The following is a 59,631-nucleotide window of genomic DNA, read 5'->3' on the forward strand; positions in this document are numbered from 1 at the left end:
CCCCAAATGTTTAGATAACAAGAATTAGGAGGGCAAAAGCGACATTTTATTTATTGGTAATTTCTGCCAGGGACAGCAAATGGGAATTTGAGATGGGGCTTATGGCAACATACTAGTAACTGCCTGTGAGATTTGTTGCTAGATAATGGCTTTTTATCAGGTATTCTTAAATGAGAGGGTTTTTTAGTAGAGGAAAAAGTTTTCATGAGGGGGCTTTAATCTTGAAATGCTAATACCTTCTCTTATTCTTCTTGCAGCAAAGAAATTTACTCCTTCCAGGTAAGTTGTGTCTCAAAAAGCAGCATGAGCAGCACTGCGATCATTTTGCTAACATCCATTTGATATAAACCAGTTGTCATTAAAATACTTTTCACTTCTGTTTTTTATAGTAGCTGTCAAAGCCTAACCATTGAAGGTAGTTTCCAAAGTGCTGGCCAGACTGTCTAACTCCAGGTGTTTCAGGTAAGCACATGAGAGCACTGCACTCACAAATTCTTTTCCTTTTAATCACACAAGCCATCAGAGCTGTTAATTGCTGAAGTAGCAGTATGTGCTTTGGGGTACCCAATAATGTGTCTTGGCATTGCATGAAAGTTCCTAACAAGACTGATGGATTTATTGCTTTAGAAATGGTTATTCAGCTCCTTAAGGATCTTTGTGGTTCTGTCCAGCTGCATATAGTATTAGTAACGCTTTTGTGTGGTTTTGCTACCTGCTGCATGTAAAAGTCCTCTGAAATGAGAGCAAATACGGATCTATGCCAATTTTCCAATTTATAGAAGAATTTGTTCTCTCTGCAGGAATTGAAGCCATCTTTTGTCTCAGATTTCCAGAGAGTGAAACTGCATGCAAATCAGCAGCTGTCCAGATGTTTTTACCTCTTGCTGACAAGATGATTGACCTTGTGTATTGTTCAGAAATGCTAAACTCAAGCTGTCTGGTATTTCCATTGAAGACAAGCAGAGTAAAAACCTCTGGCCTTCTGGCAAAATACTGTCTACATTAAGTCATGTAGTTGTCATAACTGGGAGCTTGCCATCTCTTGTCCAGATGGTGAGCAAATAGTAAGCTGCTGCCTAAAGAGGAGGCTGGTTTCTCCTCTGAGCTACTCAAAGGTACCTAGGTGAGGTGAAGACATGCATTATTTCACATCACTTACTACACTGCTGGAGATGTCTCCTCTGGAGACATATGGGTTACACTTGCAGAAACAGAGTAATCAGGATGAAAAAATATTCATTGAATAGTTTTGAAACCATTGATCTGGTTTGTTGTTGAAGTCAATTTCGGAGGATGTCCCAGTCAAGAAATACACCTGTAGTGATATGGACAATTATTTGGGTTTCTGTTGCATGTCCCAGAAAGCTTGGAGACTTTAAACTTCCTTTTTTTTTTTTTTTTTTTTTTTTTTTCTTCTGTAATAGCACTTAAGAATTGTAGTGCTTATATTAGGTACTCTGGTTTCTGAATGCAGCAAGTAGATCTGAAATGGTCTTATCCCTGTGGGATTATGCGCTGTAATACAGGTGTATACACAAATCTAATTGCATTTTTTTTTACTATGGATACTTCTGTGCTGTTAACTAAATGGATTATAAAATACTTGTTCTTGAGTAGGTCTGTGGCCACTGATCTGGCCCCAGGTAATTTTAAAATAATTCAGAGGTGTTTGTAAGGCTTTCATGCCTGCATATTATTTACAAGTACAGTGGAAGCCTGAGATGTGTGTGTATATATACTGCAAGTATGATTTATGAAACTGTTAAAGGACTTCAAATGAGAAAGTCTTAAGTTATTTTTAAATTATAATTATAAATTAAAAATCTTTGTCTTAGAATCTGATCTGTATTGTCCTGTTTGTAAAATTATTTAATAAAATGTTTTAAATGTAATGTTCCCTTTTTGGACATGTGCATCTTTTAAATGATTTAGGTCAGCCCTGTGGATATGGCTTGAACAGCAGAGTTTGAGGGGTTGGGGGTAGACTGGCTAAATAGCAAGACTGTCCGTTATTTAGATTTTCATGTTTTCATAGCAGTCAAGGAAAGAGTAGCCAGCAGATGGCACTGACAGCCAGAGCTGGACTCCAAACCAGCATCCCCAGTCCTGAAAAGGAGGGCTCAGCGATGTGTCCTGTAAAGCAGGTGCCTGGAGCAGCAGTGAACTTCGTGAGAGACATGCTCAGGAGGGACAGGAAAGCAGAAAGAGAAGCAAGTAGGTGATTTTTGTGCGTGGTTAACCGTACAAACTCCTCAGTCCACACAGGTCTTTTTCAGACCTTACTGCTGTGAAGTTAGCTGAATGTGGGAGACGTGGGCTAATAGGTGAAAGCACGGCTCTGGGGATTACCGGTGACTGTAGGGACCTCTGCTCCACTGTTGTCAAAGGCTCAGGTACTGATGGTAGCCAGCCACTCCTGTGGTCACCTTTTCCCTGCCCCTGACATAGTCAAGGAAGCTGCTCTGTGACTCTCTGTAGCTGGTGCCAGGAGCCAGCCCTTGATAAACAATGAAGCACATTCCTGCCCTAGACAGGACTTCAGAGAACGCATCAGGCCTGTAAGCAGGGGACTCAGTTAAGAGATGCTGTGCCACAGTGGACAGGGCCCATTGCTGTTTATCCCAAACTGATTAAAGAACTGAGAGTGGCTGTCAGTGCTTCCCCTCGCCTCGACAAGGTAGGGCCCAACCATGTGAGCAGATGTAGAGCAGTAATCCTTCAGGTTCCCTGAGGGGATGTAGAGATTAGCCCGAAACGCCCTGCTCTGAATCCTGCAGGAGCTATTTGAGAGATAAACTATCACATGGGTCCCCCAGCCAGTTCTTCTTGTCCTTGTCCTATCCTCTGTGTGCATGGCCCTGTAGCATCCTCTGGAGAGAGCTGCTCAGGCCAGTGTGGCTCCCATTCTGCTGCAGTCAGGGCAGCCCAGCTTCTCCTTTCCTGACCAGAGATGGTGCTTCTAGAAGTTTTTCCTGGGATCTTACAGGGGCTTTATTGTGAGAAAAGAGGCTATAAAATTATCCTCTCTCTTTCTCCAAACACTCAGCCTGTGACTTCTAGAGGCAGCATGAGTGAGATATTTGGGTGGAATTAGTCTCTCATATATCCCCTAGGCCAGACAAAGATTCCTCAGAGTGGATCTCCTTCCTTACAGTGACTTTTAGGTTACACCTATCCTCATAATTAATGGTAGTCCAGAGCACAGGCAAAACTCTAGCCTGTGCTTGTCCAGGTTGCTTGATTCTTAGTCTTCTTCTGGTATTGTTTTGTTCCTGCTTCAGGATATGAATTACCAGTTATGACAGTTATGGTGTGTCCAGGCCTTAAGGATCTTCAGGAAGTAATTTTATTTGCAGTGGATGTCTCTGTTGCAGTGCCTGGGAACACAGCTCTTCTGTTTGCTATCTGTATAGTTCCTGTGTTGGCAAGAATGACCATGGGAATGTTTGCTGCCAGGCAGTCATTTAGAAACTCCATCGAATCACTCCTCTATATAGTGCTGTGTGACCACCAAAGGGCCACAAGGGGACTTTTCTTATTTCCTGTTGTTCCATTTCCTTTAAATTCCTCAGCTATCCCTGGGCCTGTGGCATTATTCAGAATGGGATCAACGTTTTGCCCGGCATCTTATTTTGGAGTGGATGTCTTCTTGTGCCATGACCTATGGAAGCTGTGAAGGTGACATTAACTGGGAGGCACACATGTCCTTTCACATCTCTGCGTGTTTGCTGCTTGGCAAGGGGATGCATTTTGTGGCACAACTTATCACATTCCTGATGAACCAAGCTACCTGGGTGGCTTTAGCTTTTTAAATCTACAGCTCAACAGAAGGAGACTTAGAAACAAAATTTAACTGAAAGTCTCAAACAGACAGGTAGTGTTTGATTTGAGGTGGATGTTTCTGTGGCCCTTGGTGATATGGACAGTATGAGACCTACCCAAGTTGGGTTTCTGTCTTCTGTTTTCATAAGCAATTAGTCATCAAACAATCAGTCATTTACCAGGGCCTGGCTGAAGCTGCCTTCCAGAACTCCAGTTTTCAAAGGTTGGACTGGACCCAACATTTGGCCAGCAGTTTTTCACTCATGAAGCAAAGTCACTGCTACAGACTAGAGACTGAACATCTTGCGTGCTTTGCCGAGTACTGGCAGCAGGGGCTTTGAAGCAGCAGCTCCCATAGGAGTTGGTGTCATGATCAAATCACTAACCTGCTCAGCTCCTGCTCTGGGAGCTGTCAGAGGATATTAGGGCCAGGAGGCTGCCACACTGCAACATGCAGTGTCTGTGCAATGTAACACACTCAAGCCTCTGTGAGTCTGGTTTCCATCCTGAGTCTTGCTCCTGTTTGGATTCCTCTGGTCCTTGCAGGGGGCTGGCTCCATCCTCTTGGCTTGAGAATGCTGCTAATGTGTGTCTGGTGATGGGTATTTGGTTGAGGGGTCTTCAGCCTATAGACGCAGGGGAGCAAGTTGCTGTGGTGAGCTCTTAAGGACAGAAAGATCCACAAGATTGCTGCTTCCTGGGATCTATAACTTACATCAAATGAGAAATACAGTGTGTGTTTGCCCATGGACAGGCATCCTCCTGTTTGCAGTGGGCAACAGAGCTTGGTAGAGGGCAGAAAAGCAGGCGGCAGCAGAGCCCAGCCTGTCATAGCATTTGCACAGTTGTACAATGGACCTCCCTAGCCTGGTTTACAGCCTCTCTCATGCACACCTGTAGGGAGAAACAAACAAAATTGCAGGTTAGATTTGACCAGTGGAGTCAAAACTTTCTAGTTATTGTTCCTCACCTGGCACTATTAAATCTCACTGAGAAGGGAGGCAGACGTGGCCAACATAATTCAGCTGTGGCTCTGGTGGTGAGAAAGAAATACACAGCCCAGAAACCATTTCCACAGCTGATGATGGCCAATGCTTTCTGGTGCTCAGGAAAGCTGCTGCCAAGAACAGGACAGCATGCAAAAAGCACGAATGCCTCCTCAGCAAGGCAGCAGATGCCCCCGGACAGCTGCCAGCAAGTTTTCTACCTGCCTTCCTACTCCAGGAAAGGACGTTCCCTGAAAAGACCAACATTTGCTTTGACTTTCAGCCTGGGACAAGTGGGACCTTCATCAACTTCTCACCTCACCAGCTGCCATGAAAGCAGCAATGGCAGGTGTGAAATTGCAGGTGACTTGCTTGCTTCTGGCACTCCAGTGCTGTCATTTTGGGCTTTTGACAGCCTCCAAGTGGGCATGAAGAGGGAATCACATTGAATCCATGCTTTCTGGAGCAGTCCTTTGGTCATAGAGCACTTGGGTAGAAGGAAAAGGGTTAAAGAGGAGACAGGAAACACTTTGTTCAGGGCTTATTCTACAGAATTATTTCTGGGAAAGGAGGGGCTGCAATCAGGCAGGATATATTCACTTTGGGATCTCGGGAAATCAAGCCAGCCTGGCCTAAACCAAGAGGAAAATACAGCTCTGAATGAAACAACAGCTTCCCCCTTCACCTTATCTTGTGCCAGTGCAAACAGTTCAGGTAACATACAAATCAGACATCATGAAATGGTGGCGTCATATGAACAAGCAAGATATCCCATGAGGAAATGGCATGGTTTGAGCAGAAAGACAGTGGGGATAGTCCTAGAATGCCCTAAGCTAGAAAGGGCATTCTCTAGTCCTCACTGTAGTTGCTTCTCCTCCCTTGCCTCAGTTGGTACCAGGGACCCCAGTTTGATCCCTGGCTGGGGAGCAAGGTATGCTGTCTGTGTCACAAGGCTGTTCCCAGACTAGAGTCTGGTCTGGATGGCCCTCAAAGGCAGCAGAGAAAGTCTCTATAGATGAGTTAGAAACTGCTGAGCTATTTAATGGGGAAGATCGTTGCTACTTCACAGCTAATCACTTTTGACCAACAAACCTCTGCAGACAACCAGATGTAGCAGAGGTTATTCTACTCTTTCAAAGGCACTTGCAGAGAAAAACTGACCTGTGTCAGTAACCTCTTCCAACTAAAGGCAGAGAATTTGGCTGAGCTCTTGACGGTGATGAAGTAGTTATCATGGAGTCATGCAGGAGGGAGAAAGGAGACAGAAGGAAGAACAGCTCCATCTCTGTTTTGCAAGACAGTTCTTGTTTATCACTTGTGCTCTTCTCCCTGGATTTTTTGGTGTGTACAGGGCTTGGGGTAGAGGTGAGGCCCCTTGGAGGAAAGAGTGGCCGTTTGCATTGTGTGGGCAATTGGTAAAGCCACAGTGAATTTTGGATGCACTGCTCGGGCATGCAGAGTTTGCTTAGGCTGGTGGTTTATTTGCACTAATGGCAGGCCAGCCATTCACCTGAATGCATTTGTCACTCTGCTCTTTTGAACTGGGGCAGCTGGATATTACTGTTGAGGTCAGTACAGATTGATCTGATTCATTTTCTTTTCTCTCTATTACCTCATTCTTCGGGAATATTCAGCACCCTCTTTAATTTGCCCTGCCTGAGTAGAGGGTTTCCGTTCTGGTATAAAATCCCAGCTGATGTGCCATGAGGAGACCACTCAGAACATTAAAAACTCCATGCCTTCCCTAAAATTGAGTATAAACCCCAAACTTTAAAAACAGACTGGACATAAAAAGTTTCTTGTAAAGTGACTGTAATTACTTACAAACAAGCATCTGGTTCACTGAATTCATCTAAGTGCTGAAAAGAAGTCATAGATCACCCTTTTCTGCCGACTGCAATTCATTCAGTTTGCCTGAATTAAATTCAGAAGCAGTTCCTTTAGGTGCTGACAAAAGCGTTTCAGATGCTGCCAGACGAAGTTAATAACACGCACACACACGCGCCCATGCACTCACACACAAAGGGTCAGTCAGTGCTTTTGTCACTTTTGCTTCCTGTTTCCTTGCACACGCAGAGGGCAGATTTTGGTTCTCAGCCCATTAAGTGGTGAATGACGCTATGCAACATCCTCCCCTGTCTGCTAAGTAGGAGCGAGTCTTGCAGGTCAGCCTTTTGGTGACAGAAATTGGTGACAGACTCTGTGGACTTCTAAAAAACTTTATTCATGTTCCTGCATGAGCAGGGGAAATGTAGATGGTTGCAAACAGCAGACGGATACTCTGCTCTCTTGTTGGAACTGAAGCGTAGCTCCAGAAAGTGATTCTGTCTCTGAGAAATGCACTGTGCAAGGGTGAACCATCTGTATTGGAGGATTTTAGGGAACATGGACTCCCCTGGACTTTGCAATGAGCAAAGCTAAGTCTGAAGAGCAGGTTTCTCCCTGAGCTTGCACCTGAAGAAAGAACTTGTCAGAGGATCCCAAGAAATAGGATTTAAGGAGCCATGAAAAGTCACCTACCTCAAACCTCTGTCTCAGTGTGAATAATACCACAGCTGGACATTGATGCTGTGGGCCTATGGAAAAAACAGGGGCTCTGTGAAAGGAACCTGAGTGGTTCCCGGTGCAGTGGCACCCCATACCAGACCAGTGTGCGGGAGTCCCAGACAGTGGAATTGATTTTGTGGCTGAATTCCTTTGGCTATTTCAGAAATCGCAAGCTGGGGCTATAGCTCTTCTAACATCATGGTTGTAGCCTGGAAAAATCAGCACTTAGTTTAATTTCCCAGCACTGCTGACAGCTAAGTCTGCCTTGTATCTAAAACAGAATCATAGGATCAGAGAATCATTTAGGTTGGGGAAAAAAATCTTCAAGTCCAACTGTAACCTAACAGTGCCGAGTTCCATTAAACCAAGTCCTGAAATGCTACATCTACTCATCTTTTAAATACCTTCAGGGATGGCGATAGAATGATACTGAACTTTGGGACCTTCTCAGGAAGAGCAGAGGACCTGTACCAGGTGAAAAGCTACGTCTTGTTTTTACCCTCCTGCTCTCTCTATCTGCTGCTGGATATGAGGTGAAACAGGCCTTTGCTCTGAGCTGGGATAGCCATCCTTCTGTTCCCATGTCTGGAGTGGGAAAATCTAAGCCTTCAGGATGTTTGGATGCTGTGGGAAGAGGTGCTATAGGGGACCTAAAAACCAACTGATCAGAAAACATATGGGACCGCCCTATCTCTTAATTAACCTAATTGCTGTAGCTTCCATGAAGGTCTGCATGTTTGCCTAGCATGTTTTTTCCAGTGCAGGCAATCACCCGTCCCTGTGATAAGAACATAGGCACATTAATACCATCAGCAGCCCCTTCCTTCCCAGAAGGGGCTCAGTAGGCCAGACCACCTCCATAAAATCCAGCTGGTGGGCTTAGGTCCTCAAGCCTATATGTACAGCCCACCCCTCCAAAGAGGTTGTGGCTTTCTCTGGGAAGAGAATGGGGGTGAGGAATCAGTTTTGAATGCTAGCAAGGGTTATTACAGCCCAGCGATCTGACTTGTCTGCCTGTCCTCCATCAGAGAATGTTACTTGGTGATTGCTGCTGCAGGAGCAATGAGTCATTCAGGCTGCACGTGGTCAGCTGATAAATGTATTGAGCCAGCTCACCTGCACATTCGATGGCACAGTAAACCCACTAGATATTTATAGAAATAAATTGTATCCTGACTAGTAAAAAGAGAACACTCTATGCAATCTTTGGTTAAAGAGCACAACTGGGCTTTAGTTAGAATCATAGAATAGTTAGGGTTGGAAATGATCTTAAGATCATCTAGTTCCAACCCCCCTGCCATGGGCAGGGACAACCCACACTAAACCATGTCACCCAAGGCCTCATCCAACCTGGCCTTGAACACCGCCAAGGATGGAGCCCTCACAACCTCCCTGGGCATTCCAGTGCCTCACCACCCTCACAGCAAAGAATTTCTTCCTTATATCCAATCTAAACTTCCCCTGTTTAAGTTTGAACCCATTACCCCTTGTCCTGTCACTACAGTCCCTGATGAATAGTCCATCCCCAGCATCCTTGTAGGCCCCCTTCAGATACTGGTAGGCTGCTATGAGGTCTCCACGCAGCCTTCTCTTCTCCAGGCTGAACAGCCCCAACTTTCTCAGCCTGTCTTCATACGGGAGGTGCTCCAGTCCCCTGATCATCCTCGTGGCCCTCCTCTGGATTTGTTCCAACAGTTCCATGTCCTTTTTATGTTGAGAACACCACAACTGCACACAATACTCCAAGTGAGGTCTCACGAGAGCAGAGTAGAGGTGCAGGATCACCTCCTTCGACCTGCTGGTCACACTGCTTTTGATGCAGCCCAGGATACGGTTGGCTTTCTGGGCTGCGAGCACAAACTGCAGCCGGCTCATGTTCATTTTCTCATCGACCAACACCTCCAAGTCCTTCTCTGCAGGGCTGCTCTGAATCTCTTCTCTGCCCAACCTGTAGCTGTGCCTAGGATTGCTTCGACCCAGGTGTAGGACCTTGCACTTGGCATGGTTAAACTTCATAAGGTTGGCATCAGCACACCTCACAAGCATGTCGAGGGCCCTCTGGATGGCATCCCTTCCCTCCAGCCTGTCAACTGAACCACACAGCTTGGTGTCATCGGCAAACTTGCTGAGGGCGCACTCAATCCCACTGTCCATGTCACCGACAAAGATGTTGAACAAGACCGGTCCCAACACTGATCCCTGAGGGACACCACTCGTTACCGATCTCCAGCTGGACATCGAGCCATTGACCACAACTCTTTGCGTGCAGCCGTCCAGCCAGTTCTTTATCCACTGAGTGGTCCACCCATCAAGTTGATGTCTCTCCAATTTAGAGACAAGGATGTCGTGTGGGACAGTGTAGAACGCTTTGCACAAGTCCCGGTAGATGACATCAACTGCTCTGCCCCTGCCCATCAGTTTCGTAGCCCCATCACAGAAGGCCATCAAATTGGTCAGGCAGGATTTCCCCTTAGTGAAGCCATGCTGGCTGTCACCAAGCACTTTGTTGTTTTTCATGTGCCTTAGCATGCTTTCCAGGAGAATCTGCTCCAAGATTTTGCCAGGCACAGGGGTGAGACTGACTGGTCTGTAATTCCCCAGGTCATCCATTTTTCCCTTCTTAAAAATGGGGGTTATATTTCCCTTTTTCCAGTCATTGGGAACTTCACCTGACTGCCATGATTTTTCAAATATGATGGACAGTGGCTTAGCAACTTCATTCGCCAGCTCCTTCAGGACCCATGGATGGATTTCGTCAGGACCCATGGATGGATTTCGTCAGGTCCCATGGACTTGTGCACATATAGGTTTTTAAGTTCTTTTTAAGTTCTTTTTTAAGTTTGTTTTGTTTTTTTTTTGTTTTTTTTTTTTTAGTTCTTTTTCCAGGACTTCACAGCAAGAGAAAAGGTAGTAAAGAATCTTTACTAACCTCTTTTGATAGTCAGACAACAAGTTTTTTTCACTTCAGAGTCACTCTTCCTCACTGACAGTATTTGGAAAATAAAGTCGCTCCCAGTTTAGTTAAACATTGTCTTTTCATGGCACTGAATTGTAAATAAAGCTGTTGTCCTAAAAATATTACAGATACCTCAAAGGTTCCTAAGGTTCAGAAATGATATCCTCTAACAACGATCCTTGTGTTGTGCTGCAAACTAAAATTTGAAATTGGTTTGCCAGATACCTGGTATAGAGCAGTGCAGCTGACCAGCCTGCTCTTTGTAAGGAAGCAGCTACTCCTACGTACGTGTTTCACTCCAGCAGAGCATGGATACTCTCTGAAGCTCAGGGGCTGGAGACTTGAAGCACAGCAGAAGGAGCTGACTTGAGAGATGCAGAGATGCTACTGAGTGAGGAGGGAGAGGGCAGTATCCGATGTGGGCACATCTTCTCCGGCCAGCCAAGCTGAAGTTTATCACCTTTGGATTCACCATGCTGCCCAAGAAGCAAAACAGACGTGTAGTAGTGTTGGCAATCTCAGTGGGAACCTCCTGTTTGCCAGATTCTCTCTCCCTGCCCTCCCAGCATGTGCCAGCTGGGTTTTTGCTTTCTTTCGTCTCATGATCATGTTTCATCAAAGCAAGCACAGTCAGGGGATGCAGAGCCCAAAGGCTTACGAAAATTAGGCCTGATCTTTGGTCCTGTTTGTAAGTCATTCTAGGCATGGTGACATCTGACATACAGACTGGCTAAAATCAGGGTTTGCAAGTCCTAAGTGCAACTATTGTTTGTATTATTGTTTGCAAAGTCCTTTGAAGCAGCTCTGTGCCTGTTAGAACAAAACAGCAGCACACAGTGAAACCGGTTTCAACATAGACCAAGCAACCTATGCTATCAAACTAGCTGACAAAGGAGGATCATGGGGGAAGCACTGTGGCTGTGATTTTGACACAATCATACCATGTTCACGCAGTCCTCATGACTCAATACTGCAGTCATGTAGGTTCACTGCGGAGACCTCTGGGCCTTGTGCAAAAGCAACAAATGAAAAAGATGCTAAGTTCAAATTAAGTTAATGGAGCTTGAACAAGTACTTCAGGTTAAATGTAGTGGTTTGTGTTTTAGTGAGTCTGGATCTTGATAAATCTTCTCTTTCCCCTTCTTTCCATCAGAGCTACTTGAATAGCAGTGGTTAATAGGGAGAAATTAGGAACAGCAGTTCAAACCCCAAAGTGTGACTAGGATAGGTGTTTGGAATGCCTGTATGAAATACCTTCAAAGAGGTGACGAATATACAGCAGAAGCAAGGAGAGAGTGAAAAGCATATTTTGTGCCTGTTTTTACACTTAGCTTATGTGTGGTTTTGAATGAAGAGGAACTGCTGTTGTCGTGTGTCTGGTTTGGCAGATTGCCTAACATGCTGTGGAAATCAGTGCCTATTGGTAGTGCCATTACCATATCTGGGCTAGAAGAGCATTAGTTTAGTGCTGCATCTGAAGTAAAAAATTATCCCAACTCTGGTCTGCTCCTTGGACAAAAAATTTGATCTGGTTCAGGTCTTTATGAAGACCTGGATGGCCAGCAGTGCTCTGCTGGGCCTGTGCTCAGCCTGCCTCCTGCAAAATGGGCTCTTAATGGCATGAGCCAAGGTGAAGCCAACCTCATTTTGCAGCAGTCTGGGTACACCCAAGATATTCCTCTGGTGCAAAGTGCTCTGTTTTCCTTTTCCCTGCTACATGGTGTCCCCAGTATGCTGCAGCTTTATGAGGAAGAAGGGGGTGTAAGGGATGTCCCAGGATGGGGATGGAACTCTGGCCTGAGATATTCTTGTGGGAGCTGAAGGGATGCAAGTTCAAAATAAGTAAAAGAAGGTGATTCTCTACTCTTCATTCACCTGTCCTCAAGAATGCTCTTCCCAGCAGCTCTCTCTCCCCCTCCCAGGGAGACAAAGGGGAAATCATAGTGGCAGCTCTGGCTTGGAGTAAGGGCCAGCTTCTGGAATGGACTTCTCCTAGACTGTTTGAAGCTTTATAGGCCAAATTAAAATTCTTAAACTTCACCAGAAAACAAATTGTCAGTCAGGCTTAATGAAGGAAGCTTTGACTATGGAAGTCTACAGCCTCTCATTTGATGAACAGACAACAGCATTTTTTTTTCCTCCTAACAAGGTTTCCTTAGAAATGGATCCACTGCTGAATCCCGAGTCTGCCTGCCATATTCAGGGGGACATCTGGTGTAAATTCTTCATTATTAGATTACATTAGTTGCAGCAATAATCATTCACATGGGATTATTACATCCAAGCTTGTCTCATTGCCTTTATCCTTTCACACATTGTCTTCCCTGGTTCCCCTTCAAAGGGCTGTTGTTGAGTCTGTGTCGAAGCAAGAAATTAACTTGTTAGTAATTTATGCATCATTTCCTCCAGCCACATGTATTTAGGGCAAGATCAATACGAAATAATAAGGAAGTGGGTGGGTATTGTCACCGTGGGGCTGAAATAATTCCTTTGGTATTACTGTAAATCCTTCCCTCACATATGAAAACCTGCAGTCCTGTCCATCATGAGCTTATTTTGCTAGACTCTATCAACAGAACACTGATTTGGCTCCTTTGTGTGCTTGCACAGTTCATGTCCTGCTACTTCTGCTCGCAGCCACACAAAGTGCTTTGAGTGGAGGTTTAAGGTTTTGAAATAGCAGTGTTCCATAGCCCTTCTTCTGGTTCCTGTCTTGTAATTAAAGTCATGACACCTAACACTGGAGATTTGTTTCTGAAGCAGTTCCGTGCTCTGGCAGCTGCTGCGATATGTTAGGTCTGAGAAAGGGAAAGAGATAGCAAGCAGGATTCAAGCACCACAGTTCATGGCACAGAAATCTTGCTGCCTGTGGGAACTGAGAAGGCAAACCTGAGTGAATCAGAAAGGTCAATGGCAGGCTTGAGAGGATCTGGAGTCCCTGACTACTGATCTGACTGGTGGACAGCCCTTCCTGGGTGGACAGCCCTTCCTGGGTAAAAACATAAAAAAAGGAAGAGTTTGGATCCATCTTGCCCATGGCAGTGTAAGGATGTAAGAGGAGCAATACTCGTGGGGAGAAGAGATAGCAGACAGAGCATGCTGTAGTTCTATGGCTCCTAAAGAGGCCCGGAGTTGATGCCACAGGGTATCTTTCCATGTCTCTTTTCTCACCTTCTGGTTCCAATTCAGACTACCCTGCAGGTTTCAGCTCCATGAGAACTTGAATTTGAGGTATTTGTTGCAATTGCTGGTTAAGAATTTCCTGAAAGTGCAAGAAAAATCAAACTGGCAGTTCCTCACCATTGCTAGCCCTGCCATGGCTGTTTCTCTGGTGGTAGATGTCCTGGCAGTTGGCACTGACGTGGAAGAGGCTGTTTGGCTCACTTTGGCTTTAGCAATGCTCTGTCTTCTGATCTGAGGGGATTACAGCAATGCAAAGGCTCCAATTTCTGGAAGTCTCTGGAAGAAGTCTTGCAATCACTCCACTCTGGGACCTGCATGTTTTGTTGCTGTAAATGTAGAGAAATCTGGGATAGGGAGGTGGTTAAAAACCCCTAGCAGGTCTGACTTGCATCCCAGAGCAATATTCTTTGTGCAGTTGTGCTGGGCTGGGCAGCACACAATGTTCCGGATGGGACAGAGAAGTCAGAGCAATCCTGCCCTCCGCAACCCGAAGGATGTTGACACAGCCTGAAGGGGAACACAGAGGAGACAAGATCCTGAGATTATCAGTGCAGACTGGGGGGAGGAATGTCATTTGCTTGTTGCTCTTCTCCACCAGGACTGGCAGAATTCAGACATGGAGAGAAGGTACAAGCAGACACCCATGCATGGTTTGAGAGTATAACAGGGATAAAGCAGCTCAGGAACAAAGTCAGAGGCTCTAATTTCAGCACAAGAAAAACTGGTCACAGCACTAGCTGTGTGTCTTCTGAAAGCCTTCTAGAGACATGGGTCCATCCAGGTCATCTGCAAGCACTAGTGACACTGCTCAGGAATGCATACAGGACATTGCTCCGTTGTCACCTGCCCCACAGTCCTCGCTCAGCTTCAGTGAGGCAAAATCCAGCCATGCGTGATCTCCGCTGGAGTCCAGTGGTGATGTGCCTAACACTACCACCTTCTTGATAGCAAAGTTTGTTATCAAATAGCGTGGGTAGGCTTGCAGATGAGAGAAGAAAGACCAACTGTCACAGAGAAGGAGGAAAGCAGATCTAAAATTGATGTTTAGACAAGAGAGCAGTTGTTTGCTGGAATTAGAAAAGAAATCACTTCCAAGAGACACTTTCCAGCACAGCCGTTTCAGACCAACTCCTTTGCCTTGCAGGGCCTTTCCCAGCCAGCCTGTGCAGCCAGCCCTCCCCCTCGGCATTGCAACATCTCCTGCTTTCCAAAGAGACAGGAGCCCAAACAGCAAACACAGGAAACCCCAGCCCCGGTCAAGGTCTGGGAGGTAAATTTGTAACTTAGGACAGATTGAGAGGATGCTTCTTTGTAACATATGAACAGTCATTTCTTCCTCCAACAGGCCAGCACAGCTGAGACAGCTGATCCTAAGCCTCCCTTCATGGTTGAGTCTGCTGAAGAGACAGGACACAGGCTGGAAATGCAGTCGGGCACACAGTCTTATTCCCTGGAGATGGGCTCCTTCCCTCACTTCTGTAAGTCCTTTCCCTGATCCTATGCAGATTGGCTGTGCTGAGCAGCTGCACGGAGGGGTGGCAGACACCGCTGTGGCCATTGCCAAGAGCCAGAGGGGTTGCCCAGCCTCCTGGGCATGCTACTGCTATAGGAGTAGGTGCCAGCTGAATAGAGCCTTTATGGGAGTATAGCACTGTGCTGTGCTCTCCGTTGCAGGAGAGGAAGTTCAGTTTAGACACTGGGAAAAGCTGTTTCACAGGAGTGGCAGCTTTGTCTCTGATTTGATTTGGGACAGGAAGACGGCCAAGATGAGCTTGACAGGTCTCTTCCAGACCTGTTTTCTATAAGTCTGTGCTTTCTTCCTGCAATGGAGGGAAAGAAAAGCATTCAGAGTGTGAAAAGGGATACTGTATTTACGGGTGAGGGTTGTGATGGGGTATACTAAAGGTGTTCTGGGGATCAGCTCATAAAAGTTAATAAAAGACAGTGGAAGTTACATGTAAAGCTAGTCAATAATTTTCCATGGGAATAATACTTTTTAAAAGCAATGTTCCTCCAAAAACTCTCCCTGGGTAAATACTGATTTTGTCAAATATATTTAATATGTGTGTGTATGTACAGAGTGAGAGAATTCCAGTGGGAAAATTCTATAATTGTCTAATTAATTTCAGATCTGTTTGGACCTAGTTTGTGTTTTGGCCTGACCCAATGTGTTTTGACTTGTCCCAGTGTTTCGCTACCTCTGCTGCATATGAGCAATATGAAATATTGTGACAAAAAGGAATGTATTTACCTTTTTATATTTCCAAGTCACATAAAGCTTTAAGCAGCAGCTTCTCTTGCTGCTTTCTTAGTAAATATATCACATATACATATCTATATAACGTTTGATTTGTATCAGCTGATACACTATTTGTCTGATTCCTGTATATCAGGTAAACCAGTGGCACAACACTGGAATTGATCCAGTCAGAGGCAAAGTAACTTTTGCATCAGGGGTTGAACCCTGGAAATTGAAACCCAGCTATCTTGAGCAGATCAGAGGGCTGGAGGGACTGCAGAGAGGGCAGAGATTGTTTCCAGAAGACCATGAGATGTTAACTGGGTGCAAAGAAGTAGGCAGCTAATAAAGTAGCAGGCAGTAGGTAAGCATTTGCTTGCTTTGGATTGGGCTTGCAGTGAAGTTGCTTTCTCCTTCTCTCTGTGCCCCTTCCCTCTGCTGCACAGACCATGGCTAGTACATTTCCATGTTGGCAGAACCCATGTCATAACTGGGACATGGAGGAATCATTGTGTCCTGGGTTCAGCAGTAGCAGTCGTTTTACTCCTTCTTAGTAGCTGGTGCAGTGCTGTGTTTTTGACTTTCAGACTGGGAACAGCACTGGTAACGCCGACATTTTTAGTTGATGCTCAGTAATGTTTACTCTGACCAAGGACTTTCTGAGTCTCATGCTCTGCCAGGGAGGAGGGGAAGCTGGGAGGAATCAGACCCAGGACACCTGACCCAAACTAACCAAAGAGGTATTCCATACCACAGCATGTCATGCCCACTATGTAAACTGGGGACAGTTACACAGAAGGGCTAGATCACTGGTTGGGTTGGGCCGGGTATTGGTCAGCAGGTGGTGAGCGGTTGTATTCCCTTCCCTTGTTATTTCCCTTATCATTATTATTATTGGTGGTAGCAGTAGTGGTTTGTGTTATACCTTAGTTACTGGACTGTTCTTATCTCAACCCGTGGGAGTTACATTCTTTTGATTCTCCTCCCTATCCTTCTGGGAGCAGGGGGGAGGAAAGGGGGGAGTGAGTGAGCGACTATGTGGTTCTGAGTTACTGACTGGACTTAAACCATGACACATTGTAAGTTTCAAAAATCTATTAATTTTTTTCTTTTTGTAAGTACTCCAAACCCTCAAAACACCTGACTCTAAAGTGCTCCCAGGGTCAAACTCCATCAGTTCTGGGAGATTCCCTAGCTTTTTACTGGGGTAACTCACTTTGTACATGAGAAACTGCCAGCAAATTCCTGGATGCTCACAGCTCTGTTTCTTAAAGAAACCTGCACAGATAGGTGTGTGCAGAAGTAAAGGACAGAGACAAAATTATGTTCTAGTCTCAGAGATCTAAAAACACAATCTGGGTCATGCGAGCCAGAAAGGCATCCATCCCGCCAGCCTTCTCTCATCCCTCAGGATGTAGGAAGGCTGCATAAGATCTCTGCTTGGGGTTCAGCCTCAGACTGAGTTTCAGTCCTAGTCACCAAACTCTGTTTGTTGTCTGGAAGTGATCTGCAAAGGATTTGTCACCAGCTGTAGCCAACAGAGCCCAAAGTTGAAGTCTAGCATGTGCTGCCAAAACCAGCTTGCAGATACTCACAGGTTAGACCCCTCCACTCTGCATCTCTCAATAAAGCGAGCATCCTTCGCATCCTGACTTTTCCCAGCTGACCTTTTTAAGCATAGTTGCAGGTTCTGCCTGATCTTCCCTTTGACAGATCTGAAGATTTATTCTGAACTTTGCCGAGGCAATTGGTTTATGGGAGAGACCAGCAACCTTTCATGGGTGTAGTGCTTGCCTGCCTTTCTGTTCTCCAAAGACAAGCTCACGCACACCTGAAACACTTGCAGGGAGCTGGGAGAAGCTGCCTTTACAATGGATGAAATGGACCTCTTCAGACAGGGTACTTGGAGGTGGCTTTTGCATGAGAAACTTCTTCATTGAAGTCAGGGAGCTGGCAAATCGGAGGTGACTGAAACAATAGGAACAAATTCTACTGCAATTTTTGTGTAACTCCAGTGACATTCTAGGGATAAGACTTTCTTGCTGGGCCTACTCCTTCCAGCAGAGAGGAGACAGTGAAAGCCCTTAGATTAGCTGATAAGAAGTTTTCTCCTAGGCTAGACCTAGAGTGCTGTAGCAGGCATTATTGCAGTAACAGCAGTAGTGAAAAGGGTGGGGGTTGTTCTTTGAAAGTGTTTTGAGTCTCCTATTGATCTACACTTCAGCTGAAAACCCAAGTCGAGCTGCCCAAGGGCTTTTTTACTCAGAGGGTGAAGCTAGAAGGGGGTTTGGAGTTAGAAGTATCTTCTCTTGCTGTAGAGAAGTAGCTTACCGGGGCATTTCAGGAGTTGAGCTGAAAGTCATCACTAGTATGTGATGCTCCGCTCTTCCCGTAAGTCTCTTGCTTGTGCTGAGCAATAGCCTACTGTTAAGCAGGAGGTGCATCTCTAGGGAGGTGTGCTGGGCTGCCCTTGAGAAGGGGGAGGATGGAGGGCAGGGTGATATCGCAAGGTTCAGCCAGATGTGACAGTAATGGCAGAGGAGAAATCTCCAGGAAACTGCAGTAATGCAATAAACGAGAGCAAATCTGAATGTTCCAGGATCGGGGTGGGGGGGAGAGGGAGGCAGTGTGGTGGAGCAGTGCATTGCTGTGCCCTGCATCACATAGGTGTGCGCCTGAAAAAGCCAAGTAGCACCATGGTGGGTCTGACGTGCCGAGATGTCAATGCCTGCTCTGACCTTGAGTTGGTGGCTGATGAACACAGCTCTATCCTCAGATGGGCCCTGCTCCCTGTTGGTTTTCTGCAGTCCTCTTGATTGCTTTCTTGTTATGGCTTTTCAATAGGAAGCCTTTGACATGATTCTGGCAGAAATTGCTCTCACCTTGGCTTGCCTCTTCTGTGCTTTTTCCAGAAACATTGTTGAATCCTGAACAAGACATTTTGGGGCTATGTCCTGGATAGCCCATTACCTGTGACGGGTGTCAGAGGTGTTAGCTGTGGTGTGGGGAGGCCAGGCTGCCTCCACACCCAACTGTCAGAAGTCCTATGCTGTCTAGAGTTTTACAAGGGCTTTAGCTATAATTTTTGGCATGAGTTACATTACTGTATTTATATATATATTTATTACTAGAGTAAAGCATCTGTTTTCAGTGTTTTGAAGAAGAGAATCATTACACTGCAAATCTAGTTAGAGAAGCTGTGTTCAGAGACTGAGAGAGACTTGGGGGTGGATTCTCCTCTCATTGGCACCAACCCTGCTGGGCTTGAGGGCACGAAGTTGAAGTGCACAAGAAATCTGGGTCTCCTAAAAACAAACAAGATCTGAATTTGCAGTCCCTCAGCACCCTGGGGAGTATGTGATGTGTCTGCTGCAACCCAGAGCAAATAAAATCAGCTAGGGAGTTTGGCTGTTTTGAGGTGCAGGCTCACTCCTTTCCCCTTGGGTCCATCTCCTTGGGATCCCCAGCTAAAAGAAAGGCATCAGAGCAAAGATGGCTTGGGCTAAGTGCTGGGGCCCATACTTTCTGGTCTTTGGCACAGGAGCCAGCAACGTTACAGGAGGATAGAGCAGTGTTTTGGGAGGAAGGCTGCCTCTGCTGGCCCTGGGGGCAGTGAGGGAGTTAATGCCCAGCCGTTCTGCCCAATCAGTCTGATTTGCCTGTAATAACCAACTAACAAAGTGTAATTGTGCAAATCCATATGTGGCAGTAATTACCAGGGCGATTAATGGATTCCTTTCTTTCTAAGCAGACCACACCACATCTTGCCAGTCCCCCCACCACCTGAAAGAACTTGGTGTGAGGGGAAAGCAGGAGCTGCTCTTCCCTGGACACTCTGTGATGAAGCCAAGTAGACAGGGAGGCCCTGTGGGGACTGCCCGGTGCTTGTTTAAACACTCCTTTTCATCTTCCTGCATTTCCTTACATACAGCTCGCTGCTCCCTGGCTCAGACACGGCCTCCTGAGGACAATTCGTGCCCAGCCTGCCGGGTCGGGGCTGCCGTGTCCCTGCCCTCCCCCTTGTCCATTCATTCCCTGCTCCCCTTTCCCCTGTTTAGCACTAATTGCTGCAGAATATGGCGTTTGTTTGCCCTTTTCTTTTGTAGCTTTGTTATTTTTGTTGCAATGGGTAATCCGGCAAACTGTTAAAGGCACACACAAAACAAGCAGGGGACAGCAGGATGCTCTGGGAAGGTTTTCAAGCCAGGCATGGGGTTGCATTTGTGGGATGGCAGCTTGCAGGCAGGCTGGGCCTGACACATCCTTTAGGATGGGTTTTCTTAGGGTTATATAGTCACAAAATACAGTGAATATTTCCCCCTCTAAACGCTGTGGGTGGGGAAATAGGGCCTTGAGCCCTGCTGAGGGAGAAGGGGGTGCATTTGTGGACCTGTCCCCTGCCAGGTCACCACCTGGGCAACACAGACTTCTCCACAGTTGCACCTTGGGCACTTGAGATGCAAAACTGTCTGTCCTACTTGACAGCCTTGGCGAGCCTTGTCCTCACATCACATGTGGGTCTGAGCCCTGCTGACCCATGGTGTGGAAGGAGCTGGGAAGAGCTCAGCCCTGTTTCTGAGCTAGGCAATGATCCCTGCCCTGACAGATAGCTCATGCAGAAAGTCAGCCCGTGGGGAGGGCTGATGTGCTGTCTATGGAGACATCTGTCTGTGGCTGCACGCACAGGGCCGCAGGTGCCCTGGAGGTAGCTGAACTTGCTCAGCTGGGGATGGAGCAGGTGGATAGGGAGCCAAAACCTCTTTAGAACCTGGGATGGCAGGGAGTGATCACATCTCACGTCTTGCATCAAGCATCCTTGCATCCTCGCTGCCTTCTTCTTCAGGCCAAAAAAAAGTGATGTTGGGGGTTGAGTCAGCGTCTGTGATTTTTTTTTATTTTTTTTTCCCCTATGTGTAGGCTGGGACTTGGACTTGGGGTAGGCCAGAGCTGTGTGGGCTGGATGAGAGCATCCCATGGGTGTAAAAAGCAGCCAGGCAGAGCCAGGCCAAAGATCCGTCTTGCAAACGGTGAATGCTTTCAGGGGAAGGAGGTACAGGGTGTGCTTGAGTGTTCTCCCTCCAGCAGGTACCTCCTGGCAGCCTCTGCCCTGCACTGTTCAGCATCTTCCATCAGTGATAACTGTGCAGGTCCAGGACCAGCTGCCCTCAAAATCTGTAGCGACATCTGCACAAACATCCCTGCAGAGCACTGGCTGGCCCTTGTGCTGTTATTCTCTGACAGTCCTCGCCGTGTTCACTGCATATACATTGTGATGGATGTAAATGACCTTTTTCTTATTGCTGATTTGTTACAAAGGCCAGGAAAGAAGCTTCTCCAAAGGGACCGGCTGTGCAAGGTGCTCAGCAGAGACATGAGCAAGTCTTTTCTCCGAGGAAGGTTACAGATGATGGGGAGGTTTTGGGAGATTCTTGCCTGGAGGTGATAGGAATGCACAGAAAGGTGCACCTTCCTGGAGGACTGGGTAAAGTGGAGAGCCTGGAGAAAGACGCTGGGTTTGGGTCTGCTTGCTCAGGATTCTGGGAGCCAGCCTGCACCAGTAACTGGGTTTCCAGCCAGAAAGATGAAATGGGACAGCTCTTGGGTATTGCAAATTGGATGGGTTTTTTTTTTTGTCAGAGAGCTGTATCCATTGGTGTCAGCTGAGGCCCTTGACTCTTTAAGCTCTTCTGTTTCACCTGAACGAGTATTCATCAATACTCATCTTCCCTTGCTTCTGTGTCATCCTGGGTTAGAGGTTATGCATGCCAATGCATGGCATGTAAACATATCTCCTGGATCCTCTCTGCTTGTGAGAGCTTGAAGTAGCCTGTATCTTGGGGGAGCAGCCTTCCTGGAAGGCTTTCCCACCTGGCACAGGTGCCCAGGGGGATTCAAAGAAATACTCAGGGCACTGAGGGATGTGTCTTGCACAATTTTTGTGATGCTTGAAGTGTTGGGTCTTTGCTGCCCTGGATTTTAAGCTCCAGGACCACAGGATTTAGCAGTTAGCTGTGATTAAAAAGCGTTATTAATGAAATAACTGACACTGTGTGTGTATGTCTTGGCTCTTAAATGTCCAGGGTTTCCTGTGAGAACAATTCTTGACCTGTGCTGATTCCCAAATTGTGCTCAGGAACCATGTGATGGACAGTGCCAGGCACTGAGTTATTAGCCAGCAGGATGCTGGATCATACCCTGGAGCTGGTGAATTTACTGGTATAGATTAGTCTTTGGGGCTGTGCTGCTGGTCTGGAAAGCTTAAGACCTAAAAGGGACTGAGCTCAAATTTTGCAACTAAGTTATGTCTAGCCAGCAGAGGAGACAGCTCTATGTTGGAGAAGTTGCCCTGGGATCTTCAGGGATTTCTTGAATAAGCTGCCTTAAGTCAGTGTACATCAGCACAGTGCCAGTATTCAAACATGTATTGCTGTGCCCACATCATCCCAGGTCTTTGCTTCTGCTGTGTAGAGGCTGCTCCTTCTGCTCAGAGGCTCAAAAATACAGGGCCAAAACATGTGGGCAGATGCTCACTTCTTTCTCTCCCTTTCTACTGGGGGGCAGAGAGGCGGTATTTGACAGTGCCAGCAAATGTTATTCCACATTCCTGCAAATTCTTCACGTGCTTGCTCCTCACTGCTGTGCTGTCTTGGCTCTGTGTGGTGTGGTCTGTGCTTGTCTTGATCTAGAGCTGTTCCTTTCTTTTGGACACAGGGAATTTTGTCATGCTCCCATGGCTTTAAATACCAGTGGATTTTCCATTTGGTACAGGGGAGCATGTGGCTTTTGAGAAGATGATCTGTTTGAAAGGCAATGGAGGGCATTGAAGAGGAAAGCGATGCTCCCTGTAGCTGGCTCCTTACCTGCCTCTAGGCTGCACAGGGAGGCAAAGGGTTTTAAACAGTTTTGGTAGGGAAACACTAAAAGAAACTGATCTCATGGGAGAACATTTTGGCTGAGTTTGACATTGTGTTTGTCTCCCTTCATCTGCCACTGGAAAGTGAGTCCCGGGGGAAGGACAGCTGCTATAAGAGATGAGAGAGATGTAATTGTCCGGTAAAGGCAAAGAAAGGGTTCAGTCCCCTGAATTTCAAACAGACCGGGGTGGCAGAGTCTCGAACTGATGTTGATTGGATCTATACGGAGATGATCACAAAATGAACCTGTTGGTTTTCTGTGAAGTGGAAGTCTGCATGGCTTAGGGGACATATAAAGAGTGGAGTTGTCTGAACCATTAGTGGAGCCAGAGGCAGTGAGAGCTGAGGTGAGGTCTTTGTATCCCCCTTCTGCTTTTTTTTACAGCTCAGTAATGAGGGTTATGTTTGTGCTTCAGCTCATCTTAAACGTATTTTGTACCTCGTGCTTGGGCAGCAAGACTTGATAGTGCTTCATTTCTTCCAGCTGCCATGCCCAGACTGTTTCTCTGCTTCTGGTATTTGTGGAGAGGCTGTATAGGTATGTTTGTGCAGCATGGCATCAAACAGCGAGTGTCTCTGCACAAAAATGTGCTCTGGTTTATTGTTTGGTTTTTTTTTTCCGTGTTTCCACCCGCCAGTAACTCAGAGGTATTATAGGTATGAGCTGGAGGCTTGCAGTGTGCCAGGTTGCTGTATTAACAGTGCTAGCCCAGGGTTGCTGGATCAGAATATTTGTTCCAGGACTTGCCTGAAACTCGGTATTGCTCAGGAGAGCCATCCCCAGGAAGATCGTGTCATTACAGAAACACATAACGTCTGCATCAGAGTCAGCAAAGCACTGAGAAACCTGCCTCTCCATCTTCCAAGCAGACGCACTTTGGTTTTAGCAGTACTTTTGATTTCCCTTACTGCTCTCCTTGCTAGGATTTTCTTTCCTTTCTCGCTTACCTAATGGAATGAAATCTACTGAAATCTACTAGGCTGAAATCTACTAAAAAATGGTTAATGAGCCAGTGGTGTCTGCAGAAGTGAAGTGGAGGTGGGATCCAGGTGAGCTGCCTGGCTTCTGAGGAGCTGCAAGCATCCTATGAAAAGGCAGCAGCCCCACTATATCACTGTGGCTTACAGAAAATGTCTCATTGACTGAAGCAAGGACTAAACTATGAAGACTGGTTGAGAAGTGCCGACTGAAGCTGTGTCTAGGCAATATGGTAGATGTGACTTTTGGGCCCTTGGTCCAGATCAAAAGCTCTGTGGCCATGTGATGCAAAGTGCTATCTGGTGTAAACGCCTTCAGCTTCAGATCTCTTTAAGGAATAGTAATGGGCCAACATCGTAAGGCAGGATTTTTCCTGCATCAGATACACTGGCTGCCAGAGAGCAGATTGCATTGTAAATGTAAAAGCGCAGGAGAGACAGGAATAATTCAGTGAAAGCTGGAGCCTTTGCTGTGGCATTAATGTGACAGTGTGCAGCCAGATGCTTGCACCAGATCCAGGCAGTGCTCAGTGGAGAAATGCACTGTGAGGAAACTTGAAGTTGTGACCTTGCCGGCTTGGGGAGAACATGGGTTAGAAATCCAGAGGTATGTGCTGATCTCCCGTCTCTCATTGCAGGATCAGAGGGGTCTGAGGTGAGGTGTTTTAAGGTAGAAATCAGTTTTCTGAGCTTTCAGGGCCAGGCTACTGTGTCTGGGATCTTGGGGGCAGGGCTGTGGTTGGTGATGGCTACTGTGCTCTCAGCCATGAAGGTATTGGTACTAGGTCCTGATGTGAAGCTGTTTCTTTTGATGTCTTCAATTCTTCCTCCCCTGAGAAAGGTGCTACTCAGAGCAGAAATAACCCCTGTTACCTTGAACTCCAAGATATCTGCATTTGCCTGTCTGGTATAAATAGACCATCTAAGGCAGCTGGATGTGATGGAGATTGACAGGTTGTCTCTGGAGTTTTGCACTTGCTGAAGCAGGAAGAAATGTAAAAGCATGAACATTGGGATGCACAAAGTGAGAGTAGCAGCAAAGCCCCAGCTACACAACAGACTGTGGCATTTTCCATGGGAGGATGCAGGTGAAAGGCCTTTGTGGCCTTGTGCAGAGCAGTGCTGTAACAAGACTTTCCAGACCCTGTGCTGAGCTCTGGTGGCCATCATGCAAGGTCCAATGCAAGGTCCAGCAGATACTTTCTGTGGCTGGGCTGTCCTCTGTCAGCTGTGTGCCATCCAGCTCAGGCCCTTTCCAAGGAATATAGTCTGTTCACAGAAACCTAGGTTTCACAGCAAAAAAGAATGAGAAATAGAGCAGGATCCAGAAGGAAAATAAATAAAAAGAAAGGCTCTTTGAAATGACTTCTGCAGAGAAAGGTGAAGGAACTGAGTTTCACTGAGGTTGTTTGTTTCTGGGTAGTCAGAGAAGCCCTGAAATCAGTAGGGTTTTTTTTGTGACTAAGGTGTGGGCATTTTGGTTCTTTTTAGAGTACCTGTCCCTGCAAGCAATAACACAGGGTTAACCTGGTCAAGGAACAATCTTCTGTTGAAATATTTCCTCTGAGAAATGGTTGTTGTGGGAAAATGGCAAAATCATGGCATTTGCAGGAGCTGTGTCTCCTAAGGTTTCCCTGAGAACTTTTTTTTAGAAGATGAAGAAATCTTCTTCTTCGGGGTGTAACTTTCTTTGAACCTAGCTGTTCTGAGACATTTTGCAGACATCTCAGCTTCACACCATGTATACAGCAGGGTTAAAGAGGGGCTTGCATTGAAATAACAACCTGTAGGTCTTCTGACACTCTGGAAAGTTTGCTTGCAGGGTGGTATCAAGGAGGTATCAAGTGAATGTTTCCTTCACCTGTCCTTTGAAAGCTCCTTGCTGAAGACTGAATGACACACTGGTTAACTTTCAGAGCTGAGTGTTCATTTCTCACCAAAATCTCCTCTGGACATAGGGTCAGAGACCTGCCTTCGGATCTGAGTGTCTGTAGCACTTACAGAAATTCTGGCTTCATTTTGTCCTCATCCAACCTGGAATATGGGTTTTATAGCCCAGATTATAGCAAGTTTGCCACCTTGCACCACTGACAAGAGAAGTCAGGGGCCTACCTTGAAGTGCAGAGGGATGTGTGATTCTCCCAGTTTGCAGTATTGTGGTTCCTTTTTTGTCTCTATGACCTTTATTCCATCTAAGCTAAAAAGGTGGAATGACTTGTGTGAAAACAGGTGGGGAGTGATGAGCTCCCAAACCTTGAGCTAGCAGTTGATTGACTCAACTATTGTGTCTCAATACAGTGCATTCCCAAACCTCTACTTGGGGTAGCACAGATCTCCTGTATTATGGAGATCCCATGTGAACCCAACCCAAAGCAATGGATGCTTTTGACCAAAAAAAAAGTATTTTCCAGAGGATTCAAATGGCTATTTTTTGGTTCCACCTTCCCAGGAATACTTTGCTGCATGCATTTCCATGATGCTACTGCTGCTGACCTTTCTGCTCTGGCAAGGGGGAGTCGCGGGGAAGCACATAGGCAGTGATTCTTCACTGTTACAAAGGCTGGGATTGTTGGCAGCTTGACGCCCCAGAAAGTGTCTAATTGACTTGACTCTCTCTAGCTGGGCTCCAAATGGATTTTCTGCCTCAGGATATCTTGGCATTATAGTGGACCTGTTGTTTTTGCTCCTTGCATGATATTAAAAAGTGCATTGTTGGAGCAGAAAGTGTGAGTCAGAACGGATGTGTAGAAGGAGCTGCCTGTTGCCCCGTGAGTAAGTGCCAGCGCAGAGGAGCGGAGCGAGAGGGGGTCACCTGCCATCCACAGATAGGGGCTGAAAAGTTTCTTGGAGCATCCTGGAGAATGAGCTTGGCTTGATGGTATAGATGACATATTCAGAAATAGACAGATATAAACCTGCTCTTTGTACCTCAGATAAGGAGCACCAGCATTAAGATATCTTCTCTAGTAATTTTGCAATGTTTGTCTATTCCAGTGCATCTCCAGGTGCCCTCTGGGCTGGGAAGCAGACTTGCTCATGTATCTCTCATCTTGTCATCTGGCACTGGTGCCTGGCAGCATCTCACCTGCATCTGTGTCAAAATGTGCTTGTGCCACCACTGGTGCCTGCCTGGGAAGATAATTCCCTGAAGGAGTGAGCAGCTGGGTCCTACAACCAGCAAAGCTGCTGGAGGTGCTTATGCAGGCGTAAGAGGATTTGGTGACACCTCTGATTAGAGTTGAGGGCCTCATTATGGTGCTGGTAATTGAAGGTCTCTCAGGGTTCAAAAAGCCTGGGAATTATCTGCCCTCAGAGGCTGCTCTTGGCCACATAGGATTGTGCTTTCTGCAAGGTAAGCAGTGCCCTCCCTGAAGCAGCTTGGTTCTGGGAACGGTGGCCCATGCCCTTCAGAACCTGGGGAGGGGACCCACATTGGGTGGTAGCGTAGGGCTCAGGTAGAGATGGGGAAAGCCTGTGGAAAAGAGGGCAGGATGTGTTACTGCAGGTGTGTTTGTGGTTCTGCTGTTTGAATATGCTGCTGCTGGTAATTGCATTAGCCTGATGGGGCTCTGGGGCTAATTTCATTAGCCTGGTGTCTGTAGTTATTGCTTTACAAGAGACAGCAGTGAGAAAGGGCAGGGCTGGGTGGAGAAGGCCTGATGCATTAGCTCCCTTCCTCTTCATCTCCAGGGAATCATAGGGCCACCCTGATTTTGGTGACTTGCTCTGTCTCTGGTCAATGTCAGCCTGCAGCAGGTAGGTGAGGTTGGGTCAGTTCATCAGTTAGCCCTGAGAAACCCAGTTTCAAGTCCCCGCTCTGCTACTGACTTTTTCTTTGGTCCTGAGCATGTCACCTGGTGTCCATGTGTCCTTCTTTGCAGGCATGCAGGGAGGGCAATGAGCATTTTGGCTCCTGGGTCACTCAGCCTCTTAGTTCCTATTGCTCTTCGCTAGCCATGTAAATGGAGCTCCAGCTCTAACACCAACACCCGATGGGCAGTGAGTCTTCTTAGGGACTCTGTAGCTCTGAAGCAGTGTCAGGAGGAATATGTATGTGCAGTTGTAAGGTTATGAGGGCTGCAACCTTTTTATTTGCTTATGCTGTTGCCACATGCATGACCAAAGAATGCCTCTGCCTTTAAACAGAGATTTGATGGGGGACTGATGGGTTTCTTGGTGATGTTTGGAGTTTTCCTTGTTCAATCCAACGTGCAAGGATAAGGGACCTTATTTACTCTCTGGCTTTTCTGGTTCTGTGGCAGAATGGGAAAGGCTTTCACATGTTTAGCATTTGGCTCCAGAGACCAGCATTCCAAAAGGCTTGATGGAGTAGTACTGGGAATTCTTTGAGATGTTATTCCAACACACTTTTGAAATGTTGGCTGCAGTGAAACGGCTTTGGAAAGCTAACTGAGAGGTGAGTCAGTGACCCCAACACAATGTTAGCATCTCAGTTCACTTGAATCAGCACTGCTTTGTTGTGAGTCCCACTCTGACTGATGCTTTCAAGGTGTGGTTGCTGAGTGGCAGTCAGCAGCACTGAGTCCCTTCTGGATGTGGCATGGCAATGTTATTCCTTCCTAAAATAACAGTAGCAGTTATTTTTTCTCCTTTTACATAATGGGGTGTGTGTGGTGGTAAAACAGAATTCAATAATTTGAAGCAGTGACCTGTGCTGTTATTTGTAGTAGAAATTGAGGGTCTGCCTCTGTATGGTCCTGCAGCACTTGTTGAGAGACTGGGCTGGTTCCTGGAGTCTGTCACAGACTAATTTGGTTACTGATTTGAGCCTCTCCATACCCCAAAACCCACGATACACCCCTAAATGAGTTGCCTGATGCTTGCTTTGCCTGAGGAAAGGGCCTGGTGGGGTTTCCTTGGAGTTGCTCAGTGTGTGCATGTGTTCTGCAGCACTAAGCACTCACTAACCCAGATCTGCTAAAAATCAATAAAGTAATCCACTTACTGCTTGGGACTGCCAACCTTTTTAAGGAGCTCAGAGATGTTTTGTCTTATTTCCTCTCCCCTTTCTTCTAAGCTGGAAGAAAGAAAAGATGGCTGGGAAAGGGGGTGCTGGCAGAGCTGGACTAAAACCAGGCTGTTTGCTCTGGACAGATCAATAAAAATAAATCCCCACTAAAACTTCATTAGCATGGAATTAAAGCTGCTGAGATCCCAGGTAGTCGGTAAGAATTAATGGTACTGCTAAATCTCAGCATGGTTGGCGCTTAAATGCAAAGCTGCTTTGTTGCTCACACCTCTCTGTCCCAGTGTTGCTGGGGCTCAACGGGCTGTGCAGCCAGCTCTGCTTCACTGCTGCTGGGTGAGGGCAGAGCCCTCTCATCCAGCCTGAGGGCAAGGGACAAGCCAGGCTGGGATGGTAGTAAGGTATGACTCAAGCAGGTGGAAATAAAACTGTTGGGCAAGAGAGGATTTCTCTTGAAATAGCGACTCAGTTCTGAGTGCTGGTGGGCACTTTGAGACAGAGGATAGATGGCCCCCAGTCAGATGTATCTCTGTGAGGTAATGGACAATTGATGGGAAAAGTCTCTGGGTGTACAGGCAGGCTTCCCACCATGCCAGAGTTATCCTCTGACACTGGATAATAGAAACATCCCTCTGGCAGGCTGTATGTGGGGCTGCACAAAGACCCTCTCTTCTGTGGAAGCCTTGGGTCTTATTGAGGGTGTGTGTGTGAAAATCACTTCTTTTGGTAGCAGATTTTTTGTTGGGGTTTTTGATAAAAAATATTTCTTTCAGTCTTGTCACAGAGGAAACTTGCCCTGCTGATAAATCTAATTTTCTGTCCAAAGACTGAAACAAGCCACCTTGTAGGCAGCTTCTCTGCAGCACTATGGGTCTCTGCCTGCAGGGCCTTGGAGCATCCCTGCTCTGTGCCTAGCTCTTGCCTCCTGCCCCTAAGGAGGATCCCCAGTGTGGCTGCTGAAGGACAGCACCAAAGGCAAGCGGGTGTTATCCTGAAATAGTAAACTTTGCCTAGAGGTTAGAAATCCCTGTGGTTGCCAGAGACCTGATGCCACTTGGATTAGGGCAGGGTGGAGATGGTTTTGGGAGGGACCCATGGGTGTGTGAGAGCATGGCCAGGTGACTGAAGGGGCAGCACCCACTGAAACAGGAGCTCTGCCTATGGCTTCTGCACCTGGATGCTGCTGTGAACTCTTGGAGGAGGACTGTCCCTTGCTGAAGACATTTGCTGGGGAAGTCCTTGTTGTATGGTGGGGTGGTGGCAGGGCAAAACCCAAGCTCAGATGAACAGGGAGAGGGATGGGACACAGCACCACACAGTCAGATGCTGCTGTATTATGCTCTTGTACTGGCTATCAAGCCCTATGGTCTTCCTTCCCTGTAGCTTGAAACCTGTGGCCTGTGAGTGGGGCATGTAAGCATGCTGCTCAGCTGCCTTTCCTCCTCTGAAATAGTTCTGCAGTGCCATTAGTGTTTGTGCAGTAAACTAAACGAGATGTGAACAGTGGCTAAGAGAAAATATGAGAGCAATCTCTTCTGTTTGTATTCCCCCTGCAAGACTGCAGTTACTTGGGGTTTTTTTTCCATAGTAGAACCTTCTGTGAATACTGATCTTACTTTTTTTTTTTTTTTTAACTGTAAGAAAAACCTGTGCATCTATACCTGGACTCCAGCTAATGGGCTATGCAGGATGCTGGTACTTTTTTAAACCCCCTGGCTAGAGAGAAGTGGGTATGGCAATGCCTGAGAAAGAAGCAAGAAGCAGAGCTAACAAGGGTAACCTTTCCTTCTCCTGCTCAAGCATTACCTCGAGGTTGACAGCACCTCAGTCATCATCTGCCTGAGCTGCGGCTGGATGCTGTGAACAGCTCTGTGCTGGCATATTGCATGCCTTCCCCTTGTAGTGTGCTTAGTGCCAAAGGGCAGCATGGGCCCTTGGGTGATCTGGAGGGAGCCAAGAGCCAGCAGGCCCTTGAAGAATGCCAAACATTCTAATCTGCTGTTCTCTCTTCCTTTTGTCTTGCTGCTTGCATGGCATGCTCCCCATCCTGTACATGGGGGTGGTTTGTGGTCTCCCTGGAAAGGCAGAGCCCCTTGTTAGCTCTGTGCCTTCTTTCTTTGCCACATGGCTGGTGCCAGTGGCAAGGCTGTAACCCACCTCCTCCTCCAACAGACATGTAAGTCAGTGCAGACCTTAATCTCTGCTCATTTTACAACCTTAGACAAAATTCCTTCCTCTTCCATCCCTTCAAGGTGACCTCACCTGAGGTCACCCAGGTCAGAAGCCAGGAGCAGTGGGCTCTGCTGTTGCCTGCATCCCTGCTTCTCCCCACAATTGCAGCAAGTGGTAGGGGGCTTGCCAGGCAGGGAGCTGGAACTGCTTCCCCTTCAGAGTACCAGTCACTGGAGGAGGCAGTGATGAAGACTGCATGTGGCTTTGCTCTGATCTAGCAACTGGCTGCTTGTCTGTGGTTATTTCTACCTGTTTCCTGCAGTACTTTATTGACAGGCTGGGTGAGCATTAAATTGAAGTTTTGGATGTACATATGGGACTATGTATGAAGCCTGTTGCATTCTGCTATGACTGCTTTACTGACTGTGGCATGGATTGAGCCACCTGGGTTCTGTCCCATGTCCCCCCTTCTCATCCTAGACAGTTTTAGCAACAGCTAATGATGATTTCTTGGGGGTGCTTTGGGTGTTTTTGGACTCCTCTGAGGATAGGAGTTGAGCTTCCAGCTCTGCTCTCCTCAGGAAGGTCCTGGTTCTCCTCAGCCTTGGCTGCATTTCCTAGGGATGACTGCAGTCCAGCACTGCAGGGGTCATAACTTGATGCCAGGAGTGCAGCTGAGGCAGGGCTTGATGTGGGATGGGAGCATGGAGCTCCCTGCCCTGCACAGCCCAAGCCCCAAAGTGCTGGGTTGCACATGTGCTCCTGCCCTGTCAGCCAGCCCATGATCAGGGCACAGCCACTCTGGGTAAGGGTTGGTCCTTCACATGTCCGGAAAACACCTCCACATGGCTGGGTCTAGTATAACTAATAACCTGCATCCAGTCTTCACTGGTGGAAAAGCAAGGCATCCCCCTCCTTCCCCAGGATGCTCCTCCCCTAAACAACTTAAACCCCCCTGCCCCTCCCAATTTGTGATCTATACCGGAGCTGTCATGCATTGATCGGCGTCTTATCCAGGCGATTATGCTACCCGGATGGTCTGCCGTGAATTTGCTGCTAGAAGAGACAGCTGAGCACGGGAGCCAGCCCTGAGCGGCAGCGAACAAGAACATGTCTCATCCCGGCGAGCAGCTGCTGTCAGCGTGAAGCAAGGATGAGGCCACGGGAGCAGGCAGCTGCCGTGGCACCCTCCAAGAGCCCCTGCTCCTGCAGAGCCATGTCCCGACCCCAGCGGGCTGCGCTGCACTCCGGGCAGCTTTGAAGTTAGAGGAGACAGTTGTGTTTAGAAAGGCAAGCAATGAACTGAAGATTAAACATGTATGGAAATTATCCTCACTTCATTAAGTTTCCTGCGGGCTTTGGCAGTAAGTATTTTACTTGCATTTGCAATCTGTGCCTTCTGGGTTAGGTGGAGGAAATGATCCCATAGTAGGAGTATGAGGGAGTTAGAGGGAATTTAAAAACATGCTTAACCTAGCTTGTATGTAGCTGTAACCTATGGTGCCTGTGTGCTTATGACTGAAACTGTCCTGTGATTGTATGTGCTGTGAACTTCAGCACAGCCAAGCCAAGCTGTCTGTAATTATGCAGGCTTGAGCCAAACCATGACTCTGCTCTAAAGTTTAGTATATGACATTTGAGAGATTCATGTATGTGTTTGCGTATGATGAGCTGAATCTATGAATTGAAAGAATAGAATCAAACCAACTAAGTACCTTTCCAATTGCATTTTAATTAAGTTGTTGGAGGAGGAAAGAACCCCAACTTTAAAAACATAAAACAGCCCCCAAGAAAATCTAAAGAGGGCTCTTTCCTTGCCCAGAGGCTGTCTCCTGCCTGTGTGACACAGATACCCCCATAACTGTGTGAAGCTTTGTCAGATTAGTCAAATGAGGCTGTACGGTGAGACAATGGTCTGCGAACGACTGTGTCTGCGTGGCTGTGAGCTGCAATCCCCCTGTACATACCAGCCATGAGCGAGCCTCAGTTGCAGAAACCAGAGCTGCTCTTGGGAAACGGGCTTTGCAATTACTGGGGCTTGCTCATTATCTTTTCTGAAGTTATTCCTCTTGTCCTAACATGGGCGATGTGCAAGTGGAATGAGTTGAGGAGCTGTGGGGGCTCCTCAGCTGACGCAGGGAGTGGGCAGGTTGGAGTGGAAGCACCCGCGTTTTGGCTGCTGACAGCATCATTGGTGCTGCTCCAGGGAGGTTAAAGTGCATTATGTTTTATGGATGTGCAAAGTCTTAGTTTCCCTGGAAAACTCCTCAAGTTGTTCCCAGCCCTTTAGGGTAGGTAAATGCCTCCAGGAGTTGCTCTGGAAGCCCCCAGGCTGTATACATCACAAGAAACCTGTTATTTCTTTGCTAGAAGAAAGGTTTGTGCAGAAGTTGAATTGCACATGGAATGCTCCCACTGTGTGTGCATTTTTTTCCTCCCTCTGGTACCAGATGCTCACCTCTGGTAATTCTCCAGCTCCAGAAAAGTCATTGGTATTGCATCAAGTCATCCCCAAGTTTCACAAGCACTTGACTTTCCAAAATACCTTTTTAGGCAGTTTCTGTACAAAAGAGATGACTTGTTGGAAGCATCTGTTGCTCACTGGTATTTTTAAGGATCAAGCAAAGACAAGCCAAACTCTCTCCTATTGCTGCAATAAGAGTGAAACAATGAAAGTGTTATTTGTGTTTAGTTTGTTGAGTATTGCAAATTTACGAAGAAGCAAAGGAAAAGTGACGTTCAGACTGATTTTCATGGGAATAGGGCACAGATCCCTGTAGAGACAGGGGTCACAGCACTCAGTAGAGCGTTTGGGAGATTTCTAGGGGAGGAAATTGGTAGTAGGAGCAGAGGTATTTCTGCTCCACCAATAAATCTGAAGGGACTGCTCTGACCCAAAGTTCGTTATATTGGAACTTTAACTTTCATTTAGAAGTATATTTAACTGAAGTTTTTGCCTGCTTCTAATTTGGTTTAGAAAGAAGTGTTTTCTGCAGGTGAATTGTTGACAGAGATGCAAAAGCATTGGCCAAGTTTTGTTTGGGCTGATTTAAAACAGTCACTCTGGCCTGTCCTACATTCCCCAGATGCTATAGACCTGCAGGTTACCACTTGCATCTACATTCCCCTCAAGGCTGGAGGGCTTCCATATGCCTGAAGCAGCTTGGTGGGGCTGCGGACCTGCTGGTGGTGAGGGACTCTCCTTGGGTTGTTGGGTGTGCAGAGAGATTTCTGGCTGCTTGAGAAGGCAATTGCTGCTCTGGCCAGACAACTTTAGGGGCCCATGGGCTGTGCAAGAGGACAGTAAGGCTTTGAGAGAGATGAAGCAGGACAGATCATGGTGACCAACAATGATGGGGGGGGGGGTGTAGCAAGCTTCCCACTGCTTCGGGGTCCTCACCACAAAGCCCGTGCAGGCAACCTGCATCTGCATCAGGCCCGTGATATGTTGTCTTTGCTGCTTCCCCTTCGTTTAAAATAGCTATGAAAATGTTTCTGGTTCTGCCTGTGCTGGCATTATGAAGGGGGACATCAAGACAGTGGAAAAGGGCAGTGTCCACACTAGGCTGTCAGCTTGTTGCATTCATTGTTCTTGCACCTTGTTGCTGCAGGGTAGTTAAGATGATGTGGCTACTGCTGTTTGGCATGTCTAGATCTTATTATATTCAGATTTCCTTCAGCTCTGAAATTCTGGACTTCATTTTGAGCTTACGGACATTCAGGTTAGAAATAAGGAACACGTTTTCAATAGTGTGTATAGCTCACTTTGATCTTAAATGTCTGAATAACACCATGAAATCTGAGAATGTACATACACCAATTGGTAATAAGTACATAATTTGTGGTAAGAAAAGGTCAGTCAGACTCTAAAGCATTACAGATGAGTTTGGAGAGTAGCAGGGCAAGTGTTCAGATAAGTCACCCTTAGACATCTAAAGCAGGAGATGTGCACTAAGGCAGATGGATTTGCTTTCACAGCCTGGGCTATAGGAACAAAGAAAGGGCTTCAAAAAATGTGTTTTTATTCTCCAGAAGGATGCATTTCATCTGAAGCTCAGCTCCCAGGGCAAGGAAAGATGCTGTGCTGGCTGTCCTCTCTCTCTGGGCACTTTCTGGCACTGTTGGTTGGGGACAAGAGCTAACTTGGCTCCTCCACAAAGTCTCTTTTATTAGTACTCATGTAACTTGGCCTGTGGCCATGCCACCTCTGGCTTCAATCTTGTCAGCTCTCCCAAGCAAAGTGGGGCTAGGCCAGGTCATTTGGGGGATAAGAAGAGAAAAACCCAGGTTGTGTCTGGAGTGGGGCTGCCTTGCTGGCTAGCACCTTTTTTGCCTGTGATGGTCCCAGGTTTTGTGACCTGCAGGATGCTTTTTCTCTGTCTGTCACAGCTTGCCATGTCAGAACCTGTAACTGAAGTATGTGAAGATGGAAGAGGGCTCTTTGATCCAGAAAAGATGTGAGAAAATTCAGTGACTGGGCAACTCCTGTAGCTACTGAAATATAGATTTTTTTATTATTATTATTATTTAAAGCAGGAGACACTTGCTTTCAATTGCCTGGGGCAGCCACAGGCCCTGCAGCCACTTAGATAATTTCTGATAGGGACCTGTAGCCTCTCTGGGGATTTTAAAGACCACAGTAGAAATCTCTGCATTTTTTCCTGGTGGATGCTGTGCCGGAAATCTTTCCGGCCAGGTGGGAAACCTGGTCAGACAATCATGAAAAACTCTTCAGGCCTCAAATGCAACAACTTTTACTCTTTGCAGATGAGAAATTTTATCCAACTCTTGTGTGTTACTGTGGTCACCAGGGGGATGTGATACCTTGTTAGGGTACTAACTAGAGAAGAATATGTGGTTACACTGCAGGTGTTTCTTGTCCAAATGTCCTTGGACATCTCAAACTATTGACTCACTATTTCAGTTAAATCAGACCAAGATCTCAAAATAGCATCTGATGCTAAGCCTGCACCAGGGCAAGTGAAAATCTTGTGTACTTCCAGCCCATGGTTTCTTATGGCCCAGGTTTTGGGTGGGCCCTGTTTGCAAGAGTGGCACAGAAGCATTACCTGAGAGTAAAAGGAGCAACTCTTCCCAGCGCCCAGAGAGCTGAGGTAAACTCTCTCCTGCTCTGTGCAGATCCCTGTTGTAGAAGCCCCTGCTCATGTATGTGCCCGCATACCTCCAAAAAATTTTGCTCCTCCATGTGTTGGCTGCTGGGGAAGGCTGCATTATTTATTGACTCCGAGTTGAGCAGGAAGATGGAAGCACAAAGGTTACTGGACCTTAAAAGCAAGGTGAAAACAATAACCTTTCTGTAGGATATTAGCATGGCAATCTGTACTGCCTGTGGAAATCTGCTTGGACAGTTAAAAATACCACCAGAAAGGGTACAGTTACTCAGTTTAGCTTCCATGTATTAAATAAAAACTACTCCTGCAGACATAGCAGCAAAACTTTGATTCCAGTTAATGTGGGTTCCCTGCTGCATAGCTGCATCCAGTTTCAGGAGTGTTTCTCACAGGTACTTCCCCTTGAAGGTCGTCCCCAAGGACGAGCTGCCTGCCAAGCTGTACCTCCCACACATGCCCGTGCTCCTCTCTTGAAATCAGCCCTTCTGTTCATGTCTCTTCCCACTTCTCGGTGCTCTCTGATCTGCGGAGGATGAAGTATCTGTGAAGTTTTGCTAGTTGTGTGTCAGGCAGGACAACTTTAATTGCTCATGCAAATGATATGAACCTCTTCCATGTATATCTGGGGCCTCAGAAGCACAAGCATGGTTTTCACTTTTTGAAAAGTTCTAGCTTTTGATTCTAACATTAAAAAAAAACTGTAAAGGCTGAAAGTGTCATCATCTCTAGGCTTACCAGCGATTCTCAGGTCTTAGGAAGCCTGACTGCTTTAGGCCTTATTTGAAGAAAGATGCCAGTGTTTAATATGGATATCTTTCCTCCTGAGGCTTTGCTAGGTGTTACAGCTGAAGGCATTAACCATAACAAACTTGCAACCCATACTAGTTCAATAGACAGTGTACTTAGAGCTTGGATGTTTCTGGTCTCTGCATCCTCATTCCACTTTCTGCTCAAATGTAATTACTGAGACTGGTATTTCCTGTCATTATTTGAGTGTAAATCAAGACAGCTTTATTGGCTGCAGCTTGGACGCTTATCTTCCTACTGCCTTTTCCAAGGCATTTGGGGTCACTTGCACACTCTTGTAGATAGTCTTTGCTTCTATGCCTGCCCCAGCTTTACCTGTGAAGTGGTCATAGCACAAAGGTATCCAATCTGGCTTTATTGACCTAATGTAGGTCCTGGATCAGCCTAGCCATGTTAGCCCAAACCTGGCTGTTCAGCACTGGTGTGGTGGATCTGGAGTTTGTGCTCTGCAGGTGCATCTGTCAGGCACCTGTGCATCTATCAGACACCTATTCATCTGCTGTGACGTAGCCAGTGGTGTTCTATTCCTGATTTTATAAGGCTATTCATGTAAGTTTCCCATCATTGGACTACAATTTTGCTAAGGTGGAGATGAAACACAGATGGAAGCAAAGTATCATAGCTTTGTGTCCTCTACTTCAGTGGCTGGTGCATGAAGGTAATGCTTATGTCCTTGAGGGTATGAGAACGAAGTAGTTCTTAGGGTCTTCTCTCATTATTTTTTCTAATGTCAGCAGAATGATTATTAGATATGATCTTTATTCTGAGTGCCAAATCAACAGGATGGACGTTGTGTCTGTGAGCACGCTTCCAACACACAGCTGCTGTCTGCCGCAAGTGATGTGATACATTTGAAAGAGCAAAGCACCCAGAAACAGGTTTCTTCTTCTCAGGCTTTGGTTCCTGCAAAGAGAAGGCTGGACTGTGTGTGCTCCTGTGCAAGAGAGCTTGCAGAGGATTGATTGAGGCACCGACTTCTCTGTATGCTGTGTGTTTGCAGTGGAAATATCAGAGAAGCTACACAGAGTAGCTCCGACCTGTCCTCTTTACCTCTGCTCCTCCAGGAGAGAAATAAATACAGTATCAGGCTTCCCTGAAAAGTCCAAGCAGGAGGGAGATAGAGGAGAAAGACACCAACAGCTCCATTTGTGGATCAGAAGTAAGCTGGTCTTGAATCTGGAATAGGTGGTTAAAAGGAGTAGCAAGCCCTGATGCTGGATGCAGGGTCTCAGCCGATCTTCCCCAGCAGATGCAGGGGACCTGGTCAGTCTGGTAGCCCACAGGCAGGGGCTGTGCCAGCCACAGAGCCCTCACTCCCAATGCAGGGCTGCCCTCCGCTCTGCGGGGCTCCGGAAGAGCCGGCTGAATCCCCGGCATCGCTTGTCACCTCACATTACCTGATGGACAGACTCGGGGCCCGCTTTAGCCTGTTTAAATGTCACCTGTGCCGAGTGCTGCTGCAAAGGCAGAGGCGGCCGGCTGTGGCAGGCATGCAGGACTGAGTCCCATCTCTCCAGTGCTCCCTGCTCTGTCCCAGAGCTGCTTCTCTGCTGCAGAGCAGCTAGTTGCTGGCCTTGCTCTGCTGTTATGCTGTCGTTTCTGTCTGTTTCCCAAATCATGAGAGGAAATACCTTGAGGAAAGCCATGCCACCACTCCAAGCCCAAGGTCTTTCTGGCTGCTTTCTGTTGGGAGATGTGGGACACAAAGCATCAGTATTTTCCTGCAGATTCGTTTAATACTTTTTTGACCGAAATTAATCAGACTTGTAATATCTGCTGTTTGCATTGTCCAAGCCACCCTGGCTCCTTTGGATGGGACAACTTTGAGGTTATTCAGCTCAGGAACTAAGTAACCCCAGTGTTAGAGGTGCTTTGGTATGGCTCTTTCTGTACACCTTTTGCCAGCTGTGCAAATTGCTACTTGCACAAGCTGGTAAGATGTGATTGCTACCAGGTTATATCCCTCTTGGAGCACTACAACGTGAGAGGAATTATTTCCCCAGGGTGGGAAATTTTCTTAATGCAGGAGGGTGCATTTCTGTTCCCACAGGGACTGACTTGACAAACTTATCCCAGGGAGGGACTAAGAGTCAAAGTCTGGACCACCTTGCAGGAGTGCTTTGCTTCGCCCCTTTCCTCCCTTTTTTTTCTCTTTTTTTGTTTTTCCTTTTGTTTCAACGCTTCTTCATGCAGTTTGTATTACAGTCTATAACAGATGGATAAAATTATTCATGAGTAAATGGTAACTTAACACTGGTGGTTTTCACCAATGGGTTTGTCACAGCCTTAGCAAGACAGCATGGCCAGGCACTGTGGAAACAAGCTTTTTAACTTTGGTGTGTATCACCAAGGCCTGGCAAAGCCTGGCTTTACACCTGTGTAAAGGTGTAAAAAAATATCTGCTGTGCTTGCCAGTAGATATTTTCATTTCTCTGTCTATCTCCTTCACCCATTCATGTTTCTCTGATGTCTCATTGCTGGGGTAAAAAAGGTAGGCGCAAGCTCTTCACAATTCCTGGTTTCAACTTTTGATCCCATCTTGAAGGTTAGGGGATTCACCTGGCCATAGCCTTCTTGGCACAGACACAAGCACACCATGGGTCTTGTCCTGGACAGCAGTCTACTTGGCTTTGCTCTGCGTCCTTGGGAACCTCTCTAGTGGAGAAACTCAGTGGTGACAGCATTTCTGTAAGGTCTGATGTAAATGCAAACAGTTAAATAACTCTCCTGGGAGTCTTTTCTTATTGGTTTAAATCTTCTGCATGATACTTTCAAAATATGCCCTTTTCTGAGTTAATGGAAAAAGATGAAGAATCATTCTTCTCCTTAGCTGTCCTGGTGTGATAGATTTCTGCCCAGTCTCTCCTTCAGCGGCTTATTTTCCAAGCTGAAGAATCCTCAAAGGCAATGTTGTTTATCTAGCTGTTTAAAGAGGCATAAAAGCAACTTCTTTGTAAGTCTGTGCTACAGATGCTGGGCAGCACTGCATACTATGGTACCAGACTACTCACAGGTGATGAAAAATGCATTTGCTTTTCTCTGGCACAAGTCCTTTAAAGTCCCAGGAAACAACTGAGGTGCTTCTGTGAGCTGAGCTCATAGGTAAGGTGGGGGCCAGGAAAACCACATCTTCTGCCCACTGCTAAATGCTCTCCTGGCATTTGTGTCCGAGGTGAAAGTCTTGGAAGCCATTACAAGGTAAAGATTTTGCTGTCTGTTAACAGAAAGTAGGCTGCCTGTCTCCATGATGGTGGCAGGGGGATGCGAGATGACTCTTTCCAGCAGCAGGCAGGAGCCCTGGCTCTGCCTTCAGACCGCCTTGCTGCCTCTAAGGCTTCTGCTGTTGTCATTAAGCTGGCTTCCTCTTTCTGCACATTGCTTTCCCACTGGGAGAATTGATCCAAAAAGCCAAAGCAAGAATTGACAAAGACCTTTTCTCCCCCCACCCCTCCTGCAGAATTAAGTCTGAAGTGGGTTGATAACGGCAGATCGAGTCCTCCTTGACTCTGACAAATGTCTTTAATGTTATTCAGCAAGCTGACCTTTTCCCGTCTTCATTGTGCATCTTCCCTTTGAATCAGATTTGATTGTTACTTCAGGTAAAATAACAAACACTGTCACGTAAATAACTTTGCAATAATGTTAAAAGGAGGAAAAAAACCCAAACAAACAAAACACCAAAGTGCTCCCTTACTTGCAAATGCAATGGGAACAAGAATCCTTTATGCCAGCCATGGAAAACCAACTGTGTGACCTTCCCACACAACATCTTTTCCTTGTTACTCCAGGGAATGGTCTCCTGTGTTGAAAAACCAACAGAGAAACAATGGTTCATTGAAATGTTAATACAGCTGTTGCTAACTGGGGTTGGTAAATTCTAGGGAAGGGAGAAAAGGTCATATAAATCCTTAAAATACAGCTAGGTACATAACCTATCAGAACTAGTGGGCATTTGATGCCCAGATACCCTCTGAATATGAAGCTGGTCTTATAGAAGAAAGCATTTAGACCTTGGGTGAGGCATTCAGCATCAGAGACTGCCCTGAAGTGGCAATGCTCAAGATTATATTGCTTTTCTATACCTCCTCTTTCCCAGTGGGGTTCAGGGGCAGATTGATCTCATGGGGCTACTCTGAAGCTTAGTTTGGGAATGTGCACTGGGGTTCTTTAGTGTGGGAGGAAGAAACCCTCTTTCCTTGTGTCTCTGAGATTGTCTGCCCAGGCACATCCTTGGGAACAGTCTCTGCTCTGTCTCATACTATGTGAGGAAAAGTAGTGGACAAAATATTTTGTGGGTGCCTTGTCCTATAATCTGTGTTGCCAGCATGTCACGGGCAATTTCTGTCCTCCATTGCTCCAGCTTCTCCAGAAGATGCTGGCATTAAGTTTTGACAGCTGGAGGATCATGTGAAATAGCATAGTGGATTGGTGAGTGGGAAGGGAAGGAACTAAGACACTGCAAGAGGAGCCTGCTGAGCATGATGCTTGAGCCATCGCAGAGAGCAAAGTTGCTTCATAAGACATGGGAAGCATTCAGGGGTTTCCAGCCTGATCGCTGGAGATTTCATGGTTTCGGATGTGCACTGTCTCTAGAGCCAGCTTAGACAAAAGAAATGGGACCTCAGAATGTAATTCAGAGAAAACCAGCAGCAGGCAGGCAGTAGTGCCTTCTTCCAAGTCAGCTGAGGCGCCAAAGCAGTGAAAGAAGATTTTATTATAAAGCGTTATCTTTATAACATGTTTTGTTGTTGTATGTAACTCTGTTTCGTGTACCATAACCAACATTTTGCTCTTTCCCTTTATAGCATAAGACATGTTTGCTAGTTGGCTTTGAGCCTTGATGTCGTGGTTTAAACCTGGCTGGTAATTAAGTACCACGCAGCCGCTTGCCCAACTTTTTCCCATCAGGAGGGGTGGGGAGGAGAACTGAAAGAATGCAAAACCTGCAGGTTGAAATAAGAACAATTTAATAATTGAAACTGAGTAAAATACAACGATAATAGAAATAATACCAGAAATAACAATACCGTTAATAATCTTAGAGAGCAACAAAAAGGGATAATTGAAAATTCAGAAAACACAAGTGATACACAATACAATTTCTCAACGCCCACTGACCAATACCAAACCTATCCTGAGCAGTGGTCAGTCCCTTCTGGGTAACTTCCCCCAGTTTATATACCATGCATGTTGTACTGTGATATGGAATATCCCTTTGGCTAGTTTGGGTCAGGTGTCCTGGCTTTGCTCCCTCCTGGCTTGTGCCCCTCCTCACTGGCAGAGCATGGGAGTGAGAGACTGAAAAGTCCTTGATTGGGGTAAGCACTACTGAGCAACAACTAAAACATCGGTATGTTATCAACATTGTTCTCAGACTGAAGCTCAAACACAGCACTGCACCAGCTACTAGGAAGAACATGATCAAGGCTGGGCAGCTGATAGCTGTACAGCCAGCCTTGCTCATAGTGTATTTAATCTCTCTGCTTTTCCCTGTAGATTCCCCTGTCCATGCCAGCTCCACATCTGTGAGCCTGTCATCAAGCCTTTCCTCAGGAAATTCGGTGGAGGGGCACCACAACTACCTCGAAGCCCCCGCAAACGCCTCCCGGGCACTGCCGTCCCCCATGAATGCCATTGGGTCTCCAGTGAATGCGCTGGGCTCACCATACAGAGTCATCGCGTCCTCCATTGGCTCACACACCGTCTCCCTGCCTTCAGCCCCGGGCATGAATTTTGTGACACATGCAAGTCCACAGGTATGCAGATGTGCATACTTGCTTTGCTACAATTCACAGTGTTTAGACTGCGTCAGGTCCCAAACTTTGAGGGTGTGGGTTGGCTGGTGTGGAGTCTGATGGTTTTTGGCCACCAGCTCATCTCACCTGGGAGATGAGCTGTAAAGAGCAATTTCCAGCACATGAGTCTTTCTGCATAAACCCCCCTGGCACAGACACAGAGAAGACATTTGTATATATTTCAAGATACCCTGCACAGTAAGTGGGAAGAGAGAATTCCCAAGTCAGTTCTCACTGTAGGTGCAGTCCAGCTCCCCCTCACTGCATCTTTTGCAGTGTATGTAATTACTGTACATGGATATAGTCAGGATAACCAAGGGCTGAAGCACGTGAAGCATTCCTCTTCTTCCTGCAAAAGGATATCTGCTTTGTTTCATTATTGGGAAAGGAGACAGACTTTCTAGAGAGCGGCAAACGTTAGTGCTAAATGCCAGCCACATACTCTGTGTTGCACATAAACTTTGCCTGAATTAAAACAAGGCCCTACTATCCTTACTGCCTGAGCTCACTCAGATAACGGAGAGACCCAAGTGTTAGGGTTGGTGCTTCCCCAGAGCCATGGATGGGCTGGGAGCCTCCTGGTGTGGCTTTGTGGAGCAGGGACAGGAATGTGTTGCCCAAGAGCCTGGCACCACCTCTGACATGGCTGGGAAGAGGATGGCAGCATGGAAGTTTGTTAGTGAGCTGAAATGTTCTGGGAGTTCAGATCTAAGTAGAAATTCTGCCTTTTATTAACAAGACTTTGTGTTTATTAGTGAGACCTGAAGGTAGGAAGTACTCAAAAGCCCCTGGGCTTCTGCTGAAGAAGCAGCAAGGAGATGGTCCCCAAGCCCTCTCTGCCTCATATACCACTCTAACTCCACAGTCTGTCTGAAGCTCTTCCTTGTGTCTGCCACGAGGGTTGGGAAAGGATGGTGTGAGGAGGCCCCTGAATTGCTCTGAGTATAGGGTGATTTGGCAGGTTTGGTTTATCTTTTACCAGCATCCTCAACTTCTGCATGGATCTGGGCTGACTGCAGTGGATGTGCCTGGCACCCTTCCTTCCTTTGCACCACCAGCTGTTCCCCATCAACCTGACAATGCTTGTACCCATGGCATCCAGGGCAGGTGTTTTGTGGTGGTGGAGCTGTGGCAGCACTGGCCGTGCGGAAGCCTTTCCTTTGGGGATGGGGATGCTCTGGGAAGTGGTTTCCCCAACCTAGGCACTGTGCCAAGTTCCCAGCTCTGAGGAGCAGGTTTCACTTGCATTGCCTCTAATGCAAGGAGACAGCTGGGCCTTCGGGATTCAGCAGAGAGGCAGCTAATGGATTTGGGTTCAAGTAGTTGTCCCAGATATCATACGTGATTGCACTTAACCTGCTGGAGTCAAGCTCTGAGGACACTGATGGCCAAAACTGCCCCATTCTCTCCCCCTCCCATACATCCTCTCTCCCTTTTACTGTCTTAAAGTGCAGCCAGAGAGAAAGAAGTGGTAGCTGAGCTCTGGGTAACATTGTAAACCATAAGAAGTTCCTCCTGGCTCAGCATCTTGCCAAGAAGTTTTCAGGATTAAAAAAGGTGACTGGATACTTGTGGGGAGGAAGGGTTTGATTTCCCTTTTTCTTGGGCCAATATTGAAGCATATTTACAGCTGCCAGTGGCTGGGCTGGGTTTCTGCTGGGGAGAGTGAACCTCTATCCCTCTGGGCAATTCTTCCCTATGCACTTCTATTTTCCAGGGGAGCAAAACAACCTGGCTCCTAATGTGGTAATTTTTTTGTTGGACAATTTGTATTTTCATTGTCATCAGACCTTTGAAGCTTTGAAAATGCAGGGAAAGTGTGAAGGAAGATAAATACAGGCTTCACCTTTTTATTTTTTTATAATGACTGGTCCAAAAATCCCAATGGGATGTACTCTTCTTGTTCTTTCCTGAAATTCCCTGTGAAAATTATACTTTTTAATGGTAAAGGGCAGTTTCTTGGAGCAAATGGAGAACTTGCAACAGCATGCATGAAATCTAGTGGTTTAGATGTTATGGAGACTTTAACAAAATCTGTAGCTGGATTTTCATTCAAAGCCTTGTTTTGTATCCCTACTTTCACCTTCTTGCTGGGAAGAAGAACTTTATCTGATAAATTGAGGTGACTGCTAAAAACAAGCTCAATAATGAAGAAACCATTCCCAGCCCTCAAAGAACAGCAGTGGGAAAGATGATTTCATAGTGGTTTTGGTGAGACATTGCTGTGCCCAGACAGCTTTGGAAAAGACGTGCTCAATGGCCCTTAATCCTTACTGCACTGCCAACAACAGCTAGAAAGCAAATAGCAATAAAACGAAGCCCTGGGCAACATCAGGCTTTGGTCTCTAATCGATGTCAGTTTGTAACCTTTAACTTGCAGCAGCCATGAGCAGCTCCTAGGGATCTCAGCTGGGAGCTCTGGGCCATTTGTCTGCATCTTACTGAAGCTGATTTTTAGATGCTCAGCCCCTTCCTTTTTCTTTGTCTGGTAACCTCAAACCTGCTCCATTCCCGAGGCTGTGATAGTGTTAGGAGCCTAAGTCCCAGGGAGTGACCAAGATGGCTATGTTTTTATGTGTTCATGCAGATTTGTTTATTGTGAATCAGGGAAGCTAACCCACTCAACATCATTAGGGCTTCCCTAGCCATGCAGCAGAGTAGGTTTCATTGCAACTACCTGGCTGCAAAGCTGTTCCTTACTAAGCTATTAGTGCTCAAGGCTGCAAGCAGAGATCAGCATCCTCTAATGAAGCTAGTGCTGTCGCTTGGAAGCTGTAACTGAGCAGCTGAGGGTTGCTGCCTGCTCTTTTCTAGCTATGCTAAGTACTGGCTTTGGTTACAGCATCAGGGCAGGATGAGAGGCAATATCTGCTACCAGGCATCTGCTTAAACTGCTCCAGCTGGATTCACCAGAGGATGTCTCTCTGCCCCTGGCAGCCCCATGGAGTTGCTGGGGATAAGCTTATGGGATGAGCCCAGCAGGAGCAATAAAGGAGGGGTCAGCTCAATTTGGGGATGGTTTCACTGGGATATGAGTCTTGATCCTCTAACCTGTCTTGTGGCTTCTGCTATTGCAGCTCAATGTCTTGAACAATGTCAGCAGCTCAGAGGATGTCAAACCCTTGCCAGGTCTCCCAGGGATCGGGAACATGAATTATCCATCTACAAGCCCAGGATCCTTAGCCAAACATATCTGTGCCATCTGTGGGGACAGGTCCTCAGGTAGGAGGTTTTCTTTCATGGAGAAGGCTTTGTGCAATGAAGACTCCCCTGATGCTCTGAAGCAAGGCTCGTGCAGGAATGAACCCTGTGAAGGATTGCTGGTGCCATACTGGCATTGTAGGATTCATAGCTAGGTATGGCTTACCCAAGGGTAAGCTGTTTTGCAGATCAGTTGCGCTGTGCCCAAAAGAGAGCAAACCTAAAAGCTGTGTTTTTCTCCCTTATGTGTATAATCTGTAATATTTTACATTTTGTCCCTGTTCATCAAAGGTAAACATAAAAAATTGTGTTCTTATTTACCTGTGCTTTGTGTTAGAAACGCTTTGCCTATGCCTGGTTTTCTCTCCTACTACAGAAACCTGCAGCCTGGCTGTGCCTTGCAGACCCCCTCCATATCAGTGCACCCCATTTGCTGCCTATGGCTTTAATACACTTGCACTGCATCCAAGATGTGGCTCCACATCCTTGCCTTGGGATGCAGTTCCTCCTTATCACAGGAAAGCAGCGTTCCCATAGTTTAACTGCTACTGGTCACTATTGCTAGAAAGAACCCCTAAAGCCAGTTCAGGCCTGCTAAAGTGATACTGTGCAGCCAGGGATTTCACTTTTGGGGTTGTTTCAAGCTCCTTCACACTGGAGGGAAGGGCAGATACTTTCCTGTCCACTCATGGTCTCCCCTTGCCTCTCCAGGGAAGCACTATGGGGTGTACAGCTGTGAGGGCTGCAAAGGCTTCTTCAAGAGGACAATCCGGAAGGACCTGATCTACACTTGCCGTGACAACAAGGACTGCCTCATAGACAAGCGCCAACGCAACCGCTGCCAGTACTGCCGCTATCAGAAGTGCCTCGCGATGGGCATGAAGAGAGAAGGTATGTGAGGGCTGCTGGAAGGCATGGGCTTAGAGAAATTTTCCTTACATTCTTTAGGGCAAATCTGGCTCTTGTAGCCCTCCAAGACTAGAGCATTCCAAAAACCCACGCTGACAGCTTCAGGGCATTTTTGACCTTGTCCTGTTCCTGCAGCATCATCAATACTGTGCTGCTTCAATCGCTTAGCGCAGTGGGAGACTGCAAAATGCCAAGCTTGAATCAAAAACCTAATCCCAGGCACAGCTCTCACTTCCAGCTGGCTGCAAGGTGGTTCAAAGGACCAGGGTGTCAACTCAACTTTCCTTTGCAGAGCTTGAAAATTTAAACACCAGGATCTTGGTGGGTTCTGTGGGGGTTTGGCTGCAATAATCACAGGGGCTTTCTGGGAGCTGAAACTAGGGGCATATTGCAGCTTGGACAAAGATGGAACCCTGGATGACTTTCCACTGAGATTCTGATGACTTTAGAAACACTTCCCTGGCTTCTTCCTGTCCATTACTCTAAGGAGGACAAATGCTTCCTCCAGCTGGTTAGCACATAGGAGAGCATCCCGTGATGTCCTCCCTCAGTGCCAGGCTCTATGTCCCACTGAGCCACCTCCTTGGGTGCGGCCAGTTCCCCAGAGCTGAGCAGTCATGGGAAGCACATCCTCCAAACCGGGGGAAGTGCAGAGAAGTGCAAAGTGGTCATAAGTCTCAGTGCTGAGGAACCTCCTGTGGTTTTGCCCGTCCCCTGAAAGCACCCTAATGTGAGCCAGAGTAAGGCAAGACTGATGCAAGGACTTACTTCCTGACACCACTGCAAACAGCAGAGCTGTAAAGACAAATGGGAAAGAAATCTCTTAATCCAAGTACCTGACCTAAAAGCTTGTCGCACCCTTCTTCCATCGGCACTTACTTAATTGAGAAAATGGGGGTCAAACTCTCCCGCAGGCTTGCTATGAGCTGTGGACTTGCTGAGTTTTCCCTTTCTTGGTGTCCCCTCGTGTTTATGCAGGTCCCCTCTCCTCCTAAAGGACTTTTTAATCTCTTGGCCTTGGTGGTTTTCCCACTCCTCTGGATACCAACTGCCTGGTGCTTTGCTAACAGGTGGGGAAGATATTCAGCTGTTGAATGTTGAAGCACCAATGTCTGCATGGCAGAGGCCAGCTTTGACACCGGCTTCTTCCCCCTGGACCTTTCATTTCAGGTGTATAACTGCCTACAGCTCAGCACAGGCTGTTCTTTGAGACCAGGCCAGCTGTCTACTTGTCCCTTAGGGGTTATGGGGCACTCTGGGCACCTGCCTGGTGCCGCACGCTCACACGGAAGAGTGATGCTAGCAGGATTTAGTTTTGGGACTTTTCTGCCCAGCAATGAGCTAAACCGACATGACACCTGCTGGTCACTTGGTTTTTAGCACGATTTTCTTCCCATTGGGATTTTCTCCAACAAAAATGTGTACCCAGGGCTTCTATTGAGCACAAGGCTTGGCATACCACATAGAATCATAGAGTCATAGACTGGTTTGGGTTGGAAAGGACCTTAAGATCATACACATGTTCTACACCAACCTGTCTTCCACACACCCAGCAGCCCTGGGATTTAATATCTGAGATCTGGAGAGAATTTCAGTGATTGCATTTCTCTGGACAGTAGATATTTTGGAAAATGTACAGAGATGGGAGAAGAGAGTGGAGGCATTGGGGCATTAAGAGGTGCTAGGAGCTACTGTCTGTTGCGGAGAGTTGGGAAGAGAGGTAGTGGAGGAGAAGGTGGCACAAGGGCTAGGCCAGGCTGTGTAAGCTTTTGCTTAGGAATGAGATAGGCAGCGTGTATGGATCCAGCTGGGGTGATGGACCATCCTGCTGCTGGATGTGCTAGGCACTGTGGGAGAATTCAAAGCATGGTGCAAGTGCAGCAAACCTTGGTGTCTGGGTCCTGGGTCCCTCCTGCCTCCTCCAGCACCTAGTTACAGCTGAGTCCAGGCTGCCACCTGGAGGTATCAACTCCTCTTTCTTATATTCTGGAGCTTCATATCTTGGAAATCACAACTTTTTATCAGATTTGGAGGCCACTGCTCTACAGCAACTCCCATGTTATTGGAGGGTAGTGATGGCAGCCATTTTTCTGAATGCACATTTTAAATATCCATTAATTTTCTGCTCTCAGCCTCCTGAGGGAGTTTCCTCCCAGAGGAAAGAGACCCATCACAAGCAGGTAAGTGTTGCTGTGGATGTAGAGCTGTGTTTCTGTTCTACAGCTGTGCAGGAGGAGAGGCAGAGGAGCAGGGAGCGGAGCGAGAACGAAGCCGAGTCCACAAGCAGTGGCAGCGAGGACATGCCTGTGGAGAGGATCCTAGAAGCTGAGCTGGCAGTCGAACCCAAGACAGAGGCATACAGCGATGTGAAGACAGAGAGCTCGGTAAGGGGCACTAACATCACTTGCAGCCTGAGATGAGAGCCTTTGAGGTGTGATTTGAAAAGCTAAACCTGATGTGAATGGCTAGCATTTTGCAAGGGGTTTTTGGTTTGCACTGCCTAAAAATCAGTAACCATTTTTCATTTGAAGCTACTCTGAATGACTAGAAAACAGGCTACACATTAAGTTCCTAGCTGTTTTTTTAAATTCCCGTTGGTTTCAATGGGTCAATAGGGGGATAGCTGAATGCTGGAGATTCTCAGCCCTGGACACTGCTTGTCTGCCCCAAGTGACCAAGACTGGAATGGAGCTGGACTCAGCAGGTTTATTGTTGTGGTTTTACTGGTTTGGATGAAACTGCTGTTCATGCCCATTCAGAGGCTGCTTGATGATGATTAGATACGCCCTGGGGAGTAGGACTACAGCCTGCCATGCAGGACTTGCTTTGCAAAGAGCAAGCAAACAGAAAAGCTTAGCAACCAGCTGATTTGGCTGGTTGTAGAGGGGATAGTAGTAATAAATATCTTCTCTTCCCAGCACAGCTGAGATTATTGTCAGTTTGATCATTTTACTTGTGGCTCTCAGTATCATTCATTTGATCTGATACCATGTGCAATACAGACAGTGACTGTCAAAGATTTTCATTGACAAATTCTCTTTTCCTCTTTTCCCTTTGATATTGCTCTTAATTAGACAAATGACCCTGTTACCAACATATGCCATGCAGCTGACAAGCAGCTCTTCACACTTGTTGAGTGGGCCAAGCGAATCCCCCACTTCTCTGACTTGACCCTGGAAGATCAAGTCATTCTCCTCCGGGCAGGTAATGTTCCCACCTGGGGTCTCTGGGGCTATCCTTAGCTCCATTGTCCCTCCTCTGGGCTGTGTGCTGTGCCAGCCAGGCAAGATGGTGAATATGAAATCCTGATCTGATCTGTCCCTGCTTGCCCTATGACAGGGCAAGCACTCCATCATGAGCCATGATGAGCAGTTGGTAGAGGCTGTCTGTGGCGCAGTGGAATCTGCTGTTTGTTCCTCTCTTTATGCAGACATGTAGGAGGGCTGGAGAAGTGTGAATAAATGTCTTATTAATGTAATTCCTTTAACTGCAGAACTTGCGATGTGTGGGGCACACTAGTGTGTAACATGCAAAATGAAAAAATAGTGTCTCCCCCCTTCCCTGAGTCTTTTTCTGCACCTTCCTTGCTGCTGGTCACAATTTGCCACCCCTTGCAGTGCTGGCAAGGGCGTAGTTGGCACTTGGGATCCTATCTCTCTTGCAAGCCCCGTCTGAAGCCAGCAGGAAGAAACCAGCTCTCCTGCTCCATGTGGGACTGATTTTCTTTTGCTAACTGTCTTTTGTGTCCTACACACCTCCTTTTGCAGGATGGAATGAGCTGCTCATTGCCTCATTCTCCCATCGCTCTGTGTCAGTGCAAGATGGCATCCTTCTGGCCACGGGCTTGCACGTGCACCGCAGCAGTGCCCACAGTGCTGGTGTGGGCTCCATCTTTGACAGGTATGTGGCCTGTTTTTGCCATCCCCTAGCAGCAGTGGTCAGGCTGGCTCTGTCTTTCCCCTCTGAATGGGCAGCATATCATTAGTAAGAACCCATGATCATCTGGGGCAGAACTAGTTTAGAGTGAGGAAGGGATGCTTGACTGGCTTAAAAACCAAGAATGGAATGAAAGCACCTTGGAAAGGGATTTGCAGCTGCAGAAGGAGATCTTTGGTTGAGTGTGCAGGGGGAGGAATGCTTCTCTGCCTTTTCTCTAGAGTTTGTCATAGCTGGATCTACAGCTAATAAAGCTCTTGCTGATCAGTATCTGGCAAAGCCTTATACCCCAACTTGCTCTTGTACCAACTGCATATTTACCATCCATGCCATGCCTGCTCCTTGCCTGGCAGGGCAGCACATTACCACTCTTACACAACCGGCATGCTTCACATGTTTTACACAGTGAAATGTGGAAAAAAAAAACCATGTGGTTTTCTTTAAATGGGTGCAAGTTTTCTCCGTGGTCCAAATGGAGCAGAGACCACGTGCTGAGCAAAATGAGAACAGGAGTGATTTTGATGCTTAGGTCCCTGGATGCTGTTGAGCAGTGTGTGGCATGGTTTTCCCTCAAAGCTGCTTCTTCCTGCAGAGAAGAATATGGGATATTACCAGTGCCTGTCCCAGATGTTTTTCAGTCCCCAGCCTTGATGTCTGTACATGTCTGTGTTCATCTTCCCACCCATGTCACCTTATGCAGGGTTTTGACAGAACTGGTGTCCAAAATGAAAGACATGCAGATGGATAAGTCAGAGCTGGGGTGTCTGCGAGCCATTGTCCTGTTTAACCCAGGTAAGTCTGAGGCCTGGGGAAGTCCCACTTGGCATGCACACCCTCTGGGCCATGGCAGGTCACAGGCAGGAGAGCGGTGTCAGTGAGCATCAGGCAGGACTGCAGGTTTGTCCCAGTCCCTGGGTCCATGATTACAGAGAGCCTGAAAGAAGTCACTCTGCAGTGGAAAGGGCCCCCTGCAGTGATTTCTTCCCTACCTCTATTTTCTCCTTCATCCAGATGCTAAGGGTTTGTCTAGCCCTTCAGAAGTGGAATCACTGAGGGAGAAGGTCTATGCCACGCTGGAAGCCTACACAAAGCAGAAGTATCCCGAGCAGCCAGGGCGGTGAGTGTCCCCAAGCAAGGCAGGCAGCTCAGGGCAGCACAACACCCACCGTGGAAAAAGAAGACTGAGGCAGAGGTGTCTGTGCTAGCTCTGCCTGAGCCACCCTCAAAAAGACGGGAGGACACCAACCAGAACTGCTTGAGCAACCCAGTTCCCGCAGGCTGGCCTGTCCTCTCAGTGCCCTAATCCTGGGCCAGAGCCTTTCTGGTGCTGGCGGGATTCATTTTTCTTGCTTTTCAATCCAATCATACCCTCTACTGGCCGAGCTCTCGAAGCGCCGGCAGCTGAACCCGTCCCCATTGCCACCAGCCAAGTGATGTGCCCACAGCATCTTCTGCTATTTTTGGCTCTGGATGTGACCGCAGAGCGCTACAAGTGGGACGTGGGGAGGGGGATGCACTCTGCTTGCTGCACCCCCTTGCAGCTGCGCCTCGAAACGAGAGGCAGTGGCTGGCAGAGGCACTTCTGAGGGGCTGCACATTCTTGGGAGGCTGGGGAGTTTTGGAAGATTCTTTTTCCCAAGAAGGATTGAAATGGCACCATGGAGATGTAAGTCTTGAAGAGAGAATCTGGATGTATCTTTTTGGGGCTTTGGGGGGTTTTGGGTTTTTTTTGGTTTTTGGGGTTTTTTTGGGGGGGTGGGTTGTTTGGTTGCTTTTTTTGTTTGTTTGTTGTTGTTTTCTTTTCTTTTGTTTGTTTCTTTATTTGTTTGGGCTTTATGTTTTAAAATGCTAAAATCTGTTTTGGAAAACATACATCCCTGAGGACATTCAAGTTGAGGCTGGATGCGGTTCTGGGCAACTTGAGCTAATTTAAGATGTCCCTGCTCATTGAAGGGGCTTGGACTAGATGGGCTTTGAAGGTCCCTTCCAACCCGAACTATTCTATGATTCTATGTTCCATCCACACATGCAGAGTGAAATGCTTATTTTGAAGGCGTAGGGGAATCTAAGATAGAACTTCCCAAGCCATGTTTTGGGGAGAATTCAGGCTCTTCTCTTCTGAGCCCCTGCTGCAGTCTTGGAAACACTTGTGAGAAGGCAGCCAGTTCCTCTCACATGCTTCTGACTTTGCTCTCTTCCAGGTTTGCCAAACTCCTTCTGCGTCTGCCGGCACTGCGCTCCATCGGGTTGAAGTGCCTGGAGCACCTCTTCTTCTTCAAGCTGATTGGAGACACCCCCATTGACACCTTCCTCATGGAGATGCTGGAGACACCCCTTCAGGTCACTTGAAGGTCTGGCCTCTCTGTGGACAGATCCTGTCCCCACCGTGCCCCTGCACAGCCTCCCACCCCTCCACTCTGAGCCTGTGAGAGCTCCCACCCTCCCTCCACTCCTCCTCGGTGGGATTGTTGTGTTTTGTACAGCTGTAAATCACCTCCTCTAACCCTCCCTGGCCTGGCTGTGGGAGGTCACAGATCCTCTGACCAGTTAACCATTCCCCTGCCCCCTGTACAGATAATCTCTTTAAATTATTTTTTCATTCTCAATAAAAGCCAACAAAACAAATAAAATAATATGAGAGAGACACTGATTTCAACTGGCAGAGCAGTGTCCTCTTTTGCTGTGATCACTGGTCTGGCTTGGGATGGGGCTGAGGGATGCTCCCGAGACTCTTAAGCAGCCCAAATCAGGACAGGAGCATCACTCAGGATATTGCTGGTTTTGCTGACGGGCATAGTCCTCTGGCCAAGAAAGGACAGGTATTGTAGCTCCTGCTAAGGAAAAACCTGGAGAAACTTGGTGCTTTGAATCAGAATACTTCATTCCACCACCTTACAAAGAAACTCCTGGACTACTTGAATTCTTTGAAAATTTTAAAGTAATTTTAAAAGTGACTTTTTAATGTACTTTTTTGTTTTCTGAGCTAGTCCAGTCACTGAGGGAAAAACTGAAGTGCTTCATTTTGGTTCAGGTGGAGTATTTCAGGGTGAACCAAACCTGGCATGCTCATGGATAATTTTCAGTTTTCTAAAGCTTCGCAGATCCTGTTCTCAGCTGCTTTTTTAATTTATTTTATTTCCCCCTCCATATTTTTGCACTGCAAACAGGCTCTTCAACCCCAAATTTTATAATCTCATGCCTCTGTAAGTGAAACTTGCAGAGACAGAAAGTACAAGACACTCAACAAACCTGCTTCAAAGATCTGCCTGGTCTTTTCCCTGTTCAAATGGCACTGCTGGAGCTTCCCATCACAACTGAGCTAACCAGAGTCAAATGAGTTAAAGACATTAATTTGTTCAATATGCAGAGCTTATCCTGGTGGGAAAATGTCCTCCCAGGAACCCAGCAAAACTGTCTGCATTATTATTCATAAAACAGGTGTAGTGTTAAGTGATCTGCCCCTTCTGACCCTCTCAGCAGACAGTGCGGTGAGATGCAGCCATGCTTCGTCTGTCCGTGTGACAGATTGCAACGCTGCCGCTCAGCGACTCAGGAAGTTTGAGGGGAAGGAGTAGTGACAACAGGATAAAGAAAGAAGGATAAAAATGAAACATTTAACATTTTGTTAAAAATCCCACCCAGGGACATGATTTGTTCTCTGGTATTTCATTGTGAGAAGGAAAAAGAGAATGAAAAGAGCAGAAAAAGAAACAAACCCTCCAAATTATGGAAATGCTAAATTGTTTGGTTTTTCTTGTGATGATGAAAAGAACAGGGAGAATTTCAAATAGGTGAAAAGCACTGGCCAAGGGGATATTTTAAATTGAAAATGTGATTCTCTATTAAAAAGGAAATATTCTAAAGAAGGGTAATCAACCTGCTCATTGTAAAACCTTTGCTGGAATTCGAGACACTGCACGCAGACTGTGCTGGGATGGTACCCACCCCACACTGCTGGCTAGATAAAGCAAGAGGTTACTTCCAGCCTGGACTAGTACAAGCTTAAAAGCTGTGGGCTTTTAAGAGCTGGTCCCCAACTAGATGGTTTGGGTTTCTTTCCTGATTATGAAGCTCTGAGTTTCTCTTGGCCTCCCTGCTCTCAGTTTTGATAGTTTAAGTCAAGGAGGTTGGTTGGCATTAGCAGACTTAGCCAGAGAAGGGCCACAGGAGCTGATGCCACTGTCTGAAGGTAGACCATGTGGTATTAATGCCTTTTGTTGAAATATATAGAGGGAAACATGGGGATCCTCGTGCTGCAGTAGATCTCTTGCTAAGGTGGTGTCTGAGTGCTATTTTGGAGCCCTGCAGCACTTGGTGGTAACTCAGAGTGTGCTTTGGCTCTGGGGTGAGTCACTGCAGCACTGCAGGCTGAGCCAGCTGGAGGGCACAGGATGCTTCAACACCCGTAGTGCTGTCTCTTTCAGGAGCTCACAGCCTGTTCTCAGCACACAGTTGTTGCAGCTGTGATTATATTTACATGGAGCTGCAAGGTTGGAATTTAATTTGGCCAAGGCAACCACAATCACTGAGACATGCTCAACCGTCTCAGATAGGGATTTAACATAGACAGTGTAATGCCTCTTGGTGGCTTAATTTGGATCCATGATGAGGAATTCACGTCCCTGGTATTCCACACTGGCAGAACAGTTCAACGTGTGGGCAGCAGAGAAAAATAAACTGGACAGAAGAGTGGGATCCAGTGCGTAACCCAGATGATCCTGCGTGTGCCACTGCAGTCAATGTGAGTAGAGCTTGCAAAGTCTCATGAGCGATTCACCTTGACTGTCTTGACGCTGATTTTGGGCTACTGCCTGAGCCACAAACAGTCACTTTTTGAAGTGGGAAATAGTGGGATATGATAACTAAGAGATTTCCTGTTCTGTGTCCTGGACACCCCTACTCTTAGCAGTCTACCTTGAGACCCTGGAAAGGTGGTTTCTGAGCTCTGTCTGCAATCATTGAGGATCTGAGGTTTGTCCTAACCCTTGGATTCCTCAGCCTGTCATCTCTATATGATGGTATCCAAATGCTGCTTTAGAGTAGTGCTTCCCCTAGCCTTGCAAAGCGTAAGGGTAAGTCTCTACAACCATCCTGAGAAGCAACTCCCGCAGCATTCAGTAATAACTCATAGATACACTTTTCCGTCAGGCTGAATTGCTGCAGCAGAACAGCAGCTTGGCATGGCTGGAGCTTGCCCAATCTGCAGTTCTGCAAAAACCTAATTTTCATAAAACAGTAGAAATGGCAATCGTGGATAAGCCAAAGAAAACTCATATTCTTGCACATACATTCAGCCCCAGCTTGTGTGGAGTTAAAACTACACAAAGAATTAGAAATAGCCCTGAAGAACTCGAAACTCAAGAAATACCAAAGTTTAAATCCCTTTCAATGTGGTCACTTTTCTTCGCAGACCAGTGTCATGATGATGTATTCAAAATCCAGGCATCAGCTACTTTTCAGGCATAACAAGGAGAGCATACCAGGGTCCAGCTACCTATGCTTACTACTGAAACCTGGCTCCTCCTGTCTCCTTAGAATTTTGCTCTTGCCAGATTCCTGTTGCTGGGTCTCGCCACTACTTTGAAGATCCAGTCATTGGTTTCCCCAGGAAAACCTTCATAGCCTCAGATTAAGCTCTGGCATTTTTCTTTTGCTCTTAGAATGACTGGTGCAAGACAGTGTGTCATATTCTCTTTCTTACCATGCATCATATCTCATGAGCTTCCAGAGTTAGCAGCAGGTCCCCCCAATACAAACAAGCTTTGTTTTAGTGCACAGGCCAAAGGTTTCAAAGCATTTATTAATTCTCATCTGTTTGCTCTGTGGTGCTCTATGGAGAAGACACCAAACAATAGTGGGTTTAGCCATTTATGATGGGGACCTCAGAAAAAATGAAAAACACTTCAAACTCCATTGCTTGTGCTAAGCTGGATTTGTTTCTCACCCAGAAATCAATCCAGCGTATTTTCCTGCCCTGACTTCGTTTGGGTTCTGTAGCGGCTGCTTCAGTTTTTACTGAAGTTCAACAACAGCAGTTCTGTATTGGGAATAAAATAAATAAAGCCCAAGATATAAAGGTTTGAGCCTTTCATTTAACTCAGCTCCACTTTCCCTGCTGAATTTAGTGATTCAAGATCATGTCCTATACACCTAAGATGACTTTCAGATGCCAGTGGTGTGACTCTAAATTGAGTGCCACCACCATTGGCCTTTCCTTGAGGGACTGGACTGCTTTCACCGTCCCACCTGAGCTTCCCTGACATGCTGTCTTTGCTGCCCCATTTCTCTGTCTGTCCCCTCTCCATCCCACCCAGCTCTCTGCTGCCCCATCAAAGGCCTGGGTGGGAAGCTGGAGAGGCTGTGCTGACTTGTTACCTCCTGGAGCACCAGAGGGCATAGGGAGGAGGAGGAGGTAGAGGAGAAATTACACTGATTCAGAGCACGTGGGACTCCTTAGAGCTGATGGTGGAAAATGGGAAGCAGTGTGTGTATCCTCTGTCAGGATTGACTGCTTTTATTTCATGGTGAGGTACATAGTGGTGGAAAACATGATACAAAGACAAAAAAGCTCTGGTAAATCCCCAGCTGTTTGTCAGTGTTGGTGGAGAAGGACCAACCCAGACCTATGTAAGGCCAGTGGCTGCCACCCCACACCACTCTTGTCTCTCTCCCTATGCTCTCTGTATGATTAGCACTTCCTGGGACAGGCTTGGCTGCAGGGATTTCAGTGGTAAAGAAGTGTGTCCCCAAAGGATATTCAACAGCGTTGTGGCTGTGGGTTGGTTTCTGGCTTGCCTCTCTACCAGGGCCAGCCAGCCTAGCTGGGTCTGCAGCAGCTGATGTCTATAAAGGGCTGTGAGAGTGACAGGAAAGAGAGGGTGGTGTGTACTTAACAGGGTAAGTGGCATAGAGGGATGTCTCTGAGTGGTGGGGAGGGCTTTGTCTTCTGGGAAGACTTGGCTTCAGGCATTGAAAGCACCCTGATGATGCTGACTAGCTGACCCAGTGGCTCCTGCCCCAAGAGAGGTGGCTGGAGGACATGTAGGGAAGCACAACTCATAACAGCCCTCTCCCTTGGTCTCCTGTGTGCATGCTTTTGGGTCCAGACCTCTTTGCTCCTCTGTGGTTCTGCATCTGCTTTGCTGTGCAGAGTTAAGGTGATGCTGGATTTGGTTCCCTGATGTCTGGAGCCATGCCTATTGCTCTGACTGTGGCCAGCCACCCCTGAAGCTGAGTGCTGTTGATCTCCTTCCAGTAGTGAACAGTGTGGACCTGCTGGTCCACCCAAGCTCCTTGGCACAAAACAAGAGAACTGGGCAACCCCAGTGGAGGATGGCTGGGGGAAATGTGTGGCCTCTCTTCCAATGCCGTGGGCTTGTTAATTTGGCAGGCAGCTTCTGTTCAATGATGTTTTTTGCAGACCACCCAGTTTTTGTGACACCTGGCTCCCTGCAGAGCCTACAGCTAGGAGAAAGCCTAGTCCTGCTTCTCCTCTGATTTAATTCTCTTCTGCTGCTGCTGCTGATGTGGGCTGCTGCACTTAATTCAGCCCTGGGAGAGCTAATCATGGAAAGCCTGGCCCTCAGAGGCTGCACTGAGCTGGCTGAAATACTGCTTCCATCTTTTGTAGGGCTAAGGTGAAGGTGCAGCTCACCTGGTGACCATCCTTTGCAGGAGACCAGGTGTGCTCCAGCACTCGTGAACTGTGCGGGAGCTGTCGGATGTGTGTAAGCTATGGGCAGCAACACCCTGCTGCAGCCCCCTTGGCATTATGTGCTGGTGGCCGTCCCTCAGGCCTGATCCTTCCTAGACTGAGCTGGAAGTTGCACATAAGAGCTGTGAGGTTAAGGCAGTCTCCAGACCCCTCCTTGCCTAGAGAGGAGGGCCGGCAGGGAAACCACCAGATGACAGCACCTAGGGGGAGTTTCCAGCTGTTGCTGCATCTCTGAACAGACCAGATCAAGCAGGCAGTCTGAGTATATACGCATGGTGCCCTGTACAGGACCACAGTTTTTAGCAGTACTAAGGGATGACTTTCCCATCCCATGGGGCTGACTCCTGTGGAAGAAAAATCTACTGCTGTGCACAGCTGGGGTGGAGTGGGCTGGGCTGGCTGTGCTGTTTTGCAAAGGGAGGAAGAGCAGTGTCTGGAGCCCTTGATCATGTCCTGGCTGGGCTGGTGTCTTGGAAATGTTGCTCTGATGGATCTGGCTATTGAGAAACTTGGCTGGAGCTGCTCGGGAACCTTCAGGAGAGACAGAGGCATCAGAGCCCAGTGACTCCCTGCTGCAGCTCAGCCTTTCTGGATGTGAGGGATCAGAGCTGTTTCACTCCAACCTGTGCAATAGTACCATTTCTTTTGTGCCCGAGCTTCCAGTGTAGTTACACTCCGATCCAGCAAGGCTGTTACAGGAGTCCATTTCCTTCTCTCATGGGATTTTTGCAGGGTGGTAATCCACCCCTGCGAACCTGTGGCCTCTTCCCGTCCTAAGAGCTCCCAAAGGACATGACCTTGGTGCCTATATCACCCACATCATCTGGGCGTGGGGAGCACTCGGTGACGAGGATGCCCCACAGAGAGGCTGGGAGCACCCCTGTGGCTGGTACCAAGGTCACTGGTGAACACCGGAGGTGAAGCCCCTAAAAACCTCCCATCATCCACGAGCCTGTAGCGGGTCCCTCGCAGCTCTGCAGCCAGTTCTCCCTTGCTAGCCGGAGAGGGGGGACCCGGCACTCCTCCGTGCCGGGGGAAGCTGCGGCCGCGCTGTCCAGGCTGCTCCAGCAGCAGCAGGCACGCGGTCCCGGCCCTGGTACGGGTGGCTTCGGGCCTGCGAACCCGTGAAACTCCCCGAAAAATTAGCGAACCCCCGCCAGGGAGGAGAGAAGGAGGGAGCCGGGCAGGACGGGAAATTGCCGGGGCTGCGGGAACGCTCCAAGTTTCAGCTTCCCCGGCCGGGCGGGATCTTCTTTTCCGCGGGTTTCCCCTCTCCGAAGCCGATGCGGTTTGGCGGAGCCGGAGCGGCGCTTCCCCGGGGCCACCTCCCTCTGTGACTCCGCGGTACCGGCG

The 59,631-nt window shown here is 47.3% G+C and overlaps 2 protein-coding genes across 4 annotated transcripts in view; both read left to right on the forward strand.

Annotated features, from left to right (window-relative positions):
• The window catches only part of LOC308223942 (E-selectin-like), a 10,130-nt gene extending 8,032 nt beyond the window's left edge, over window positions 1-2,098 (forward strand). For both annotated transcript variants that reach the window (XM_080623471.1, XM_080623472.1), the window contains 3 exons: window positions 258-279; window positions 390-462; window positions 801-2,098. In XM_080623471.1, coding sequence (XP_080479597.1) covers window positions 258-279; window positions 390-447 — 80 coding nt within the window. In that variant the 3' untranslated portion in view covers window positions 448-462; window positions 801-2,098. The remainder of the gene's footprint in view (window positions 1-257; window positions 280-389; window positions 463-800) is intronic.
• A 12,780-nt stretch (window positions 2,099-14,878) lies between these two features.
• On the forward strand, window positions 14,879-52,913 carry RXRG (retinoid X receptor gamma; the record flags this gene model as incomplete). Of its 2 annotated transcripts, none has more annotated exons than XM_080623632.1 (10): window positions 14,879-14,972; window positions 42,220-42,479; window positions 45,596-45,740; window positions 46,431-46,610; window positions 48,852-49,012; window positions 49,703-49,832; window positions 50,396-50,528; window positions 51,265-51,356; window positions 51,576-51,681; window positions 52,766-52,913. In XM_080623632.1, 10 exons carry the CDS (start codon window positions 14,879-14,881, stop codon window positions 52,911-52,913), a joined length of 1,449 nt encoding a protein of 482 aa, XP_080479758.1. The 2 variants fall into 2 exon arrangements, with proteins under 2 accessions (XP_080479758.1, XP_080479759.1); XM_080623633.1 differs by lacking the exon at window positions 14,879-14,972 and adding an exon at window positions 32,100-32,148.
• Between the last annotated feature and the right edge of the window lie 6,718 nt (window positions 52,914-59,631).

Source organism: Psittacula echo (assembly GCF_963264785.1).
Source record: "Psittacula echo genome assembly, chromosome: 7".
NCBI lineage: Eukaryota > Metazoa > Chordata > Aves > Psittaciformes > Psittacidae > Psittacula > Psittacula echo.